The 69925-nt window shown below is 42.1% G+C and overlaps 1 protein-coding gene, 1 non-coding gene and 1 pseudogene across 2 annotated transcripts; 2 read left to right on the top strand and 1 right to left on the bottom strand.

The window, feature by feature from the left end:
* Positions 1-39982: 39982 nt before the first annotated feature.
* CCDC169 (coiled-coil domain containing 169) lies at positions 39983-45319 on the top strand. Its single transcript, XM_004606418.2, has 2 exons — positions 39983-40525; positions 45314-45319. The coding sequence occupies exons 1-2, from the start codon at positions 39983-39985 to the stop codon at positions 45317-45319; spliced, it is 549 nt and encodes a 182-aa protein (XP_004606475.2).
* A 20627-nt stretch (positions 45320-65946) lies between these two features.
* On the bottom strand, positions 65947-68562 carry LOC101558859 (60S ribosomal protein L32-like; annotated as a pseudogene).
* A 785-nt stretch (positions 68563-69347) lies between these two features.
* LOC129400434 (U6 spliceosomal RNA) lies at positions 69348-69454 on the top strand. Its single transcript, XR_008627677.1, has one exon. It is a non-coding gene; the product is annotated as a U6 spliceosomal RNA (small nuclear RNA).
* The last annotated feature ends 471 nt before the right edge of the window (positions 69455-69925 follow it).

Below are 69925 nucleotides of genomic sequence, written 5' to 3'. Positions count from 1 at the left end.
ATCTTCTGCTTCCCAAATTCCATTCACCTCTGCCTTTGCATCCTGGCCTGCATCTCTCAGGCTTTATGAACAAAACAAGCAAACAGAATTTGAGAAGGATCCGTGTCCCCCAAGAGTTTTAGAACAATTTAGGCAATACCGAAAACAAATAGCTGATGGTAAGGAAGTTAGGGAGGCTGTTGCCTTAAAAGACATAGATTCTTCTAGAGAGGAAGTAGAGAGAAGATTGACCCAAAGACTGTAAATCTCTATTAGCTTTCTAGAATTCATGGTAATACGGAGAGCTAAAAGCAGAATCCCCACACCCACCCAATAATCACACTGATTCTTTCCTTCTGCTACCCTCCCCACTCCCACCTCCCAGCCCGTAGTACTGTTAGTGCTACAATGAATAGCTACAACTGTTGCCAGAGTCACATCCTGCAGAAGTTCAAGAGCAGTAGCAGTAGAGCATGTGTGAAGCCCTGAGTTCTGGACCCAGCACTGAAAAAAAAGTGTCTCCAGACTTTCAAGACTAATGTGGAGGAGACAGTTTAGAACAAGTGCATTAATATACAGAACCTTTAAATGGCACTGCCTGCCCAGGTTCAATCTCAGCATGGCAGATGGTCCCCTGAGCCTTGCCTCAAGCAATCTTTGAATCTAGAGCCAGGAGCAAGCCCTGAGCATTGCTGGGTGTGGCCCAAAACAAACAAAAAGCTTACCAAACATTTGGGGGTAGAGAGATACTGCAGTGGGTAAGACTCTTGTTTTGCATGTGCTAAATCTGGGTTCAATTACAGGCATCCCTTATGGTCACCAGAGCCTGGCCAAGAGAGATCCTGGAGCACCAATGGATGTGGTCCAAAGTCCAAAAAATAAAGTAAAAAATAACAGTTTGTTAAAATATTAATTTTTTTATTTTGCCAGCTGGTATGATGCTTGGCTTCCAAATATAAAATAAAATATGAGAAAAGGCTGAAGGTGGTCTCTCTTTGGTATCACAGTTAGTCCGGGGAAGACACAACTACCTTTCTGAAGTTGACTAAAGATTTCCTAGGATGAGAGAGAGTGTTGGAATTAACATAGACAACATAGCTAAAGTTCTTCCCAAGACTTTTTTTTGTTATCAATTATATATGGTAAAAAACTAATTCTCCTTTACAGAACTTTAGTCCCACAAGACAGGAAGCAAAAATCTACCTAATAGGGGCCAGAGCAATAGTATAGTGGGCAGGGCAATTGCCTTACACGCAGCTGACCCTGGTTTTATTCCTGGCATCCCATATGCTCTACCAAGCACCATCAGGAGCAATCCCTGAGTGCAGAGACAGGGATAAGCCCTAAGCACAACCAGGTATGACCCCAAATCCAAAATATCTACTTAATAATAGTTACATATTCTATGTTCGTGGCATCCTTCAACACAAAAGGTAAAGGATTTTTTAAATCATTACATAAATTCCCTTAGGAGAATTATGTGGTGATTAAATTTATGGCCAAAAGCATATCATTATGAAGTTTTTATCATTTCTTTCCACTTGTTACAATTATAATCATTGGTTTATTTCTTATAAATCATATAATGATTACCACTGCCTCCTGACTTCTCCCTTTGAATCCTGGCTATTATACACACTTGGTTAGAAGAGAATGAAACTTCCCTCACTCCCTCCATCCATTAACCCTCTGAATTCTTTTTTTTATAATGAAGGTGGGCATGAGCCATACCTGGCTGTGTTCAAGGTTTCCTCCTAATTCTGTGCTCAGCGATCATTCCTGGTCATGTTACTTGGGGGACCATTTGTGGCACCAGGAATAAAAGTGTGCCTGACCCTATGCAAGGCAAATACCTTAGTGTTTGTACTTTCTGGCCCCAAAGAATCATAACTTTTCTTTATTTCTTTGTTTTGGAGCCACCCCCAAAAGTGCTTAATCCTGGCTCTATGCTCAGGTATCACTCTTGATGGAGTTTAGGACACTGGGGGACCATATGTAGTGCATGGGATTGGTTTTGTTTGGTTTTGTTTTGATGCCATGCTCTACTGTGCTCAGGGATTACTCCTGACATGACTCAGGCAGCCATACGAGGTGCTGGGGATTGAGCCCAAGTCGACCATATGCAGTGTAACCTACCTGCTATACTATCTCTCCAGCCCCATGCATTGCCTGGTATTGAACCCACATCATCTGCATGTGAGACCAACACTTTACCTTCTGTGCTATCTCCCTGGCCCAGGCGCCTGTATTCTTAAACCTTTGTATGCCCAATGCCCTTAGCAATAGTATGGTCACCCCAGCTGCCATTCTCCTGACTCTGGAGCAGTCAAAGCTCTATGTCCACAGCACCCAAACATATTTTGTCCATAGCTCAGGTACAGGTGAAGTCCAAGGAGTCTTGGAATTGATGTGTCATGGCAATACATTCCTGAGCTAGCCTCTCCCCGCTCTGGGTCACATTCCCTCTGAGATTAATTGGCCCTGTAAGTCAGTGTTGTTTTATCACAAATTTTTATTGTTTGTTCTCTCTGCTAAAAGAAAATTAAGAAAAAAATAATGCAGACTAACATTCTATAGTACTTCTTTCTGTGAGATGACACTATTTGCTGCAATCCTGAAAGTCTTAATATATACATCCACAAGTATGTCATACCTATACACTGAGAATTTTTTTTCTTTTTTCTTTTTTGCTTTTTGGGTCATATCCGGCAATGCACAGGGGTTATTCCTGGCTCTGCACTCAGGAATTACCCCTGGCGGTGCTCAGGGGACCATATGGGATGCGGGGATTCGAACCTGGGTCTGCCGCATACAAGGCAAACACCTACCCGCTGTGCTATCGCTCCGGACCCTACACTGAGCAATTTTCTTTCCTCTCTTTCAGCTTTTCTTGTGTCTTCTCTTTTCAACCAACTTCCCAGACTCAATGGTTCCAAATCAGGGTTGGCTCCTTTAAAGGAAAATTACAGTCATGTGCTGTGCATTAGAAACATCACTGGAATCAGATACCAGTTTCCACTGGATGGTGACCTTCAATCTGGCACATGTATTTAAAGATACCTGTCTCCATATTTATGGCTGCGGTTGTGAGTGCGTATAGGTGTCAAATCTGTTGGAAGAGGCTCAGGTCCAAAGTACTGATACTGAATTCCAGCATTGTGTTGCTGTTCTGCAACAACCCAGCAAACTACTTGATGCTGCATGTAAGAACAGGCTCCAAACACTCAGTCCCGTCTTGCAATTGAGCTCACGATGGCCTAGCTTAATTCGAGTCACTGGAGTCTCAACCCTCCCGTGTTCTCTTGCCCACCTTCCCACAAACATGTCCTTCCCACCTTACCTGCCCTGCTCTCTGGCTATACATAAGTGTATGTTATTTGTGGGATGAATTGATGAGCAAAAGAATGAACCACGGACATCTGCCACAAATAACCAACCAGTATTTGTAAGCAATGTTGTTTCCCTAAGACCTAGGTGGTTATCACTGACATAAAAGAGGCAGGGTGGTATGTGTAGTAGATAGCACAAAAGCTTTATGGCCAGACAGACTTTAAGTTTAAATCCTGGCTCCGGGAACTGGAGAGATAACGCAAGGGGTTAAGGTGCATGCCTTTCATGCAGCTAATCCTGGTTTAATCTCCAATGACATGTGGTCCCCTGAACACTGCTGGGTGTGGCTCTGGAGCCCCCTGAGCCCCTCCAGGGTGGCTTGAGTAATTCCTGACACCAAAGATCCAAGTAGCATTGCATCCTCCAGCCCTCACATTGAACTGCCAGCCTCGTAAGTACCTCTTGGGAACTCCCCTCCACAATAAAATAATAAAATTAAATTAAATTCTGACCAGAGAGACAACTCAAAGGACTCAGTGCATACTTTGACGTGCAGGAGATCTGGGTTCAATCCCCAAAAACACATATGTTCCCTTGAGCACCAACTGGAATTAATCCCTGAGCCCTATTCCAGGAGTAGTCGCAAGCATCACTGGGTGTGCCCTAGCCCCCCAAAACAATAATGTGGCATAAATGTCAAACATCTAGAAAACCCAATAAAACTGACAGGGTGGGGCCTGGAGCGATAGCACAGCAGATAGGGCATTTGCCTTGCACGCAGCCGACCCAGGTTTGATTCCCAGCATCCCATATAGTTCCCTGAGTACCTACAGGAGTAATTCCTGAGTGCATGAGCCAGGAGTAACCCCTGTGCAATGCCGGGTGTGACACACACACACACACAAAAAAAAACTGACCTGGGTGGAAGGGAAAAACCTGGCACAATATTTTTGCCTGTAATGCCTGACAGTGCCTGCTGGTTCTCAATTTTATTTGTCTCTCCTTTGGATATTTCTGATTCTATTTCACCTACTATAAGTTCATGCTATACTTGAGCTCATACTGCTGGCCGTGAATCTACCCTCTCCTTAAATAAGAATAATTAATAAAAATCATTTATTGAAAACTTCCTCTAGGCTAGGGATTGAACTAAATGCCTTGTGTAGATTAGGCCCCTAATTATGGTCTAACTTGATAGTCAAGAGAAAGCATCTGATATTGACCTAACACAGACCTAGTCTCTGACTCAGCTCAGCCCACTCATTCCTGAAGTTCATGTCAAGAACTTACATAGTCCCCCATATAAATAGGCTTACAGTCAATCTTTGAATATGTCTTGAGCATTCCCAATTTCCCCATTTGTACTAGGCACTATGGGAAATACCACAGAAGTATATAACATGCCTCAACCTCTATGGAACTGAGAAATCCTTTTTTGCCACACCCAGATGTGCTCCTGAGCTTACTCCTGGCTCGGTGCTTAGGGATCACTCCTTCCAGGGCTCAGGGGAGCATATGTGGTGCCATAGATCAAACTAGGGTCAGCTACATGCAAGGCAATCTCCATACCTGCTGTACTCTCTGTCCCCAAAACTTAAAATACTATAATGTAGAAAATACCAGCTCATGGGAAGTCATTAAAGATAAATATAAAACTAACAGAGCCCATTTCTCAACAACGCACAGCAGTCGCCAGCTTTTAAGGAGAGCTGTCCTGAAAAGATTGTGCCCTCTCAAACACCCTTGGTAAAAGAATAAATTGATAAGAAAATCTTTCAGCAAGGCTATTTGCTATAATCTTGGAACACTTTTACATTATACAGCTACTGGCCTAATAATCCTACTTTTATCCAGAAAACACTAACACAGCTGTTTCAAGAAAGATGTTTCACTATCATATTGTTTATAATTTCAAATGAAAGTTACTTAATTAATGTATATCAATAGAGTGGAGTGTTCACTAAAAATGGAGCATACATACAGATGATCATCTTCCTGTGTGTTTCAGTAAAAATGTTTAATGAAAATTGGTAGTAGTCCAAAGTGATAGTACAGCAGATAGGGCACTTTCCTTGCATTCAGCTAACCCAAGGTTCTATCCCTAGCACCTCATATGGTCGCCCAGCCTATTAGGAGTGATCTCTAAACACTGCTGTTTATGGTCCCCAAATAAGTTTTAAAAGTCTCTGGTAGGGAAGGGGGTGAGAAAGATACTGATAGGCGCTTAATTTGCATGTGGCCAACCAGGGTTCAATTTCCTGCATCCCATATGAACCCCAAGCACATCCAGAAGTGATTCTCAAATACGGAGCTAGGAGTAAGCCCTGAGCATCGCTGGGTGTAGCCTTCCCCCCCAAAAAAAAAACAAGATAAATGGTACAGAGAGACAGCACAGGGTTAAGATACATACTTGTATGACTGCTAGAGTGATGCTTTTTGGGCCCCAGCACCTCTAGGCTCAACCACTGATCTGTATCAACAAGTTGGTCAAGCATCTCCAGGAGTGGTTTCCGGGCCCCTGGAATACCACCTGAGAGCACCCCCCAAAGAGATCTTATACATTTATACAATGTAATATGACTCAGCTATTTAAAATTGAAATTTGGGGCCAGATATATAGAACAGTGGATAAAGCACATGGCCCACCTAGGGTTTATTCTTGGCATCCCATATGGTCCCCTGAGCCCCGCCAGGAGTGACTCCTAAGTATAGAGCCAGGAACAACCCCTGAACATACCTAGCTGTGGCCCAAAAACAAAAGCCAAAAACTTGAAAACTTTCTGTTCATAGAAAAAGTGGAAAGAGCTCAAGGGAATTATGGGATGGAAAATAAATCAGAAGAGAAAAAACTATCAGATGATCTCACCTATTTATCCAATATAAGGATGTAAAATTGGTGAATAAGCAAAACAAACAGGAAAGCAGTAGATATTGATAACAACTAACGTAACCTGAAAAAGTCTGAGGAGATATATATATATATATATATCTCATTATATATTACTATCATCCCATTGATCATTGATTTGCTCAAGGCTCAAGTGGGCTCAGAAACATCTCCACTCGTCCTAGTCCTGAGATTTTAGCAGCCTCTCTTTACTCGTCCTTCCCAACGGTGCTGCATTAGAGGCTCTTTCAGTGTCAGGAGAATGAGACCCATCATTGTTACTGTATTTGGTATATGAATACGCCACGGGGAGCTTGCCAGGCTCTCCCGTGTGGGCAGAAAACTCTCGCTAGCTTGCCAGGTGTGTGTGTGTATGTGTGTGGAGAGAGAGAGAGTATGGGAGCCAAAGAGACAGCACAGCAGTTAAGGCACTTGCCTTGCACACAGCTGACCTGGGTTTGATCCCTGGCATCCCATATGGTGCCCCAGGTCTTATCAGGAATAATCCTTTAGTGCAGAGCCAGGAGTAAGCCCTGAGGACACCTGGGGTCACTTCTGGTGGGGCTCAAGGACATATATGGGGTGCCAGGAATGAAAGCCAGGTCAGGGCACATGCAAGGCATGTGATTTAACTCCTGTACTATGTCTCCAGCCCCCCCAAAAATTAATAATCTGCAAAGTTCCACCCTGTCCTCAAAAAAAAGTGTCTAACATTTAGAAAATACCTTTTTTAAAATTTGCTGGTTTTTTTTTTTTTTTGAGTCACTGTGAGATACAGTTACAGGGCTGCTCATGATCAGGTTTCAGTCATCAATGTTCCAACAGAAACTTAAACTTTTATTTTTTAAAAAACAAAGCAAATTGTATGTGATCTTATATGTGCACATTTAAATATTTTGGTATGTTTTGGGGACACACCCGTTGATGCTTAGGGGTTACTCCTGGCTCTACACCCAGGAATTACTTCTGGTGGCGCTCAGGGGACCATTTGAGATGCCAGGGATGAAACCGGGGTCAGCTGCATGCAAGGCAAACAGCCTACTTGCTATATTATCACTTTGACGTGCCACTCACACCCGTTTTTGGTTTTCTTTATAGGTGCTATTTGCCAAATAGTGCTTGCCTCTGCAGAATAAAATTGTAGTGATGAAATCTTGTCTTTCTGCCCCCCTCACCCCACCCCAGGTTTACAAGGTTGAACAGTAGTGTTTATATTTTTGCTTTAGTCAGACAATGTGACTGCACCACACCCACCAACAAAGTATCAATATCCTTCCAGCACTGGCCCTAGATCTTTTTTCATCCAACCTATCCCTCCCTGCCCCATCTCCACCTCCCAACATACTCTCTTGGTAACCGTAGTCTGTGGTCAGAGTCTTGAGTTTGTTTCCACTGGACATTGTGTATTTTCATGCTTGTTTCTGGGGGAGTACATCCTGTGGTGTTCAGGGTTTACTCCTCACTCTGCATTCAGAAATTACTCTTGACGGTGTTCAGGTAATCATATGGGATGCTGGGAATTGAACCAGGGTCAGCCAAATGCAAGGCAAGTGCCCCACCTGCTGCTTTTTGTTTCTTTATACATCATGCAAGAGTGAAAACATCTGCATTGAGAGACAGGCCTTGGAGCCATACGGGCAGGCTACAGAGCATCAGAACCCCAACAGCTGTGAACTTTGAGAGACAGAACAAGAGAGAAAGCAGCGAGGTAAACTAAAAGTAAACCAATGATGGTGTCCACAGAAACTGACAGGGAACAAGTGTGACTCCTGGACATAGAACATTACCATATCTGAAACTACCCTTTTAAAGCTGTTAGATAACTTCGTAAGCACCTGGAGTTTTGTGTGCTAATCTTACATACAAAATTCTAACACTCACTTAGGAACTAAAGCAGTTTCACAGAACATATACCACAGAACAGTGAGATCATCTGGTATTCATTCTCCTTCTGAGTATGTTAGGAGGTGGAGATGGGGCAGGGAGGGATAGGTTGGATGAAAAAAGATCTATTTTACTTAACATGATGCCCTCCAGTTCCACTCAAGTTGCAGCGAACTGGAAGATTTCATCTTATTTGCGGGAAGGGTTGGGGTTGAATCACATCTAGAGGTGCTCAGGGGCTAACCTGGTTCTGTGCCCAGGGGTTATTCCTGGCAATGCTCTGGGGACCAAATGCAGTGCCAGAGTTGGAATCAAGGTGCTTATTTTCTTTGGGGAGAGGACCTCCCCGACAGTGCCTCCCCAGAACCACTCTCAGTGATGCTTGGCTCGGCAACACTGTGCTGCTTGGACCCGGTGGTACTAGAGTTCAAGTGGTAGCAAAAAATCTAATTCAGGGCCTCATTCATGCAAGGCATGTGCTTCAGCCCTTTGAGCTATCTCCCCAGGCTCTCTTTCTTTTTCATAGTTAAGTGATTTTATTCTAAAAGGTATAATTACAGTGCTTGTTTGTGGAAATGAAGACTGAAAGCCAGTAGACAAAACAGTTGATTACTAATCAAGCATTGAAAGCAGTAAGGGGCACTATGACACCAAATAAACCAGTTCTGAGGTTTTTCCCCAGACAAAGTTTAACAGCTCCAGCTTCTTTAGTGTTAATCAAAAAACAAAAGAGAGAAGTACTAGTCATAGTTTCCCATGGCAAATCTCGCCATTTCAAGCTGAAACTCATGCAGCCCAGCAGTCTGAGGGGCTGTGGATCCACTTTGCCGGTCTGCCTGCTCCTTCTGGGAAATCTGCTCCTTACCAGGTCAGACCTCTTCAGCCAATATGCCCCACACTAACCCAAGGGGGTCTTTGAGCTGATGGCAGCAGCCATCAACCCAGTGCCAGATGGCTGGGTGACTGTTTAAGCACAAATGCAATCATAAACGCCATAGCTAAGAGAGACAGAGCGAATCATCAGGCTCCTGTTGTGACCATAAAGGATGGATAGTCTCACACTCCTGACAAGGAGCAGGACTACATGCTGTCCGTTACTAGAGAATCAGTAATGTGTACATGGAAATGTGCACATTGTATTCCAGGATTCTCTCTTTTGTGTGTTTTTAGCCCCCACTCTGCGCTCAGGGATCTGTCCTGGTTGGGGCTCCAGGCACCATATATGGTGCTGGGGATGAAATTAGGGTATGCTGCATACAAGGCAAGAGCTTTAACCCCTGTGCTATGTCTCTGAAAGCCCCCCACTTTGCATTTTCGTATTTTTATTCATATTTTCGGGTGGAGATTTTGGGAGCACTCCCAATGGTGCTCAGAGGCTGTTCCTGGCTCAGACTTGACCCTATTAGCATTGGGGGACCCTATGTGTTGCCAACGATTTGAGCCAGAGTTAGAAGGTTGCAAGGCAATCAATCACCTGAACTCCTGCAGTATTTCTCCGGCCCTCTTTTGAAAACTGCACAGACTTGGGGTTAAAAAACAATGTCATCATGCACCTCAATGCAAATAAAGTTCAAAGGAAGTAATCTCGGCTAGCAACTCCTAAAATCCCTTCTCAGTACTGAACAGCAGGTTGATTCTCTTTTTATAATGAATTATTTGGGGGGAGGGGAGGATGGGGACACCTTGTGGTACTCAGGGTCTTACGCCTGGTGGTGTCCAGGATGACCATATGGGATGCTGGGGATAGAATTGCTTCTGCAAACACCTGATCTACTGTAGTATCTCTCCAGCCCTACAATGAATTTTTGAAGTGCTGAGTAATATTACATAGAAGTACCAGAAGCTGCCTCTTGGAAACAAAACCTATTGGCAATAAAAAAAAACCTCAGTCTCAGGCACATTTACAGCAAGGTGGAGCACAGTGACCCACTGTGAAGATAGTTTCTAGGGCCCACTCCATGGTGAGCACATTTGCCACTCTGAGAGAAAAGCAAAGATGGAGACAGGTGGAGAGGGAGTGAGAGGATTCTGGCTTACTCCTGACTCCAGAGAATGATTAGATAACCAGTCCAGTCCCTCAGAGATCTGGTCCCCAATGATGGCACAGGTGGCCTGAATGTACCACTTCCTGAGCACAGAGTATGCGGATCCAGCTTGTCTGTGCTCTCAGTCACATTCAAGGTATTAGGAAGTCCTGGGGCCTTGTTTATTAGTGCACTCCAACAGGACTGCATCCCTGATCCAGCATCCTCATGAGCTCCCCCTGGGCCTTGTTCACATGCTCTATGTCCTGGCTGTCAGCCACAAACAACAACTTTTATGTTCTAAACATAGTAGCTGGGCTGGAAGGAGCTCAGCAGGCTGACATAAATGCTTTAAACACAGAAAGTGCCACCTAGTCCACAGTACCACGTGGCCTCCCAAACACAAAAGGGAGTAGCCCCTGAGTACCACTGGGTACTGTTTCACTCCCTTTACTCCTACCAAAAAAGTAGTAGTGCCACAAAGGCTGAATTCCTCTCATCCTATCCACCCACGTTCCACACAATGGAGTTGATGTTCTTATATCCCCCCTCCACCCACCACCCACTCACTCAGTTTCAACCTGCAGAGCAAATGGTGGTCACAATTTTACCCAGCTTCAGTGTAGGGCAGGGTGGTGATCTTCCCTGAAAATTCCACTGCCCACTATGATAATTCACTATTTTTATCTCGATAAGGTCTTTGAAGGGATAAGGTTTTTGAAGAGGTTCTAAACGATATTCCCCATACTTGTAAATCACCAAGAGCAACACTTGACTAGAGAGACTCCCAGGTTATCTCTCTATCTCTCCTAAAATAGCGTTGTCATTATAGTAAAAAGATCTAAAAACTACAAATCCAGCAGAATGTCCTGACCCCATGCCAGGCTGTCTTTACTGGGGCACCTCAGAGGGGACGGGTTGAGGGAAACTCCCCACCCCAAGAAAAACCCCGGCAGTAAGAAAACTCCAGAACCCAACCGCTGCCATGCTCAAGGCCACTCTTCACACACTCGGAAAAGCCTCATCCAAGAGGGAACTGGCAGAAAAACCCAGGCACGCAGGAACCCTTGACTGAGATCTCCAAGCCCTCTAGGATCAGGACTGGGCCTCCTCCCCACAGCTTCCCAGTTTTCCAGTAGCTTGGCAGTCACACCCACAAACTGCCCCCGGCACCATGTAATCTCATCAAAGGCCCAGATCCGGAGACTATAAACTAAAGCTCTCCGAAGAGTGACACAGAATTTCCTGGACTGCGTGGCCACATTCGCAGTCCACTTACATACCAAAAGTAGCACACATTTGTTTGGTTTTAACATACTTTCTTATATTCTTTTATATGTGGGCTTAAATAGCTTCAGAATTAAATACAACAACCTTCACACACTTCCCACTTATTATGGTGAAAAGGTGCTAGGTGGTGGAATTGGTGTTTGAATATTATCTGTAGTGAACTGTTGTGAACTACTTTATGAAAATAAAATACATAAAAATTGAAAAAACCTACAAATCCACAAAAAAAGAACATGGACATGGTAACAATAAATTTCACAAATGCCTGGAAGATAAAAATTGAAGGGGAGGATGTTAGGTGAACACACAAATAAGGCCAGCTCAGAAAAACACCAGAGAGAACACTGAAGAAACTCCAGGAAAAGGGAAATCAGCAAAAGAAATATCGTGTTTAAGAGCTCAGAAAATCAAAGCTATAATAAAGTGACAGAACAGCAAGAAATAAGCCCAAGTGGAGAGCAATAAAGAAACAATAGAGAAAAGAAACATTGTACAAGAAGTTCATGGATCAAATGTGGAGAACTGTTTCTAATTAACACAGGAAGTGGACATCAACAATAGAATTCCTACTGAGCAATAAATAAAATAAGAAAGTAGTTGGAAGATAGAGCTTTGGTAGAGCAGGCATACACAAGCACTCACAGGGGAGGGGGAAAGCAATTTGAAATTTAAAAAAATACAAAACCCATTTCAAAATGCCATTTTTCCAATAATGAAGGCAAGTAGAACATGGAATGATATAGAGAAATTGATGGAGGTTGTGACACTGAAAAATATTTATAGAATCATCACAGTGTAAGCACTATCTTTATTAGTTTTCAACTTCTGGAATTGCACTAGAAATACATCACAGGAAACCTAATTATGATTACAAAGTATAAAGTTAATGCTAACAAACAATGTAAAGGCATAGCTTATAGGAGTTGGGAAGTAGAATTACAGAGGTGGACGGATGTGTGGAAGCACTAATCTAATTTTAGAAAATGTAGAATCAAGAGATACTATATATAGATAATGGAACACGAACTAGAGATTTATGTATCTTATATAAAGGCATAAAAATAACCAAAAGATATCCAAACCAAAAGATACATATTAGAATGGCTGTCTGGGGAAAAAGGGATTTTAAAATGTGATACATCAGGAGTAAGATGGGTTGTGCTACAGTGCAAGTGAGCTGAATCCCCATCTACCAGAGCTGGAAGTCACTAGGTGAGATAAAACAGGTAAACCAAGGAAGGGCAGTATACACATCATTTAGAAAATGGATTACTACAACACTCTCCTTGCCAGTGTTCCTACTTGCACCCTTTGTCCCCTTCCAGCCTATTATTATCACAGAAGCCAGAGAAAGCATTTCTAAAAGTTGATTCAGGGCCAGAGAGATAGTACAGTAAGTAGGGTGCTTACACTGCATGTGGCTGATACAAGTTGGATTCCCAGCATCCCATATAGAGATGCTGAGCATCCCCCTCTACATGAATAGACTAAATGTATGCCTGCCTTACCCTGAGCACAGAGCCAGGAATAACCCCTGAGAACCATGGGGTATGCCCCCCAGTATTTTTTAATTAACTTGGGGCCAGAGTGGTAGTATAGTGGATAGGGAGATTTCCTTCCATGCAGCCAACACAGATTTGATCCCTGGCATCCCATATGGTTCTCCGAGCTCTACCAGGAGTGATCCCTGAGCACAGAGCCAGGAATGATCTTTGAGGACAGTAGGGTGTGACCCCCACAAAAAAGTTAATTCAGACCTTGCTGCCCATGGTTTATTCAGTGTTTTCCTATCTGTGAAATATATAAAAGATTTATACTAGTCTCTGTACAACCACCACCTCCATTTTTGGGACACAGATTCTAAAATGTCTTGTAAATTCCTAAGTGATTCTTATGATTCCTAGATATTTCTCAAATATCTTTTATGCTAATACTTTTGTCTTTGACACCAGTTCCCAAAAAAGGGTTTCTGAAATCTGAGAATCTGAGTAACTTACCTGTGATAGGAGTATTTTGTTTTCATGAGATGAACTCTGGGTTAGCTTCTGATGGGGGTGGGTCACTGGAAAGAACAAGTCATGATTAGAAGCTTGGAGTTCTCAGTATTATATGTCCAATCTCTTGAGTAGGAAAGACATCTGGAAATGTATTTAGTGATCAGTTTTGCTTATCTGACAAAGTTCCCATAAGATAAACTGAAAATAAGGGAATTACATATCTACCAATTCGGTGAATATATAGGGAGAGTGACCCACCCCAGCTCTGCTAGGACAGAGGTGCCTACATTTAGACCTCTATCAGACTGTGTCCTACGTATCTCTTCCTTGGTCTATTAATCTATGTCCTTTACCGTACCCTTTATTTATATTTTTGAAGTAAAACAGATTTTATTTGGAGGTTTTTGAAGGTGAGGAGGTAGGGAAAGCAAAAGAAAGAGAGTAACGCTCTCAAGCAAGAACACAGGATTCTCCAAGGGCGGAAAGAGCCCCTACACACATCCTAGTATTAGATAAGAAAGTACACATCTCAAAAGGGAGATGCAGGCAACACATGTACTCGGGTGCCACGTGTGCTTAGCCATGTGGGCACAAGCAGCACATGGACTCGGGCAACATGTGTGCTATCCATGCCTTTTAATAAATTGGTAAATAATAAGTAAGTTTTTGCTATGCTCATGAACTACTCTACAAAATTATTCAAGAAAGTGGTCATGGGAACCCCATAATTATAGTTGATTGTTCAGAAGTACAGGTGACACTCAGCGCTTGTGATTGGCACCTGAAATGGGATGGGAAGAGTCATGTGGAATTGGGCCTGGAATCTGTAGGAGCTGATATTATCTGACTAGTTAGATGGTATAACCTGGTCATATAGTGTCCTATCTGACTGATTAAGTCACATCCAGCCGGTGTTGCAGAGAATTTCCTATTGGGGGAGAAAATACCCTGATGTCAGAAGTGGCATGAGTATGGCAGTAAAATGAGAGTAGAGAATAAACACAGAAGAGAAAACATGATTTTACCAACACACCATCACTCAAAACAAAAATCGAAACCATTGTAAGGATTATTAGGCTTTGCACAATCATCTGCCTCACTATGCCCCAAACCCAGCCTCTCTTGCTATTGCCCATTGTTCATTCTGCACAACAGTGGCCTCCTGCTGCTGCTTAAGTAAAGTGGTCCTTTATACCAGCTGTTCTTTCTGCATAGAATAATCTTTCCCCTAATATTTGTTTGGCTTGTTCTATCACCTCTGTCCAGTCTTTAGAAAATAGCTCCTTCTCAAAGAGGTTTCCTTGGCTACATTCTTTGAAATTGCAGCACTCTCCCACCACTAAGAACTCTCTAAATCCTTTCTCTGCTTTATTTTTCTCCAGAGCTCATACTGTCTTTTGAAAATGCTATGTCCTTTATTTACCTTGATTACTGTTGCGATTCCCCCACTAGAATATAAACTCAATGCTATCAGGGCTTTTCATGTACTGTTTACTGCTCTCTCCACTGTTGACAACAGTGATTGCCAAATAGAAGATACTGATGAAAGACTCAACTCCAACCTCCCAAAATTCTTTGTTAAAGTCCCAACTGCCAGTACCTCCAAACGTAACTGCATTTGTTTGTTTGATTTTGTTTAGTTTGGTTTTGGGGCCACACCTGGTGGTGCTCAGGGATTACTCCTGGTTCTGCACTCAGGGATCACTCCTGTCAGTGCTCAGAGGACCAGATGGGATGACAGGGATGGAACCCGGGCTAGCGTCATGCAAGGCAAATGCCCTACCCGCTGTATCATTGTTCCAGCTCCCAAATATAACCATATTTGGAGAGAAGAACTGTAAAAAGGCAATGAAACTAAAATGAGGCCACAGCAATAGGAATCCAATCTAGCCTGACTACTGTGCTAATAAAACAAGGAAAAGACAATATAGGTGCACATGCACAGAAAGATAACCATGAAAAGAAGCAGAAGGAGGGTGGTTATCTGCAAGGCAAGGAGAGAGATCTGAAACAGTTCCTCCCAATATTGCCCTCGGAGGAAACCAAGCCTGGCAAAACATTGATCTTGATCCTCTAGCCTCCAGAACTATGGAGAAAATACATATGAATTGTTTAAGCGTCCCAGTCTTTGGGATTTGGCAGTCCTAGCAAACTAACAGAGTGCTCAATACACCTGTGGATTGCATGAATGGATAAACAGGTGAACGGGTCTGGCAGGAACCACTAGAATAACTCAAATTAGAAACAAAAGTCGTAGCCCTCTGAGAAACAAAAGTCGTAGCTTCTGGTCTACCTGGGAGAGGTAGACCAGAAGCATTGCTTTTTACAGTAATTCTTTTGACACCATTTAAGCTTTAGTTACAGACTATATTACTTTGATATACTTTTTAAAATATTAATTTTAATTCATGAATTTTAATTTATCCCTTCTCCTGGAAGGGAGCATAAATTGAGGCTCCCATAACCATGCCACTGGAATCTGCCAGAGGCTGTTTCTACTCGGGGAGCCCCAGAGGGGGGCAGGTGGGAGCCCTCCCCGCCCCAAGGAACCCAGGTCTGGCAGCCATCCTCCACAACCCAACTACCACTACACTCCAGGCTTCTTTCCACATGCTCTGGCTGAGCCTCATACATGAGTGAACTTATTCCTGGACCGTGCGGCCGCAACACATCATAAGACACTCCCTGCCCATTTTCCATCAAATCATAGAGGGAAACATATATATACATATGTATGTATATATATACATATATATATATGCCTCTCGGAGTATCCAGCAAGCTACCAAGAGTATCCCCCCACATGGCAGAGCAGAGCCTGGCAAGCTCCCCGTGGCGTATTCAATATGCCAAAAACAGTAACAATAACAGGTCTCATTCCCCTGATCATGAAAGAGCCTTCAATCATTGGGAAAGATGAGTAAGGAGAAGCTGCTAAAATCTCAGGGCTGGGACGAATGGAGACACTACTGGTGCCTGCTCGAGTAAATCGATGAACAATGGGATAACAGCAATACAGTGAATTTTAACTCATTAGTGGGAGGGACCATTTCCAGAGGTACTCAGGTTAATCTTAGAGGTGCTGGGGGACTGTGTGGTACTGAGGATCAAACCCAGACCTCTCACATACAAAGCATATGCACAGCCTGTGATCTTCCTGGCTCTACATGTTTTTATTTTGTTGGTGATGGTTTGGTGCCACACCTGGCAGTGTTCAGGGCTTAATCTTGGGTCTGCATTCTGGATTCACTCCTGGTAGTGCTTGGGGATTGAACCTGGGGTGCCAGGAAGCAAACCTGGGTTGGCTACGTGCAAGGCAAGCACCCTACCTGGGATACTATCTCTCCAAAACTGTGTTAATTTATTTTAAAAAGGCTTTATAGCAAATAAAAATACCGAAGTTCATAAGACTTTATATTACCTCTTCTCAGTCAGGGCTTATTGTTCTCCCCAAGGCACACTTCCCAATATCTAGAGATATATTAGATTGCTACAAACCATGTGGGTAGGATCATGCTGCTGACCAAGGTAGTCCAAAGCAAAATATCACCAAAGAATTTTTCAAGTCAGAATGTCAAAAGTGATGCAACTGAGGAATTCCATTTTACACACATTTTTCAAACAGAGAGCCTCTTGCCTGCATGCCTATCTGTCTTCCCCAGAGCCCCTCGGAGGGGGTGAGCTCCAGCTTGCCTCCCTGCCCCAAGCAGAGCTCCCTTGGCTGAAGACCTCCAGAACCTAGCCACAGCCATGCTTAAGGCCCCTCTCCACACGTTCAGACGAGCTTCACGCATGAAGGTATCGGCAGAGGAACCCAGGTGTGTGGGACCTGGGGCTGAGACCTACAAGCCTGCTTGGATCGGAACTGGGCCTCTTCCGCCCAGATTTCCCATTTTCCAGTAGCTAGCCGGTCACACCCAGGGATTGTCCCCGACACCGTGTAATCCCACAATAGCCAACATCCAGAGACTTAAAACTGAGTTCCTGGAAGAGCGCAGCTGCAAAGCCTTATAGCCTATTTCTTATAGCTTACTCTTCCCTCTTGAGAACCTGGCAAGCTACCGAGAGTTTCCTGCCCACATGGGAGAGCCTTGCAAACTCCCCATGGTGTATTCATATCCCCAAATCAGTAACAATGCTGGGTCTCAATCCCCTGACCCTGAAAGTGCCTCCAATCCGACATAGTTGGGAAGGACGAGTAAAGAGAGGCTTCTAAAATCTCAGGGCTAGGATGAATGGAGACGTTACTGAGACCACTCGAGAAATTCAATGATCAACAGGATGATGACGACGATGATGATGATGATGATGCGATGATAATGATGATGATGATGATGGTACATAAGTGGATGATAGATCTATCGCAATGTATCAAGAAAAGTTATGGGTCTGGAGAAGTACACGAATGAAGATGCTTACCTTGCATGCAGCCAAACCAGGTGTGAGGATCCACTGTGTATGGTTCCTGGAGCACTGCTGGGAGTAACCCCTGAGCACAAAGCCAGAAGCAAGTAAGCCCAGAGCACCGCTCAGTATGGTCCCAAAACAAAACAAAAGGAAAGCTGTAGCTATATGGTACATAGAATTAACCTCCAAAGAGAACATAATATAGGTAAACGCTCCATTCTTTGGTGTCTCTGTCAGAGAAATATTCTGGATTGAATGAAACTACCAGCGCTTGAATGGGGGAGGCACCATAAATACAGAAAACTTGATTTCTATGCTAAATTCATCATCTAAACCTCCACTATACACAAATGCAAATGGCCACTCATCCTACTCATGTCCCAGTATCTGTCTTGCCTCTTCTTCCTCATCAAATTTTGTTCCCGCTGCTCTCCATAGGACAACACCCAGAATTCTTTTCTTTTTTTTTGGTTTTTGGGTCACACCTGGTGATGCACAGGGGTCACTCCTGGCTCTGCACTCAGGAATTACCCCTGGTGGTGCTCAGGGGCCCATATAGGATGCTGGGAATTGAACCCGGGTTGGCCGCATGCAAGGCAAACACCCTACCCACTGTGCTATCTCTCCAGCCTCCCAGAATTCTTTTCTCCCAGACCCCAATTTTAAGATTTCTCCCCAAGCACAACGCAGGCGGCATAGCTTTTATGCACTTCCAAGCAGTTTCTTCCATCATTTTCTCAGCACCTCTCAGATGAAATCTCCAGCTTCTTGAAAACGAGAGAAAATTTTCTCATTGCTTTCATCTTACATCAAGAAGAACCCTTTTCTCTCTCGACATTGCACCAAAAGCATCTACTTTTTCACATATAGAACTAAGTGAGGATTTAATATATGAATCTTTTAGGTGTTTCAGTTGCTGGAAATTCATAATAAATGTGTGTGTTAGCATTATGTCCACTTAGAAGTGACTTAGACAAAAGCCTACTGATCTGCCTTGGGAATATGTTTTCCAAGGAGGAATATAAAAAGGATCAAGGGCTGTCACTGTTCCATGCTGCTGCACAGAACATTAATTCTCCCTTCAAATAATAACTTTTTCATGCTGTCAGGTACTTAGAGTCTACATGCGAAAGTGGAAGATCCTGTTCCAGAATCAATACACTGTGGGATATCTGTAGGAAGAAACAGAAGACTGGGTTGCCTTCAGGGAAGAAAGCTTGGTGCTTGGAAGAAAGGGCAGGAGAGAAACCTAATTTTCATAACCCTCTTATAACTTCTGAGTTTTGCTCTATATGCCTGTGTTAGGCATGCAAGGTATTAATTCATTTTATATAGGAATAGTGTATAAAAGTATAATATTCAAAAAAAGTATAGTATTCAAATTTTAAATCAATCCTCTACCCAACAGCAAAAGGCTATAAAATTATCACATTTTATATTCAAAACAGAGATATTAAATATGTATACTAGTTAGAATTTCTGAGAGTCTACTAGATTCCGAATCCCACAACGAATAAACTAAATAGAAATTCAATCTGCAATGATATATTTTTTGTGGATGTGATTTTTTATATAGCATATAAATAACCAGAAGAAAATTGTCTCAAACTATGATATCCATACATATCACTAAAGCAACAATTTTAAGGGTAATTGGAGATCTGAAACAATGAAGTGACAAAATTTTAATCACATTTCAATATATGATACATAATCAGTTGATTAGTTGTGTTTGTTTCAATTTAGGCAATGTAGTTTATAATTATGTTACTGTTTAAGCCTTTGCTATGCAAAGTAATACTGCATGTGCCTGATCTCATCTGGCCAGGATTTTCAAACACTGGGTTACAGACAATGAAAGGAGACCTTCTGTTCAGGAGCAGTTCCCAGCTTTATTTTAATTTGGATGTAATAATAATATAGTAATAAAAATGCTTTCTTTGGATGGTCACGAAGAGTATCATGCTAAGTGAAATGAGTCAGAAAGAGAGTGACAGACATAGAATGACTGTGCTCATCTGTGGAATATAAAATAACATAATATGAGACTAACACCCAAGGACAGTAGATATAAGGGCCAAGAAGATTGCTTCACGGTTCGAAGCCTCCCTTATGAGCTGGGGAAGAAGGCAGCTGGGATAAAGAAGGGACCACTAAGTGAATGATGGTTGGAGGGATCGCTTGGGATGGTAGATGTGTGCTGAAAGTAGACAAAGGCCCAAACATGATGGCCTCCCATTATTTGTATTGCAAACCATAATGCCCATAAGCAGAGAAAGAGTAAGAAGGAAATTGTCTGTGATAGACGCAGAGAGAGGGGCAGGACAGGGCAGGGTAGGGATACTGGGGACATTGGTGGTGGAAAATGTACACTGGTAAAGGGATGGGTGTTTGATCATTGTATGACTGAAACTCGAATATGAAAGCTTTGTAAGTGTAGCTCACGGTGATTCAATGAAAAAGGGGAAAATAATGCTTTCTTGAGTGTCTAAGCTCTTCAAAGTTTCTACATTTCCAAAGGCTGGAAATGTAGCCAGTCCAGGTTCTATCTCTGGCGCTCCATGGGGCCCCTGTCAGGAGTGATCCCTGAGGTTTGAGCCAAGAGGAAGCCCTGAGCACCACCAGATATGCCTGCCCCCACCAGAATTTCTACATTTCCCCAGTAAGTGAAATACTGAGTGTCCAAAGTTCAAAAAGAGGGGGGGGCTGGAGAGATCGTACAGCAGTTGAGTGCTTGTCTTACACACCTTTGATCTGGATTCCATTCCTGGCGTCCCATATGGTCCTCCGAGCACTGCCAGGAATAAGTCCTGACTGCAGAACCACCAGGTGTTGCCCCAAAACAAAAAATGTTTGAAGGAAAAAGAGTAACTATGAAAATGTCCCTTGTCCAAACTGAGCCTAGTCTAGTCTGAAGACACACTCCTTTCATTATCTGGCCTTTTGAACTTGAAACTGTCTCCCAGACCTTGACCATCCCCCAGATGAGTAGTTATTTTTCTGATATATCCTCCCAAGACACCATGCAAAAAATTGACTCATTCCCATTGATGAACCTCACCTGACTGGCACCTCCCATCACATCTTGCTTCTAATCTCCTAATTCATTTTCACAGAAGGCAAGCTGAAAACTAATTTTCAAAAAGGTGATGTGAATATGTTAAAAACTTTAAAAAATAAAAGGAGATTGTTGTTAAGCCCTCTTCTAAATGGAAACAGAATCGGGCTAAGCTGAATCAGTTAAACCAGGCTATCTATTTATCTGGAGCTATTCAGTCTCCTTCTGTCCCTCTATTCTCTGTGTATCTGTTCTGGGTTGACTAGATAGTCCATCAGTTATTATACTTATCTGAGAAATTTAATCTCAGTTACTCTGAAATAAAAAAGCCATCTCTTGATGCTTACAAAGTCTGTCCCTATCTGATAAAAGTTTAATTATTTGTGCATGTTCCCTGATATATTAGTCGGCTCAGGCTGCCATGACAAATACCACAAATGTAATGTTTTAAACAATAAACATTTCTCACAGTTCTTGCAGCTAGAGCTCTCAGATAAAGGTGCAGGTTGATTTGACTCCTGAGGCTTGCTCTCTTCTTGGCTTGCAGATAGCAGCCTTCTTACTACATCCTCACGTGGTGTTTCGTCTGTTGTATGGAGTGAGGGAAGGAGAGGAAGAGAGGGATAGACACAGAGAGACAGCTTTGGAGGTGCTGGGGGTTGGGTCACACTCAGGGTTTACTCCTGCTTCTGTGAACAGGGATCATTCCTGGCAGTGTTTGGGGAACCATATGTGGTGCTGAGGCTTCCAACTAGGGTCTGGCACATGCAAATCAAGTGTCTAACCCCAGGTACTATCTCTTCAGCCCCTCTTGTTTTTCTTAGAAGTCACCAGTCCTATAAGATTAGTTTCCCCATGTGGCCCCAATACAGAGATTAAGGCACTTGCCTTGGAATCCCCAGCTGTGCTCCACTGAGCACCAGTGGATATGGTGCAACCTCCCCCTAAGAGGCCCTTACTTCACGACTGCACTTAAACTTTAAATTTTTTATTGGACAAGTTGAGCCACACCTGTCAATGCTCAGGGGATATTCCTGCCTCTGCACTCAGGAATTATTTCTGGCAGTGCTGAGGGCACTATACGGGATGCCGGCAGTCAAAACCCAGTTGGCCATGAGCAAGGCAAGTACCCCACCCCCTGTATTATCTCTCTAGGCCCAGACCTCACTTAACCTTTATTAGGTCCTTATAATCCCTGTTTCCAAACAGTGACATTGTTGAAGATTACGATTTCATTTATGAATTGGGCTGACGTACTGGTCTAACAATAGAACAGATTAGCTAATATTTTACTAAATTAACAGATTATCGGATATTTGAGGAACATGTGGAACCAGTCACAAGGTATAGGTGAACACACCGTTTCAGAATTCCAGAGATATGGCTCAAGAGGCAGAAAACATGCCTTGCACATACAGAGTTGTAGGTTTGATCCCTAGAATCACATGGGGCCCTGAACACTGCCATGAGTGCCACCCCACCCGCCTCACAGACACAGAAGTTTCTGCTAGAATTGGTGAGAATGGTGCATCTGAGTAGAAGCAGAAGTAATAGTAGGGAGGAAAGGGAAAATAGGATGGGGGATAGAGAGAAGAAACAAGGTCAAGGAGCTCAAAGGGCTGAGCAAATGACTTTCGTGCTGGGTCTTGGGTTCAATCCCTGGCACTTGCATGGCCTCCTGAGCACCACCAAGAGTGACCCCTGAGCTCTGAAGTTGGAGTAGACCCTGCACACTTCTAGGTGTGACCCAAAACCCAGAATTTTTTTTTTTTACTTTTTTATCGAATCACTGTGAGACAAATCTTACAAAGCTGTTCATGATTGGAATTCAGCCCTACAGTATTCCAATACTCATCCCTCCACCAGTGTACATTTCCCAGCACCAGTGTCCCCAGGTTCCCTCCCATCACCCCACCCACCCCCATCCCCTGTTTGTCTGCCTCTATGGCAAGCACTTTTCTTCTTTCTTTCCTTTCTTTCTTTCTTTCTTTCTTTCTTTCTTTCTTTCTTTCTTTCTTTCTTTCTTTCTTTCTTTCTTTCTTTCTTTCTTTCTTTCTCTCTTTCTTTCTTTCTTTCTTTCCTTCTTTCTTTCTTTCCTTCTTTCTTTCTTCCTTTCCTTCTTTCTTCCTTTCCTTCTTTCTTTCCTTCTTTCTTTCTTCCTTCCTTTCTCTCTTTCTTTCTTTCTTTCTTTCTTTCTTTCTTTCTTTCTTTCTTTCTTTCTTTCTTTCTTTCTTTCTTTCTTTCCTTCCTTCCTTCCTTCCTTCCTTCCTTCTTTCTTTCTTTCTTTCTTTCTTTCTTTCTTTCTTTCTTTCTTTCTTTCTTTCTTTCTTTCTTTCTTTCTTTCTTTCTTTCTTTCTTTCTTTCTTTCTTTCTTTCTTTCTCTCCCAGAGTCACTGTCACTGTAACTGTCATCCTATTGCTCATTGATTTGTTTGAGCGGGCACCAATAATGTCTTTCATTGTGAGACTTATTGTTACTGTTTTGGGCATATTTTTAAAAATTAAAAATAGGGACAGGAGCAATCGTTCAGTGGGTATGGTGCTTGCCTTGTACTCAGCTAACACAGGCTCAATCCTGTGTGGTCCTCTGAACCCACCAGCAATTATTGCTTAACCCAAAGCCAGAAGTAACCCCTGAGCACCACCAGGTATAGCCCAAACACCAAACAAATTTAAAAATAAGATAGGAGCAGTGGTATTCTATACTGGCAGTCTTTAATTCAAGGGAGTATTGAGTTGCTTATAAAGTCTTGCATCAAAGCAAACAAATTCCACAAGACTGAATAGATGGCTTTGAATACACTCTTCCTAATCAGCATCCACTGGAGCAAAGCTGCAACTGGCAGCATGTGACATGAACACTGGCCTAACCTATCCCATCATGATCGCAGGCTCACAGGAGAATGGCAACTTTAACTCACTCTGCATGGTATGGTGGGGCAAAGAAGCATTTAAATGCTTTTGATGGTTATGATTATAGATAAAAATGGACTATAAATGGCTACTGACAAGTTTCAGCATAACAACTTTTATAACCCCATTATTAGAGAGATGAATATCTTCATATTCCTAAGCAAGTGGTAATCACTTGTCTAAAGCCTCTTCATCCCTCACTTATTTTGTTAAATTCTTATTCTCATTTATTCCCCATCCTTCCCCCCCTCTGGGTGTGCATTAGTTACTATGGAAACATTGTGATACCATAGTTTGATCAGACCCACATTCCAAAGTTCTATTAGAGGACGAAGCCAATTTCATCCAAGGTATTGCAGGAGAGAGTTACTGCTGAGAGTTACAAATGAATGCAAGATAAAGTGAAATGTCTGACAGCCAGACATGGTAGAAGGATAGGGCTGAACTCATTTGCCCTGTCTGTACCAGAGCTATGACTGTAATGATCAATGGGGTCGTCTTAGTCCATTCATGCTGTTACAATAAAATGCCATAAACTGAGGAGCTTATACGCAGAAAACATTTAATTCCTGCAGTCGGGAAGCCCAAAATCATGGCGCCAACATATTAAGTGTCTTCTGAGAGCCTGTTTTCTAGAATGCTTTAGTCATTCCAGTGTTCTCAGCAAAAGGGGAGGATAGCTCTCTGAAGTCTCTTCTATAAGAGCATGGATCCTATTCAAGAGACTCCATCCTCATGGTCTAAATACAGCCCAAAGGTCCACCCACTTTTCATATCGTCACTGTGGATGTAGAGATTTATTTGTAACATCAACCTGGGTTCTTTTATTTTTTCACTGTAATGATAACCTATTTATAATTTGTCTCATTTCCACTTTTCTTTGGTTTGGGGACCACATCCAACAATGCTCAGGGGTTACTCCTGTCTCTGTACTGAGAAATCACTCCTAGCATTGCTCAGTGGACCACATGGGATGCCTGGGATTGAACTCAGGTGAGCTGTGTGCAAGGCAAGTGCCTTACACACTATACTATCTAAGTGGCCCCCCGTTTCCACTTTAACCTGAGTTTTTAGATGAGTTGCTTAAAATTTCCAAATGATCAGATTTGTTTTGGCTGGTATTTTATTGATGACTTGTTGCTTTTCATTTTATTGTGATAAGATCCTTTGTCCACTTGTGTTTGTATGTACCGATGATGCATCTCAATTTCAATGTACAGTATACAACTTAAACTAAATGTATCTTCTTACCTCTTCAACTAGAGACATTACCATATTTTTACTGTAGGTAGAAAGGCCAGATATTTCAATGCCAGGCCTGGCGACGCAATTCAGGTCAGGCCCCAGAGGTGCTCAGACTCACTGACAGAGCCTGTGGCAGAAGAGGAGGTCATGGGAGCTACACCTGGTGGTGCTCAAGGGCCATGCAGTGCCCGGAAACTCATGTGCTCCAGCCCTTTGACCTATCTCCCAGGCCCTTTTCACCAGATACTTTACCTTAGTATAGTACCATATCCCCACAGTCACTTAAGATAGAAACCCATGAAACCTTTTTGCTTCTTCCCTCTCTCTGAGTACATGTAATCAGATCCAGTTAAAATATACCACTATCAAATTCTTCAAACATGCCCCTTCCTTCTCTTTTCTCTTTGGCATGATCTATTAAATAAAGCTCTGAATCATGATGAGTCAGTTCACTTCCACCACTTCTATGCTTCCCAAGATAGTTTTATCTCTATTTTATTTCCTCTAGTGGTTTTTTCCTTTAAATAATATTCATAAACCTATATTTCTCACCTGATCAGCCATAGTTTCCTTAACTTCCCACTTTTTTTGTTTTGGGGGCCACACCTGATGGTATTCAGGGCTCAATTCTGGATCTGCACTTGGGGAACACTCCTGGAGAGCTAGGGGATACCTATGGGGTTCTGGGGATCAAAACTGGGTTGGCCACGTACAAGGTATTGCTCAGCCCCAACTCTTTTAAGATGAAGATATATTTCCCTCTACCTTTTCTCACCTCTAATCACCCACTCTTATCCCTTTTCAGTTCCCCATATTACATACAGTGTGATCTGATCTTAATTTCTGTTTCTGTCACAGATGGATTAACTTGTTTTCAGACTAACTGTATCATTAAAAACAAATATAAGAGCCATTCAACACATTAAAAAGTATATTTCTGTCACATTGGAAGATTAGCAATTAAGAGACCAAGAATCAAGAGGAAGAGAACAGTGAGGTGGGGGGAGAAGGAGAGAGAGGAGAAGGAATCAAACACCTGCCTCATTTATGTGGTGCTGTCTGTTCATTCATTTGATTTTTAAAGCATTTGTTGTTTTTATTTGGTAAGGGAGGACATCCAGCGGTTCTCAGTGCTGATTCCTGGTTCTGTGCTCAGGGATCACTCCTGGCAGGCCTTGGGTGACTATATGGAGTGTTGAGGATCAAATCCAGGTCGCCAGCATGCAAGACTAGTGTCTTGCCCACTATACAATACCTCTGTCTTCTAGAATTTGCCAAATTGAAAGCTGAAGATTGAGAAGTTAAGAACTGAACAGAGGGGCAGGAGCGATAGCACAGCAGGTAGGGCGTTTGCCTTGCACGCGGCCGACCCGGGTTCGATCCCTGGCATCCCATATGGTCCCCCGAGCACTGCCAGGAGTAATTCCTGAGTGCAGAACCAGGAGTAACCCCTGAGCATCGCTGGGTGTGACCCAAAAAGCAAAAAAAAAAAATAAGAACTGAACAGAAAAGAGTGGCTGGGAGTCTGAGATGCCAATCAACACTTTCAGAAGGTTCATGAACTGAAAGTTGCAGGTGTCAGGGGATGGATTTAAGTGTTTATGAAAGAGGAGAAACCATGGCAAAGGAAATGGAAGTCCAAATTAGTCACCCAGGAGGTAATCTTCTACAACCTAATTTCTGTGGGTCTCATAACTGAACGTGAAGGTTGCCAAACTGAATGTAAGGTGGTGAAAATTTTGGTAGCAGTAAAAGTTTTCTGAACACACAGCAATCATAAATTAATTAAAAATCAAATGTGTAGTGAATTTGAGATGTTTCTGCCACCAATGTTGCCAGCGCTACATGTTTCTGGGGATGTTTTCTCTACTTCATTTTTTTATTTTGTTTTGGAGCAACACCCAAGAGTGCTAAGGGGTTACTCCTGGCTCTACACTCAGGAATTACTCCTGGCAGTGCTCAGAGCACCATATGGAATGCCAGGGATCGAACCAAGGTAAGCCACGTGCAAGGCAAACACCTTACCAGATGTACTCTCTACCCCACCCTCTCCTCTATTTATTATTAGGGCATTAATGTCACCATAGGTTACACCTTAATGGCAAAACCTAAACCTAATATCTCCTAAAGGCCTTCATGGCAAAATCTAATCCTAATAGTTTCTAAATCTAAAGGCTCCAACTCTACATTAGGAATTAAGGGTTGGGGCCGGAGCGATAGTACAGTGGGTATTTTGCCTTGCACGTGGCCGACCAAGGTTCAATCTCCGGCATCCTATATTGTCACCCAAACACCACCAGGAGTAATTTCTGATTGCAGAGCCAGGAGTAACCCCTGAGGATCGCTGGGTGTAACCCAAAAAAGCAATATAATGGAGTTAGAGGTTAAGCATGGTGAGGGGACAGAAAATTTGATTGATATGACCACACAATATTTCATGTCTTTCTTATATGTAGAATGCATTCCTTCCATCCCAATGGTCGTAGAAGGCTTTTGTGGGGGAATCATACCAAAGTGGGAGTACTGATGATCTCTGAATCACAATCAGTATCATTATTTTATCTTTAATAATAAGACAGGTTCCTAGCTCCATTCTCTGTCCCTTCCTGCAGGATATAAAAAATCTGAAAAACTAGCCATGTCTCCAGACTGTGAACTTAGCTTTTGCCCCATGCCGGCTGAGGAGGAGAAATATCCTTCTTCCTTGGTTTTTCTTCCCTCTGTGGGAAGAAGCGGCGTGGCATCGGCCATATTATGGGACTTTTAAACAGGTATGAACTTGGTGGCACGGGAAGGAGGGGAAAAAAACAATGTGTTCTGAACTTGAAACAGCGGGACGCTTGGGCAGTCTTGGGCCGGGGCTGATACTGGCTCACACTCCGAGTCGAGCTCGAGCGGGTCGAGATTTGACCCGGGTGGCCATGCTTTTGCACGGCCGCTTTGCTGCTGAACGACCAAGATCCAGAACCAGCTACATTACTTCTGGTCCCAGCAAGTGCTTGCAGCCATGTCTCCAGACTGTGAACTAAGCCTTTGCTCCATGCTGCCCCAGGAAGGGAAATGATGCAATTTCCAACATAAATCTCCCTGGACTTAATTACTAAAATACAGAAATCCTAAACCGCGCAGCCGCTACTGCGGCCTCTCGACTTTATATATCTTCATTCTCATCAGTGGAAAACTAATTATCAAACGTTTCCTTGTCAGTAGGGTCATATCTTTGGGGGATAAACTCCAACAAGAATAGTGAGTTCTGTGTTGAAACTCCAACAGCAATAGTGAGTTTTGTGTTGAAATATGGAATGTAATCAAGGTAAAGAGAAAATGAAGTGAAATTTATCAGTTATGCAGGCGGGGGTGAGGGGTTGTGGGGGCTGGGAGTGGGAGGTATACTGGGGTTTTTTTTGGTGGTGGAATATGGGCACTGGTGAAAGGGCGGGTGTTTGAGCATTGTATAACTGAGAAATAAGCCTGAGAACTTTGTAACTTTCCACATGGTGATTCAATAAAATAAATTTTTTAAAAATCTGAAAAACTTCATTAAGTTAATTTTGGGGGCTGGAGTGATAGCACAGCAGGTAGGGCATTTGCCTTGCACGCAGCCAACTCGGGTTTGATTGCCAGCATCCCATATGGTCCCCTGAGCACCACCAGGAGTAATTCCTGAGTGCAGAGCCAGAAGTAACCCCTGTGCATAGCCAGGTGTGACCCAAAAAGCAAAACAAAAAATCCCCTTCTATTTAGACCAACATTGTTTCTACCCATAATTCTCATAATTCCGTAATCTCTTCATCAACTATATCCTTTATAGTCTCTTTTTGAACCTCTCTCTCCCGCTGTCTGCCTCTCTCCCTTCCTCCTCCCCCAATATGAATAGGCTGAGGATTTTCTAAATCTTTAAACTCTGGGTCCTTTTTTAAAAAATCCTTATTTCATCCATTTTTCTCTTCCATATTTTAGTATTAGCAGTTAAGATCAAGTTACTTCTTCAACATTTTACTTAGAAATCTCCTAAATTAAATATCTAGTTTCATCACTGACAAATTCTACCTTCCACAAAACGCTAGAGTATAAGCACAATTCATTTGCTACTTTATAACAAGGATCACATTTTCTCCATTGCTAATAACAAGTTCCTCGTTTCCATCAAAGGGTCCAGAGAGCTAATACAGCAAGCAGGATGCTTGCCTTGCATGCAGCCTGCCTGAGTTTGATCCCTGGCATCCCATATGGCATGTCAAAAAAAACCCTGCAATGAGATATCGCTGAGCACAGGTACAGGAGTAAGCCGAGTTGCACCCCCCAATGATAATATAGGCTTCTTTGTTCCAATTTCTACTACCAATCTATTGATAATTAATTAAATATTTTCTCAGGAGATAAAAGCAAATTCTCACTAGAACTTCCCTTAATGGTTCATTCATGGCGATTCAGGCTATTTCTAGCTGCATCTAAAGAGTCCTCCAGCCTTGGGGGCTAGAGCAGTTCTACAGCAGATAAGGCAACTGCCTTGCATGCAACTGTCCCTGGTTTGATCCCCAGCATCCCATATGGTCCCCTGAACACCAACAGGAGTGGTCCCCAAGCAAAGAGCCAGGAATAATTCCTGAGCACCTCTGAATATGGCCCCAAAAGACAAAACAAAAGGTTTCTCCATACTCTACCCACTACCCAGTTTCAAAGACATATTCACAGTTTTAGATATATTACAGCAGCAGCCCACTTCAGAGTACCAAAATCTATTTTAGCCTCCTTGGGCTGTTAAGGGAGGAAGTGTACCATCTACTGGATAGCTTAGTACCATAAATTTTTCTCATAGTTCTGGATGTTAGGACTGAGATAAGTATGCTGATATGCTTGGGTTCTGGTGTAGGATCTATAGTTTAGAACAGCCACCTTTCACTACATTAACATAGTAGAGAGAGCTCTGGTCTCTTCTTTCGCCCATACAGGTATTAATGCTGCCATGACATCACCTAAATGCTCAGGACATCACCTAAACCTAATTTGCTCCCAAAGCCCCATCTCCAAATAGCATCACATTGGAAGTTGGGGTTTCAACATACAAATTAAGGTAAACACATTTGTTCTATAACAATCCTAATGATGACAAATACAACCTAGCTCTCAAATCATGGTTGCTAAATACCACTCTGCACAGAAAGGAACCAGAGACCTTTGGAGAAAGATGAATTCAAAGACTAGGGCATAAAAGGTATGAGGCGCTTCAAACATTTTAGCCCTAAAATTAAAAGTGCCTAGAGAACAATGGGTGAAATATAAAATGGACACAAAAGTTTGTTTAAAGGCTCCCAGGGCCAGAGTGGTAATACAACATGTATTACCTTGCATGAGGCCAACGCAGGTTGGATCCCCAGCATCCCATATAGTCCCTTGAACATCACCAGGAGTGATCCCTGAACTCAGAGTCAGGAGTAACTCCTAAACATTGCCATGCATGACCCTAAACAATTAAACAAAAATTAAAAGCCTTCCACTAGGCCAGAGATAGAGTTCAAGGATATGAACATATGTTTTCCATGCAGTGAGCCAGGGTTCAGTCCCCAGCATCACTATTTCCACAAGCACAGAGCTGGGCATAACCCCTGAGTACCATGGGTGTGGCCCCAAAACAAAACAAAAGGCTCACAGGACCAAAGAGATAGAATAGAGGTTAAGATGCTTACCTTGCATGCAGCTGACCCATTGCATTCCTGGTACCCCATATGTTCCCCTGAGCATCACCAAATGTGACCCCTGAGAACAAAGCCAGAACATGTCATTGCTAGGTGTGGTCTCAAAATACAAAGCAAAAAGGATCCCAAATACTGGCTGTATTTCAGTAACATAATAAAGTAATAACAGTTGTAGACTTAAATTAATTACATAGGGGCTGGAGCACAGTGGGTAGGGCATTTGCCTTGCATGGCGCTAACCAGGGTTCGATACCTGGCATCCCATATGGTCCCCCAAGAACCACCAGGAGTAATTCCTGAGTTCAGAGCCAGAAGTAACTTCCTGAGCATTGCCGGGTGTGAACCAAAAAGAAAAATAATTAATTAATTAATTAATTAATTAATTAATTAATTAAACAAGTCATGGATTCACACGGATTCTAACAAATGAGAAGTTTGATGTGGAACTGGGAAGCTAGGCATAGAGCTATAAATAGAGAAATAAAACAGACGAAAAACAAAGGATAAAACAAAGACATTTTCAAATCAATCCTCCATGAGAGAGAGAATTCATCAGAAGCAACTCCATAGCTAGGAAAAGCTAGAAGGAAATTCTTCAAGTGGAACATAAATAATAGCAGATGTTCTTCAAAGAACTCAACAAAATACTTACCAATTGCAAAGGGAAAAAGAATAGACTTACACAGGAGAATTCTTATACTTTAAATATAAATATAATCATATGGAAATATCAGATAAAGCACAAGTTGTTGGACATTTTACAAAATTACTATACTATACTCCTCAATTGTCAAGGTCATAGAAGTTAAGGAAAGACAGTGAAACCACAGATGGAAAAACACTAGGCATGAAAAGTAAATGCTGTGTTTCTTCCTAAATTTGGGGTTTTGCCTACAAAAAGACATTATTGGGAACATTGATAAAATGAACAGTACTGAGTATTGTGTAACATATAAAATATTGGGCCAGAGGTAAGGCACTTACATGTATGCAGCCAATCCCAGTTTCAATCCTGAACCACAATGGTCCCCTGAGCACTGCCAGGGGCAATCCAGAACACAGAGTCAGGAATCCCTGAGCACCACCAGATGTGGTTTAAATCACCTCCCCTCAATCTTTTAAAGTATAACATTAATATTCTGATTTGATGGTTATATTAAAATGTTGTTAGAAAATGTCCTTGCTTTTTCTTAAGACTATGCAGAAATCTTTGCAACTGAGGAGGCATCATGTCAGTTACTCAAAAAGATTCAGAAGAAGGGGCTGGAGCGATAGCACAGCGGGTAAGGCGTTTGCCTTGCACGCGGCCGACCCGGGTTCTAATCCCAGCATCCCATATGGTCCCCTGAGCACCGCCAGGGGTGATTCCTGAGTGAAGGGCCCGGAGTAACCCCTGTGCATCGCTGGGTGTGACCCAAAAGCCAAAAAAAAAGATTCAGAAGAAAAATTTACACTATACTTAAGTTTTTTATAGGTTTGATATTGTTTCTAGATATCACATAGTGTCTTAAAGTGTGTAAAAACACACGATAAGGGGCCACGGGAATAGTACAGAGGGTAAGCGGCCAACCTTAGTTGAATCCCCAGCATTTCATATTGGCCGCCAAACCCCACTAGGTGTTATCCCTGAGTGCAGAGTCAGGAGTAAGCCCCAAGTACCATGGATTGTGGCCCCCAAAAACAAACACACATGATAAAGGGGCCAAAAAGAGTACAGCAGATAAAACACTTGCCTTGCACATGCTCAACCTGGGCCAATCCCTGGCATCACAAAAGATGCCCTGAATCCCACCAGGAGGGATCCCTAAGCACAGTCAGAATATTCCTTGAGTACAGTCAGGTATGGCTCCTTTTCCCCAAACAAAACAAAACAAAGCAAAAGAAACAAGCTCCGAGGCTTAAAGCACTTTCCTGGTAAGTGGAAGACTGGGACCCAGTTCAAACCCTGGGGGTGTAACCCCCACGTACTGAGATGATCCTGGTGGCTCTGTTGTTTAGGATCCCTGGGAGAAGGGTCTGGAAGATGGCTGAGTGTTTTAAAAAGCACCAGGTCAAGCTTGAGGCTGAGTTCAGTCATCAATCCTTCGTGTGGAAAAATAAATAAAATACTTGAATGTTTTTAATGATGAAATAAAATTCAAGACATTAACAGCAGAGAATAAGCTTATTTTACAAGGGAACAAATTGAGTTGTTGAAAGGTCCTTTTGACCTTTCAACAAATTGAGTTGTTGAAAGGTCCTTAAATTTAGCAGTAATAAAAGTACTAATTTCAGGTCAATTTTATTCGAGAATGCATGTTATAATTTATGACTTACTAGCTGAAAGGATAATGAAAGTATGTATTAATAATGAACTAAAAGATGGAAAATAGAATAATAAAAACACATGCTTAGGGACTGACTTCCAAAGACTAGCATATGAGAAGAGAGCCTGTGGTTTTCTTTCTCAAAACCCACAACTCTAATCTAATCAAGAGAAAGCCATCAGACAAACCCAAATTTAAGGAGGCTTTATAAGATATCTGACAAATTCTATTTGAAACTTTTAAGGTCACAAAAAACAAAGACTAAGAACCTGTTACAAATCAGAAAAAACTAAGGTGACTTGACAACTAAATGCATATGGTATTTGCGGATTGGATCCTAAAACCAATCCCCAGGATTCATTAATATTCCAAGAAAGGAATATTAATGAAAAAAATAAATCCTGAAGTTTAGTATAAGGGAATTCTCTTATTATCTCTGTGAACCTAAAATCATTACAACTACTTAAAACAAAAACAAACTTCATAACTCCAAAAGTAGGCAGAAAAGGGAGGAGGAAAGAATGAATACAACAAATAGAAAACAAAAAGAAAGATGTTAGGTATAAATCTAAATGCACCAATGAAATATAATTTCCACCATAATTAATTTAAAAAGAATTAGATTAGTATTCTATTAATGAAGAATTCCAACTATAGGGGAAAAATCAACTGTATGTTGTTTTCAAGAGACACATTTTATTTATACCAGGCAGTGGTCAGGGGCTTTTCCCAGTTTGGTGTTTGGGGATCATACTATGCCAGAGATCAACCCCCCAGCTTCCTGCATGCAGAGCATACACTCCAGCCTGTGGGACTATCTCCCAAGCCCAAAGAGACACATTTAAATTTTTTCTTTATTTCTTCATTTTTTGCGGGGAGGCATACCTGGAGATGCTCAAGGCTTACTCTGGCTGTGAACTTAGAAATAATTCCTGGCAGTGCTTTGGGGACCATATGGGATGACGGGAAACGAATCCTGGTCAGGCTTCGTTGCAAGACAAGCACCCTACCTTATCTATTGCTCCAGTCCCAAGAGACACGTTTTAAATGTAAAGATACAAAGTGGTTAAAAATAAATAAATGACAGGACTGGAGAAAGAGCTTAATAGGCTGAGCTCAAGCTTGTACATGGAAAACACAGGGATCAAACCCCTAGCACAGCGTTTTGTCAGTCTAGTTTGTCCCTGAGATTTTATCAGCCTCTCCTTGCTCATTCTTCTTCTTCTTTTTTTTTTTTTTTGCTTTTTGGGTCACACCCAGCGATGCTCAGGGGTTATTCCTGGCTTTGCACTCAGGAATTACTCCTGGCGGTGCTTGGGGGACCATATGGGATACCGGGGATCGATCCCAGGTCGGCCGCGTGCAAGGCAAACGCCCTACCCGCTGTGCTATCGCTCCGGCCCCGCTCATTCTTCTTAACGCTGCCTTATTGAGGGCTCTTTTCGTGTCAAGTGAATGAGGCCCATTGTTATTACTGTTTTTGGCATATCGAATACGCCATGGGTAGCTTACCAGGCTCTGCCGTGCAGGTGGGTTACTCTCGGTAGCTTGCCAAGCTCTCCAAGAGAGATGGAGGCTTTTAGGGCGGCCTCTAGTCGCCCTTACAGGTGTTCACATGGTTCACACCATATTTGAACCCCATCAAATATGGTGCAGTAATTATGGAAAATGGGTATTAAGTGTCTTATGATGTGTCTTATTCATGGCCGCGCAGTCCAGAAAGCGTTGGCTGGATAGTGGAGGAAGTGAGGTGGCTAATGAGATATTTATCTGGCGCCGGTAGGGTGGGTCATCTGGGTGTGATTCGTGGGGCGCCGGTGGTGACCTCCACTACCCAGCCACCAATACGCTCCAGGCCATTTTCCAGACACTCGGGCTGAACCTTACGCATGAGTGAAGCCCCATAGAACCAGGTAAAGCAGAACTTTGTGACCTTGGGCACCAGGCTCAAGTAGACCCGGAAATAGAGATCCTCTGTCTGCCTCCCCCCAAAAGAACATGTATTAAATAAATTATATGTAGATTGTGGGGGATTCAGGAGGTAGAGAGATGGATCCTTCCCAGGCTCCCTTGAGTTCTTCCTAACACAGGTTGTCTAGCCCTGTGCTGTTGGTTCTGCTCAGCAAACCACAGGCCTGAGCATCACAGATGAGAGCTGATTTAGTATGATCTCAAATTAAGTTGTGGTGATGCACAATCCTATAAATATCCAAAAAAGCATTAAATTATATGGGCTTGAACAATAGTACATTGGATAGGGCCTTCCTTGCACACAGCTGACCGGGATTCAATCTCTAGCACCCCATAAAGTTCCCTGAGAAACACCAGGAGTGATCCCTGAGCACTGTCAGCTGTGGTCCAAAACCAATTTTAAAAGCATTGAATTACACACTCTTAATGAGAAGAATATATGGTACATAAGTCATCTCCAAAGGATGATCAAAAATGACTAGACATGAACCTCTAGAATGGCCCAGTTAGGACCTTAGCAAATAAAATATTCTACACCTAAAATTATAAGGGATCTGGAGAAATAGCACAGGAGGTTGGACACTTGCCTTGAATGTGGCAGATCTGGGTTCAGTCCCCGGTTCCTCATATCATCCCCCAAGCACTGCCAGGAATGATCCCTGAGTTCAGAGGCAGGAGTAAACCCTAAGCACAGTTCGGTGTGGCCCTAAGACAAACAAAATGAAAAATGGAAAGAATAATATTAGACAAAATTGTTTGTCCCCACCCACATAACAATTTCAGGGGTCAGAGAGATAGTACAGGAGGTAAGGTATTTGCCTTGCATGAAGCCAACCCCAGTTCAGTCCCCAGCACTGCATATGGTCCCTCTAACACTGCCAGGAATCCGGAGCACAGAGCCCTATCAGGAGTGGCCCACCCCCTTCACCACAAAAAAAAAAATCAACCTTTTCGAAACACTGGAAAATAACAAAAGGCATCCAGTACGTGAAAATGTGTGCATATGGTGGGGAATGTGCACTGGTGGAGGGATGGGTGTTTGATTATTCTGAGATTGTAACCCAAACATGAAAGCTTATAACTATCTCACGGTGATTCAAAAAATAATAATAAATAAAAATTTAAAAAAGAATTGTGTGGGCTGGAGCGATAGCACAATGGGTAGGGCGTTTGCCTTGCACGCGGCCGACCCAGGTTCGAATCCCAGCATCCCATATGGTCCCCTGAGCACCGCCAGGAGTAATTCCTGAGTGTAGAACCAGGAGTAACTCCTGTGCATCGCCGGGTGTGACCCAAAAAGCAAAATAAATAAATAAATAAATAAATAAATAAATAAAAATAAAAAAGAATTGTGTGTATAAAGGAAAAGTCACTGAACCATAGCAGAAACAGCATGGTATATGATATTTTAATTTGAGGTCATTCCCAAGCTTCCAGTGCCACGAGACAGTTTTTTTTTTCTTTTCCTTTTTTTTTTCTTGGTTTGCTTTGTTTTGGGGCCACACCTAACAATGTTAGGTAAGCCAGGCTTACTCCTGGCTCTGTGCTCAAGGATCACTTCTGGTGGGCTCAGGGGACCATATGAGATGCTGGGTATTGAATCCGAGTTGGCCGGGTACAAGGCAAAGCCCTCCCCATTGTATTCTCGCTCCGGCACTTGAGCAGTATTCTTGAAGTTTGGAAGCCTGGAAACCTGAAAAGCTGTAAGGAAATGACCCAATCTGAAGTTCAGCAGAAAAGTTTAATACCTAATAGTGATCCGAGGTGCAAATATAGAAAACCAGCATAACAGTGGCCGAAGGCTGTGATGCCATTTAGAGCCAACAATAATACAGTCTAAACATTTTTAATGAAACCTAGGTGAGGGCTCAATGTGACTAGAGCACAGGGTTCCATCTGGAAGCCCAAGATTCCATTGCTGGCACCACATGGTCCATAGAATATGCTGGGAACAACCTCTGGCACTGAACAGGATTACCTCCACAGCACCACTTGTGTGACCCAAAAACAAACCCAAAAGATGAAAAGTGGAATGAAAAAGTAAGTGACTTTTATACACTCCCATATATTTCGGGAATCAAAAAGGCTATGGGGCTGGAGAGTTAGTACAGTGGGTCACTGTCACTGTCATCCCGTCGTTCATTGATTTGTTCTAGCGGGCACCAGTAACGTCTCCATTGTGAGTAACAGTTGTTACTGTTTTGGGCATATCAAATACGCCACGGGTAGCTTGCCAGGCTCTGCCATACGGGTGGGATGCTCTCGGTAGCTCACCAGGCTATCCAAGAGGGATGGAAGAATCAAACCCGGATCAACCGCGTGCAAGGCAAACGCCCTACCCACTGTGCTATCGCTCCAGGCCAGTACAGTGGTTAAGACAAAAAAATACATTGCCTTGCATGCAGCTGACCTGGGCTTAATCCCCAGCACCATATACGATCCCCCCTTAAGTCCCACCAGGAGTGATTCCCTGAAGACAGAGCCGGGGTAAGCCCTGAGCACAGCTGAGGCATACCCTCTCTCATAAAAAAATACATAGCTCATAAAAAAGAGAGCTATGTATTTACACAGGGTTGCACACATACTCAGGGGAGATGAGAGAAATGCCCAATTATTTTTTTTATTTCATGACTAATCTATAGACACCGTCCAAGCAGGAAGTGGAAATCAGAGAGGACTTACAAACTTCCAAACTTAGAGTATACCCACATATGCACAGATTCCCTTAAGTAAACAATGGAAATTTTATGGGCTAAGTGTTTAGGCAAAAGTCTCAGACCAATAATAGCTGAACATTAAGCTACCCAAGGGAGAACCCTAGGTTTAAAATGAGCTTCGTTCATGGCATTTCTTCCAGGTTCTTTGATCACTCTTGACAAAAACTGAGTGCTGAAAGTAGGTAAAGGTATATACGTGATATCCTTTCAGTATTTGTATCGCAAATCATAATGCCTAAAAGAAGAGAGAGAGAGAGAGAGAGAGAGAGAGAGAGAGAGAGAGAGAGAAAGTGCCTTCAGTAGAAGCAGGCTGGGGCCAGGACTGGCAGGAGGGAAACTGGGGATATTGGTGGTGGGAAATGTACACTGATGAAGGGATGGGTGTTGAAACATTGTATGACTGAATCCAATCCTGAACAACTTTGTAACTGTGTATCTCATGGTAATTCAATTTAAAAATAGGAGCACAATCTGTGTGGAGGGCCTCTGAAGCAGTGCTCATGGGCACTTGAGTGTGGTGTGGAGGACACCCCGGATCATACTTGGCCTAGTGTCACTGGGGTTAATGGTAGTGCTTAAAGGATCACACATGTTGTGTACTAAAGTTGAAGCCTCCAACTGTCAGGCACGAACTCCAGTCCTTTGAGCCCAAGAGCACATTTTTTCCCTTTTGGGTCACACCAGTGATGCACAGGAGATGCTCTTGGCTCATGCACTCAGGAATTACTCCTGGTGGTGCTCGGGGAACCATATGGGATGCTGGGAATCGAACCTGATAAGGCTGAGTGCAAGGCAAACGCCCTACCCGCTGTGCTACCACTCCAGCCTCACCAAGAACACATTTTTATTGGAACAAAGATGCCAGGTAGATTTCACATACTGAAGGGGAAATAGACACTACATATTTAGTCAAAGCACATCATCAAACAAAAAAAAACAATGAAAATGAACAGCAAAATAAACACTACATATCCTAGGAAGGGGGAAATCAGAACCCAGAATTGTTACCATATCTAAAATGTCCAGTTTCCAGCAAACAGTTCTGAGAGGAGGAGGGGCGCGAGGGGTGGGGGAAGAGAGGCCGACCTGGGTTTGATCTCTGGCATCCCATGTGGTCCCCCAGCACCTCCAGGAGTAATTCCTGAGTACAGAGCCAGGAGTAACCCCTGAGCATCGCTGAGTGTGGCCCCCCCAAAAAAGACACACACACACACACACACACACATATATATATATATACATACATATATATATATATGTGTGTGTGTGTATGTGTGTGGGGGGGAGTGGGCTGCGATGATAGCCTTTCACGCGGCCAACCTGAGTTCAATTCCTTCGCCCCTCTCGGAGAGCCCAGCAAGCTACCGAGTATCAAGCCCACATGGCAGAGACTGGCAAGCTACCCGTGTGTATTGGATATGCCAAAAACAGTAACGATAAGTCTCTCAATGAGAGACATTACTGGTGCCCACTCGAACAAATCGATGAGCAACGAGATGACAGTGACAGTTAAGATATGAGTGTGTTCAAAGAACTCTAGAAAATCACATGTAAATAATTAGACTTGTATGTCAGCAATGATTCATCACATAGAATATGAATAAAAACCCAAATTATTATATATTATTTAAAGCAAATTCTGTTCTTAAAAGATTCAACACATTAAAATGAGAAAATTACTCAAGGGACTCAACAAAAGATTTGAGCTGGCAGAAAAAATAATCAACAAACTCAAAAATAGATCAATATACATTATCCAGTTTAAAAACAGACTGTATAAATAATTTTTCAAATTGAAATAAACCTCAGAGTTTTGCATGACACAATCAAACACACCACATGTAAATAATGAGAATTCCAGAAGAGGGGAAACAAAGGGGACATGGTAAGTATTTGGCTGAAAAATTCTTAAATTAAGTTACTGCTACACATCCATAATTTGGATTAAACTACACTTACAAGAAGTTTAATGCATTTTATGTAGAACAAACACAAAGATAGTCATAGCTAAAAGAGAAAAATTTGAAAATACCAAGAGGTTCAAATGATAGCGTATACAAAGAGCCATAATAAGAGCTCAGTTCTCCTTAAGAACAATGAAGACCAGAAAGGAATGCCATGCCAGATTCTAAGTTCTGAGAGAAAGAAAACGCTCAATAAAGACTCCATGACAACAGCTCATAGCACATCCTTCTGGCCAGCATCAGCTGTCCCTTCAGTTTCCACTTATAGGCTGTGTTGATGAGATGTGTGTAGAAGAACTCTTTGACCAGATATTATGGAAGATGGAAGAAGAGACAACTATGAAGGTGTAAGTACTGCTTACCTTAAGCAAAAGTTAAGGGATGAAATTAAAAGGAAAGATGCAGTACTACTCTCAATATATGAGTTAAGACAGAAGATCACGGAACTAGAAACTAAAATCAAGAATGGAAAAGAAGGCTGTGAGTGGAGAGTGCGTTATGAGGCACAATTGGAAATGAATTCTCACTTAGAGAAGCAAGTGCTTTACCTTAAAGAGAAAGTGGACAAAGTCCGTGGAAACTATACAGATAGACTAGCTTCTATTCGTGTCTATGAGCAAATGCCAGTAGAATCCTTAATTGAAGTATTAAGACACCTAAGTAAAGAAAAAAGGATTCTTGAAAATCAAGTAAAAGACTATGCACTTAGACTGGAACAAGAATCAAAGCTTAGCCGCAAGGCCCATGATGAATGCTGTAAATATGCAGCTGAATTACACTGGATATCGTCACATCCAGCTTTCAGAAGACAGCAGGTAGATTATATGAAGAGAATGAAAGATAATCCAATGAACGCAGTAATGCGTCATGCAACTAATCATGAAAAAAAGAAAGGATCAGATAGAAAGTCTTCGGGATCAAACTATTTTCCGAGACTCAATCTGTGATTCCAGAACTGGTTGGTTTCGATTTCTTCCCTTCATCTTAATAACAGTGAAGTTAATATTTAACTCATTTTCCAGGGAATGAAATAGAAAATGAAATGAAAGAGCAAATAAATCTCTCCAGTTCTTTCAGAAGTCTGTTCTTGTGTCTATGTGGAAGCTCTTTTTCTTAGCAACTTAGTTTAGTTTCAAAATAGAGTGACCACAAAGTATTTAGTAGCAGTGTTAGTGATTCATAAAACATCATAAATATCATATTGATGAATGTAGGCATCATTATACTTAGCTTTGCTGATATGCCCATGATCTGCTGATAGTAACATTGCAATAGTATTTGGTTTCTTGTTGACTATTATCTTAAAATGTGAATTCATAGAAACTTTTTGCTATTTTAAGTTATATCCTGTTTGCTTTTTAAACTCAAGTTGTAAACAAAACAAATGGATTTTTAAACTTCTGCTTGAAGTGCACGATATTATAGAAAGTCTCCAATTAAGAATCAACTTGATTGTATCCATTTTGTCATGAATTACGGAGATGTTGGGCAAATCCCTTTATCTGAAAGGTTTCCAACACCTACTCAACTACAAGGTCCTGCCTCTTAGCACATGGGGATTTAAGGCATTTTATGATGTTTCTTGATTTATAATGATGCTTTTGAATCAAACTTTGCAATTGTCCATAATAGACTAGAAGTAGAGGGTGGAAGAATCTGGAGAAATAGCTCAAAATCATCATTTACTTAGTGGTACCTTTATCCCAGCTGCCTTTTCCCCCAGCATGTGAGGCCGGCTTCCAAGCTCTGGAGTGATCTTCCTGGCCCTTATCTCTACTATCCTGGGGTGTTAGTCTCCCATTATGTTACTTTATATTCCACAAATGAGTGCAGTCATAAAATGGAATGTGCCTGCCACAGAGGCAGGGGAGGGGGGTCGGAGAATTTGGTGGGGGTGGCGGGAGGGATACTGGGAACATTGGTGGTGGAGAATGGGTTCTGGTGGAGGGGTGGGTACTCGATCATTGTATGACTGAAACGTAATCACAAAAGTTTGTAAGTTTGTAACTGCGTCTGTAAATGTGTTTGTAAGTTTGTAACTGGGTTGTAAATGTGATTCATTTTTTAAAAAAGTACACTTTTAAAAAAATAGCTCAAAAGGCTAAGCATTTATCTTGCATGCAGGAGGACTGGGTTAAATCCCTCACGTTGCTTCATTCCCTAAGCACAGAACCAGAAGCAGTCCCTAAGCATCACTAGGTGTGAACCACCCCAAAAATCACAAAACAAAAAAGGACTAGAAGGACTTTTTAAATGTATTTATAAAATGTGTCAAATTCTTCTATTCACATTTAGGGTACTTTTGTAACTTTCATGTAAGTCTATAACATGCATATCCTTTTTTGCTCCTTTTGGGGGTGGAAGTTGGTAAACCCAGAGCTTACTCCTGACTTTGCACCCAGAGATTACTCCTGGTGGAGACTCAGGGGACCATATGGAATGCCAAGGATTGGGTCTGGGTCAGACTGGTGCAAAACAAACACCTTACCTGCTGTACTATCACTATGGTCCCTTATTTGCTCATCTTAACACGTGAAATGGTTAGAAATTAAATTTTCAGAAAACTCATGTAGTTAATTACCCAATTGTGTTCTCACTGTATATCTGGCACTAAGATCTAAAGGTTACTAGGTATCATCATTAATAAATATCAAATGCATTTCTATAATTATATAGAAATAAGAGAGAATATATAAATTTTATATGGTCAAGCAATAATTATTTTTTACTCATGTAGTTACCTAATGGAGTTCTCACCATATATCTGGCACTAAACCTAAAGGTTACTCAGTATCATCATTAAAAATATCAAAGGCATTTGTATAGCTATATAAAAACTAAGAAGAAGATATAAATTTCATGTGGTCAAGTAATAATTATTTTTTATTTTTTAAACACATTATATTTCAGCATCAGTCCCACCACCAGTGTCAACTTCCCTCCACTTGTGTCCTCAAGCTCCCTCCCATTCTCCCCACCCCCAGCCTGACTTCTTAACAAATACTTTTTATGTTTTTGTTTTTTGAGGCCACACCCAACAATATTCAGGGGCTACTCCTGGCTTTGCACTCAGAGATTACTTCTGGCAGTGCTTGGGGGACCATATGACTTGCAAAGGCTTGAACCCAGGTCAGCCTCATGCAAGGCAAACACCCTACTCAATGTACTACCACTCTGGCCCCAGATACTTATTTTTATATGACTTTGATATGTGATGCAGTAAAATAAATGTAACTCCCTATAGATTACACATTGGAACAACTGGAAACATTCTCCTCTGATCTTTTTTCTCCCCTTCCCTTTCCTTTGTTGTTATTACAATGACCCAGAGTCTGAGATGCTTGCCTGCATAGTTTGGTTACAGAAGTTACACACTTTTAGTTGTGATGCTCCCACTTACTTGTTTGCAGTGCCTCGTTGTATGTAGCAATGCAGGGGAGGTTGCACATTTTATTGTGGCACCAGAGGTCACGAATGGCCATGATTCTGGCATCACACTCAGCATAAGAGGGCATCTGGGGACCGTTCCAGTTATCAAACTCAAGCCTCATGCCTGCAAGGTAGGTAAGTACTCTCCAACTAAGCCAACCTGGGTCAGACTTCTTCAGGAGACTGAATGAACGGTTTTGATGCTCTTCATGTTCCTAGAGCGAGGAGACGTCATTGAGCTACACTAGCATAAGACAGGGATGAATGGAGACGTTACTAACACCCGCTTGAGCAAATTGATGAGCAACTGGATGACAAGTGATACAAGTGATAGAAATGAAGTATATCATTACTGGAACCAGAGAGACAGTACAGAGGTTAAGTCTCATGTATTGCATGCAGCCCACCACAGAGCAATAATGAACACTTATAGTTTGTTCTCTTGAGTATCATGAGAAGTGAATCCTAAACACAGAGTCCCTAAGCACTGCTGGGTGTGGCCTACCCCTTCTGCTGCAAATTAAGCTTGACTAGCATTTTAAAAGCCTCCCTTAAAATATGATCATTTCTTGGAATGAAGAGAGTACAACAGATAGACCACTTGCCTTACATGCAGCAGACCCGGGTTCAATCCCCTGCATCTCATATGGTCCCCTGAGCACTGCCAGGAGTAATTCCTGACTACAGAGGCAAAAGTAACCCCTGAAATATTCCAGGATGTGTCCCCAAAATCCCCCAAAAATGTAGGAAATTTTTACTTTCTTCTAAGCTTTGAAGATGTTTTGTTAGGTGAGAATTTTTAATGCAATTGTAAATTGAAAGCATCAGTGCAATAATGGCACATGGCTCCTTTTGTTTAATGCTGAAAGATATGCTAATATCAGTATCCTTACATTTAGAATTCATAAGGCAAAAATTCAGTACACCAATGTTTGTGGGAAAGTTTTAAATGCCTAGATGTATTACAAAATACCAAGAAATGCCACTTGCATAAACAAATACTGCTACAACAAAAAAAGGCAATAATCATTGCTGGTGAGAATGTGGTGAAATTGATGTTCATTAGTTTATTTGGTTGATTTTTGTTTTACTTTGGGGTGTGGGGTGAGCCGCAACTATTGAACTCAAGGCTTCACCCAGGCAAGGCAAGTGGCTAACTCTGAGACACTGCCCTCGCCCTAATATGAAGAAACTGGAACCCTCATACTCTGATAATGAGGTTGTAAAATGGTTTAGTCCTTTTGGACAATTGGACAGATCTGCAAATGGTGAAACATTGGAAGCTGGGGATAGCACAGTGATAGAGCACATGCTTTGTAGACATGGAGCTACAAATTGGATTCCCAGCAATGCCACACATGCTAATTTCATTCTTGACACTTTTTCAATTCTTGGTGCCACAACAAAGTGTCAAATCTCCAGTGAACCACAACCAAGTGTGTGAAACCCCTTGATGACCACAACACCAACTAAGGGAAGGGAAGGAAGATTTTTAGAGGGTTAAACATGGGGACAGAGGAATAGTAAGTTAGGTAAGGCTCTTGCCTTGGACCCTGACAACACAGGTTCGATCCCTGGCAATTGATATGGTCCTCTGAGCAATGCTGGGAGTGATTCCTGATTGCAGAGCCAGAAGTAACCTGTGAGCATCACTTGGTGTGGCCCCAAAATAAGCAAACAAAAAGGTTAAACATAGGAGTAGCGTATGACCAAGCAAACTCACACTTATGTGTACCCAAGATAAATGAAAACCCATGCCTACATAAAACACACATGTGAATGTTTATCGCATCATTATTCCAAAAATCCAAAAAGTGGGAGGCACTCAAATGTTCATCAACTCATGAGCTGGGAAACAAAAGGTAATATTATCCAACAATGGAATACTATCCAGTGGTGAAAAGGAATGAAGTACTAATATATAATATGGCATGGATAAACCTTGAAAATAATATTCTAATTGGGGGGAAAAGTCATTCAGAAAATGAGAGTTAAATCTATTTTTAGGCAAATTTATTGAGACAAAAAGTAGGTAAGTAGATGCTTGGGCTAGTGGAGTCAGAAGGAGGATGGATGATATAGAGAATGGTTGTCAAAGGTATAGAGTTTCTATATAAAATGAAGAAAATGCACTAAAAGTGACTGTGAGTGTGGCTGCAAAGCTCTGGAAATGCATTAAAAACCTCTGAATTGTGCACTTTAAATGGGCTTTTTAGGACTGAGGGATAATGCAGTAAGCTGAGAGCATGCTTTGAATGCAGGATGCCTGGAATAGATCCCTAGCACTGCACTGTTCCCCAAGAACTACTGAGAGAAAATCCCAAGTATCGCCAGGTATGCTCCAAAATTCAAACATACATACATCGTATTTCTATATAATTTATATCTCAATAATTTTGTTATTAAAAATAATTCTAGGGACTGGAGCAATAACACAGCGAGTAGGGCATTTGCCTTGCACGTGGCTGACCCACGTTTGATTCCCAGCATCCCATATGGTCCCCTGAGCACTGCCAGGGGTAATTCCTGAGTGCAGAGACAGGAGTAACCCCTGTGCATTGCCGGGTAAGACCCAAAAAGCGAAATAAATAAATAAATAAATAATTCTATACCCAATAAAATAACCTTTAGAAATGAAGGACCCACCACTAAAGATATTTCCAGAGAGGAGGAAGCCAAAACAAGGGCTAATTATTATCTTACCTTCCTCATAAGAAACTTAAAAAGAGAAAGGTCTTCAGGCTCAAAAAATTGTATCTTGACTCCATACAAAGAAAGAGACTACCAACTGGGGCCAGAGAGATAGTACAGCAGGTAGGGTGTTTGCCGTCCATGCAGCTGACCAGGGTTCAATTCCCAGCATCCCATAGGGTGCCCTGATCACCACCATGAGTAACTCCTGAGTGAAGAGCCAGGAGTTAACTCCTGAGTATCACTGGGTGTAAAAATAAATAGACTACAAATATAGGCACTCACATAGGAAAACATAGAATACTACATGAATATTTTTCTTTCTTTCTCACAGCCAATTTAAAAGATGTCTACATAAAACAATAATTATTAAATTATTGTTGGACTTAGAATATGTAAACATGAAATGTATATGATAATAATAGCAGAAAGCCAGGGAGTAGAATGAGAGCTTTATTTGAGCTGTTTCTGCATACCACTAGAAATAAGTTAGCATTAATGGGAAGTATATTGTTTTAAGTTAAGATGTATATTGTAATCTCCAGAGCAACCACTAAGAAAACAATTCAATAAGCAGAGTAAATAAAGGGAATTAAAATGGCACTCTAGAAAATATCTTTTTAATGTAAAGGGCATCAAAGGAGAAATAGAGGGAAAATATAGGAGACAAAGAAAATAGGAAAATGGTCATTATAAATACTTATATTTATATTATAATCAATAATTATGTTCAATGTGAATGAAATAAGCACTCCAACAAAAATAAGGCATTATCAGATTAGACTAGAAAACAGAATTTAACTGCATGCTGTATATAACAGGCACTCTTCAGATGCAAGACACAAAAACATTGAAAAGATGGAAAATTATATACTATGCAAATAGTAACTGTAGGAGAGCTGGAGCAACCATACCATTGCTTTAGTTTTCTGTTGCTATGAAACAAATAACCACAAATTTTGCAGCTTAAAACAATACCATGTATTAGATCACAGTTCTGTAAGCCATATGACCAGGTAGACTCTTGTGTTTAAAGTATCTAAAGGTCAAAATGGGGTCAGACAGATAGTACAGAGGTTAAAGACATTTGCCTGGCATGGTGCCATTTTTTTAATCTCTAGCCTGAGTATCACTAGGAGTGACTATCCAGTACAGAACCAAGAGTAAGCCCTGAGTACTGCCAGGTATGGCCCCAAATCCCTTCCCCCCTACCACTACCAACTAAAAAAGTAAAAATGAATGTCTTTACCAGGCCGGCCCCCTTATCTGGAATTTTAAGGGGGAAAGTTCTACTTCTGAGTGAACAAACAAAATCACAAACAGACAAAACATGTAATTCCACATTCAAGTGGTTGGCCAAAATTCAATTCCTTGCAATTTTGGAACTAACATCCCCATTTACTTGATACTAGAACCCCGCTATCTTCAAGAAAATAAAAGATCTCGGGGCTTGGGGTTAGAGAGATAGTACACTGTGTAAAGTGCTTTCCTTGGACGTGGCCAACACGGGTTCAATCACCGGTATTCCCTGAGCCCTGCTAGTAGTGATTCCTGAATGCAGAGCCAGAAGTAACCTCTGAGCATCACTGGGTATACTCTGCCACAAAAAAACAAACAAACAAATAAAGCGATATAACCAGAGTGATAGTATAGCAGGTAGGGTGCTTGCCTTGCAAAAGGCTGACCTGGTTTTGATCCTCTGCCCCAAATATGCTTCCCTGAAAACTCCTAGCAGTAATCCCTGAAAGTAGATCCAGGAGAAAATGTTGAGAACCACCAGGTAAGGCCCAAAAGCAAAGGAAATAAAAAGAAAACAAAATATCATAATCCCTTTGTGGCTTTGAATCTCTGATTATTTCTTCCAGCACAAACACGGAGGAAACACTCTTTAAAAGACTCCCTTGATTCGATTCCCAGCATCCTATATGGTCCCCTGAGCACTGCCAGGAGTAACTCCTGAGTGCAAAGCCAGGAGGTAACCCTTGTGCATTGCCAGGTGTGACCCAAAAAGCAAAAAAAAAAGACTCCCTTGATTTTGTCAGGCCCACACTGATAACCTGTGTATGACAAAGGTCAACTGGTTTAGGACTTCAATTAAATCTGGAAGAGTAATTGCTTCATAGCTGCATCCAGATTAGTAGTATTTAAATAAGACATTAACTAGAATCTTGTGGCAGCACCTTTATACTCCTGCCCACCAAACTGGTATCAAATAAAATAGACATTAACCCCACCCCAACAGAAAAGGACTAGAGAAATAAAAATTGATAAAGTGATAAAGGACCAGTTCACTTGGAGTATGTAATGACTATATATACACACACCTAACAGAGGAACCCCAGAATAAGTGACCTGTGGGGAGAACAATTTCCAATATTCCATTACTTAAATTAAACAACTAGCAGGACATCGGTGCCATCTTGCCGCATTCAACAGAGAAGAATCTGGGCGTTCTGGTAGGCAGTGCAGGCCGGAGACTGCTCCAGACCCCAGACTGGGCCAGCAACACCGGGGAGCCAGACGGAGGAGGTACAGCCGGTACGCCTTCTCCAGATGGAGCCCCAGCGACACTGAGCAGCTACTAACACAGCTCCGGGATGCGGGACCGGGACATCTCCAAACCACGTGGCCACTAATGCGGCCGTGTGACCTTTTCTGAAAAATAAAAACATACAATCTATTGATGCCATCCAACATGTCTGACTGTTGGAGGAAAACCTCCAAATAATTATAGTGAGATTCCTGTTGAAAATTGAATGTAATCAAAGTAAGGAAGGAGTAAAGTGAAAAATGTCTGCCACACAGGCAGAGGGGGAATGTGAGAAGTGGTATGCAGGGGGTTGGTGGTGGATCAAATAAGAACACTTTGTAACTGTATCTCACAGTGATTCAATAAAAAAATAAAATTAAAAAAATAAAAATTAAATAAAATTTTTTTAAAAATCTAGCAGGACAACATGCAAGAATCAAGAAAATGTAAACAACAATATTATGAGATTTGACCTAAATGACTGCTACTGAACATTCCATTCAACAACAGCAGATTATACAATCTTCTCAAGCATTGACAATACATTGCATATAGTTTTTATTTGCAGCCTATAATTACCCATAAAACAAAACACAATAGTTTTCAAAGAATTGAATTTTATTTTTTTAACTTTATTTAAACAACATGATTGGGCCAGAGCAATAGTATAGTGGGTAGGGTATTTGTTTTGCATGTGGCCAACCCAGGTTCTATCCCTGGCATCCCATATGGTCCCCTTAGCACCACCAGGAGAAATTCCTGAGTTCAGAGCCAGGAGTCAACCCTGTGTATCTCTGGGTGTGACCCAAAAAACAAAAAAATATAAGTAAATAAACACCATGATTTACAGAGTTATTCATATGGACTTTTGGTGTTCCAACACCAATCCCACAACATGAGTGGCCCTCCCTTCACCATTTTCCCCATTTTCCCAACCATCCCCCCAGGCCTGCCGTATTAGCAGGCACACAATACTTTGTTTCCTATTACTTGTCATAACCAACTTCTAAAGGAATTATCAAAAGTACTCCAGTAAAAGAAAATTTGTGAAAATTGTTGTATCTCACAATTTGGTTGTTAAGTCTTTGTCTGTAGTATTTCTCTGGCCCCATAAATTCTCATATCCTTCTATATGTATATATCATCAACAGAAGGAAGCTAAAATGAAAAGATTTTGAAAGGATTGAAATCATCCATATATACATGAATGATTTCAAGCTCTTTAAAGATTCAGTTCTTGGACTGGAGAGGTAGTACAGGGGTTTAGATGCTTGCCTTTTATACGATCAGCCTCAGTTAGAATCCCAAGCACCACACCAAGTCCACTGAGCATAAACAGGAGTTACACCTGAGCATGGAGCCTGGAATAGTCCCTGTTCACTGCCAGGTGTGACCTTTCCCAAAAGAGAAGCAAAATAAGTTTCAGTTCTTGTTACTGAAACTGAAATTTATATGAACTGACAAAGGACCCCTAATACACAATGAACTAATTATAAGTTATAAGAAAAGATGAAGGGACCAGAGAGATAGAACAGCAGGTAGGATGTTTATTGTGCACACAGCCAACCTGGGTTATATCCCCAGAATCCTATATAGTCCCCTGAATACCACCAGGAGTGACTCCTGAGTGCATAGCTAGGAGTAACCCCTGAGGATCACTGGGAATGACCCTAAAACAAAAAACAGAGTGAGCTGAACTTAATTAAAACTGAGGGGCTGGAGCAATAGCACAGCAGGTAGGGCATTTGCTTTGCACGCGGCCAACCCGGGTTCGATTCCCAGCATTCTATATGGTCCCCTGAGCACCACCAGGAGAAATTCCTGAGTGCATGAGCCAGGAGTAACCCCTGTGCATCGCCCGGTGTCACCCAAAAAGAAAAAAAAAAACGGAAAGATAGCATGTTAAAATGTATGAGATACAGGAGCTAGAGTAAGAATGCATGCAAGGGTTAGAGCACGTGGTTGACCTGGTTTTGATCCTAGTACTGCATAAATTCCCCAAATTCCTGTTCAGGAGTTGTCCCTTGGGACTGCCAGGTGCGGCCCCAAAGCCAAAAAGAGGGATTGGAGGAACGAACTGTACAGAGGGCAGGGCATTTGCCTAGCACACAGCAGGCTCAGGTTCAATATCTGGCACCCCTTATAGTCCACTGAGCCCACCAGAAGTGATTCCTGAGCATAGACACAAGAAGTAAGCCCTGAGCATTGCCATGTGTTGCCCCAAAACAAAAATAAAAATGTTATGGGATGCAGCTAAATCAGGACTTAAGTATAAAAATTATAGCTTTAGTGATGATGCAAGAAAATAAGATCTCAAACAATCTAAGTTTTCACTACAGAATCAACATAAGGACTAAAGAAATAGTACAGCAGGTATGGCATTTGTCTTGCACACGAATGACCCAGATGCCATCCCTGTCATTATATATGGTCCCCCAAGTCCTACCAGGTAATAATCTCTGAGCACAAAGGCAGGAGTAAGCCATGAATACTGCCGGATGTGACAAAAAATCCAAAATAAATAAATAAGTATATTAAAATAGATAAGATTATTTGTGATTAAAAAAAGGAATCACTGGAAAAGGGGGCATGGGAGATATTTTAAAGGCTTGGAGCTCCTGCCTTGAATGCGTGCCAGAAGCAGGTTTGATCTCCTGCTGAGTACCACCAGGAGTGATTTCTGAGTGCAGAGCCAGGAACCCCTGAGCATTGTCAGATGTGGCCCCAAAACAAATAAACGAACAAACAAAAAGGCACACAGTCATGTCTGCAGGCTGAGTCTTTAATGAAATGAACAGCAATAGTAATGCATTCAGCAGCTGACGCCCTACCTCAACAATCACCACCAACGTGATCGTGTCAAGGTCAACACTCAAAAGCTTTATATGTGTTACAATATTCCTGTTGCTTAGTTATTTCTATCTGATTGATTACACCATATGTAAATGGGATTTTGTGGGGGCTGACCACTACTGACTACGTAAATAAGGGTTTATAGAAGGGACCAATAGAGATGCCCTAGGTAAACGAGGGTTTGTGTGATTGGCCGATAGAATTGCATATGTAAATGAGGACCCACCCAGTGGTCTCAATATGGCCCCTCCCTCCGCACTGCTTGCATAACAGAGTTATAAAGTGTGCCTTAAGTATGTTTGTGTCACGGTGGCAGGTTTGACAATTATGTCGCTGGAAGGTATAAATAAGTCTCTGTAAGGTTTTATATCACTGGTCTGTAATTAAATGGTTGTGGCAATCATAGTTGTGGATACAAGATGGGCAACTGGTGAAAAGCTGGAGGAGAGTAATAGAAGAAGGCATTAGAGAGTAGTGGTCTTCTCCCCATGGGGTTAAAGATTAAACTGATATGGGGCAGGCATCTCCTGGGAAAAGCATTATCTCCATTAGTTTTCAGAATGTCATAGATAGTAGTAATTTATACTAGATTTCCCTCCAGGCATTAGAAGTGTCAGAATGCACTTTAATTTATTGTATTAAATATTAAGGCACCGTGATTTACATAGTTATTCATAGTTGAGATTAAGTAGTACAATATTCCAATAATGGTCCTGTCACCAGTGTTGACTTCCCTGGGCCAATGTCCCCAGGTTCCCTCTCACCTCCCAGTCTGCCTCCTTGGCACATTTTCGTGTTTGTGTATTGCAGTTTAGACCTCATTTTTGCAGTATTGTTGGCTCTGTAGCTTATATATGTGAATCTATACATAAACCACATATGTAAAAATATATGCTTATATCACACCTCTACACCACTGATGAACTAGAGGCACCAGACTTCTATTAACCTCCCAGGCCCATTTTTGGGCCACACCCAGCAGTGCTCAGGGCTCACTCCTGGTTCTTTGCTCAGGGATCACTCCTGGCAGGTTCAAGGGACCATATAGGGTGCTGAGAATTGAAAAGCCATGTGCAAGGCAAGTGCTCTACCTGCTGTACTATCTCTCTGGCCCTAGCAATGTACATTTTAGTAGAGAGTGAAGAGTATAACAAGATAGGAGCTGAGCATAGAAGAAGCTCAGGAAACAGAGCAATCCTAAAGATCAAAGGAACAGAACAAAAGTGTCCTGTATTCAAGATGTGTCAGGATACAGCTCATAGACATTGGTGAGAGATCTCAGCATCCAGAATGAAGTTTTTTGGCACAAAACATGAAGTCTTCTCCAATGGGAAGCTCCTGAAATAGAGTGAAATCATCAGGAATATGTGATTTTGGGTATCTTTTTGTATTTTTTGTTTTGGAGCAGCTCAGGTACTGGCTTGGTGCTCAGAGGTCACTCCTGGCAGTGCTTTAAGAACTATGCTGTGCCAGGGACCAAACCCAGACTCCTGTATGCAAAGCAACCCACTGAGAATATCTCCAAACCTTGTTCTTGAAAGGTATCCTGTTTTTGTTTTAGGGGTCACACCTGGCAGTGCTCAGAGCTTACTCCCAGTTCTGTGCTCAAGTATCACTCCTGGAAGTGCTCAGGGGTCTATATGGAATTCCGGGAATCAAACCAGCATTGACCACATGCAAGGTAAGTGCCCTGTTTGCTATGCTAACTCTCTGGCCCCCTAGGGGTATCCTTTTAAAATTGATAGTAACCCCAGATTATATATATCTTAGCATATTATATTTGGATGATGCAATGGTTTAATTAGAGAAATTGGGTCTCTGAATTATAAACCAATGGAACTAACTAGACCAGTAATAACAAGACCACAATCACAGAATGCTGAGCAATCACACCTTACGGGTTTGGTTATGGTGGAAATTTAAATTCAAATGGGTTCATGTGATAACATAAGCAAGTATCTGGCCTATAGAGCAACCTGTGATTAAGGGGTTCCAAGACATTATAAACACTCTATCTCACCTCCATCCTTTATAAGATGGTTTGGTTTGGAGCAAGAAAGAAGCTTCTTCAGGGAGTTTAAGGTGGAATTTGAACAGAGGTCTTGCTTGTTAAAGTTACATTTGTGACTGATTATTTAAGCACATGAAAGTAAAGCCAGTGAGAGGATCACTGTACAATGTATCAGAAAGTCAAACACATCAGTTTTTGAAATATGGAGAAAGCTTGGGTTTAGTGAATATAGGGGTTAAGACACTTGTCTTGCATGCAGCTGACCCCAGTTCAAATCTGACACTATAGAGGGTCCTCTGAGCACCGCTGAGGGTCACTCCTGAGCACGGAACCAGGAAAATGCCTTGAGACCCAGTGGGTGTGGTCAACTTGCCCCCTTTTCAATTTCTTCTCTTTTTTTTGGGGGGGAAAGGGCACAGGGCTTACTCCTAGCTCTGTTCTCAGCTCACTCCTGGTAGTGCCGGGAATTGAACCAGAGTGAGCTGTGAACAAGGAAAACACCTTACCCCATCACTATCTCTCTAGTCCACCCAAAAGTTTTTAAAGGGAAGGTCTTATATTGCAGTCTAGAGAATACTGAGGTATAAAGTTCAAAACTATCTCCTGGTCCTGTTGTTTAAGGAAATATTAGCAAAAGTAGAAGGAAGGCTTTTAAAATTCTTTTTTTTTCCTATTCAGTTAACATTGCTTTACAAAAACCACACCTGTATCTTAGGGCTACAATGTTTCCACACCATGTCTACCAACAAAGTGTCAAAATTCCCACCCCTCCTCTCAGTCTTTACCACTGCTCCCCTTGGTAAACTCAAATCTGAGACTAAGGATTTGTTCCAATTGGACATTCTCTCTTCCCTGCCTTTGGTTCTTTATATCCTACACATGAGTAAGATCACCTGGCATTTGTCTTCTCCTTCTGACTTAACTTCGTTTATTATGACACACTATACTTCCATCCATGCTATAGCTAAAGCAAGATCTCATTTTTTTTCTTACATCTGAGAAATTGTCTACCACATCTTCTTTATCATTGAGTATGTGGGCTATTTCCAGTTCTTGGCTAGTGTAAAAAGTGTTCAATGAATGTATGTGTGCATATGCCTGAGGAAGAAGGGGCTGAGCCACACCCAGATACTGTTTTCCGAAAAGACTGAAACAGTGTACATTCCCAACGTACAACAATATATGAAGGTTCCTTTCTTTCCACATTGTCACAAATGCTTCTTTCTGGTCTTTTTGATACAGGCCATTTTCAGACACATGAACTAACATCTTATTCTTGTTTTTCTTTTCATTTCCTCTATAATTATATTTCCAGTCATGATGAGATTCTTTTATGTGCCAGTTGACCATCTGTAAGTCTTGTTTGGTGAAGTGTCTACACAGCTCTTCTTCAATTTCTTTTACTGTTTTGTGTATATTTTGGGGACACAGATGACTGTGCTCAGGGATTACTCCTGGCTGAGTTCAGGGATCACTCCTTGCCAGGCTAAGGGACCTTATGGAATGTCAGAAATCGAATGCCACATGCAAGGCAAGCTCCCTACCAGCTATACTATTTTTTTAGTCTGCTTCTCCGATTTTGGGGATAAGATTGTTTTCTTATTTTTGAGTTTTGAGAATTCCTTATATGTCTTGGGTATTAGCCCTCTGTCAGATGTATAGTATACTAACATTTTCGTCCATTGAGTCGGATCATTTTTACTCAACAATAGCTTTTTTGTAGTACAAAAGCTTTTTAGGTTAATGCAGTACCACTTGAACAAATCCTTTTAGGTTTTGCTTTCATTTTCCTTGAAAATACAGTTGTATCACAGAAGTTACACTGAAATCAATATCATATAATTTTTGACCTATGCTTTCTTCTCTGTATTAGCAGTGGAAGTGAAGGAGGCAGCTATGTTTATATATACCTTATGGGTGGTGTGTATGAGAAGTGATCTGATTGGTCTTTACCTGGGCAATCTGATTAGTTATTTCTAGGCGATCTGAGTGCTTGCTTTGTGTAACCAATCAAATTGATCGGTTTTTCACACCCTCATTAATACCGGGCATACTTGGGGCAGGGATATTTGAAGTATATAGTCACTGGTCATGAGTTCGTGATGCTACTGGAAGGTTGCTGCTATGTCCCCGTTCTAAACAAAGACTGTGTTGGCCTCTTGGGAGCTATAAAGAGCTGTAACACATGGATGACATTGGGGACTGCGTGCTTATCTTACCCCAGAACTCAGACCTATTTCAGCCTAATTCTGCTGTAACATGTATTTTGTAGATTGTTGTCTAACATCTACTTTTAATCCCTCTTGAGTATGTTGTAGGATAGCGGTTGTATATTTGTTTGTTTGGGGGGCCACACCTGGTGATGCTCAGGTGTTACTCCTGGCTCTGCATTCATGAATTACTTCTGGTGGTGCTTGGAGGACCATATGTGATTCTGGGGATCGATCCCGGGTGGGCTGAGATCAAGGCAAATGCCCTACCTGCTAAACTATGTAAAATAGTGTCTTAATTTCATTCCTTTGTATGTTGCTATCCAGTCTTTGGCACCATTTTTAAAAACAGTTCAAAATGGAAGAAAATCGAATGACTCAGTACTAGAACAATAACGTTCAACAGTACTGAAAAACATAAATTGACTAATGCCAGGATAAAATTTAATCAACTTGACAAATATTCAAAAACAAGATTAAAGTACTTAATTGTAATGATAGTTCTCTAAAATGGGCACTACCACTTACTCTTGAAGAAAGTGTCAAGCCAATAAAATCTAGCAGAACTAGACAACATACACACAAAACTTCAAAATCCAACACCATTTGCTGAAGAGTCTTTTCTTTCTCCATTTGGGGGAAGGGAGACTGGACACATGCAAGGCAAGTGCTTTAAGGTTGTACTGTCTCTCTGGCCCCACTTCTCCATTTTAAACTCTGGACTCTATTTTCCTAAGTTAACTGCCCATATATCTGAAGGTGTTTATTTTCCACATTCAGAAGGTAGGTTTGGAGACAAATAGGCTTTGAGGAAAAACAGGAGATAGGTTTCAGAATAAACAGAATGATAAAATGATGATGATATAATTATTTTGTGCCCCTCCTGAAACATAACTTGCAACAGGTCTTAGATTCTTCTGTGTTTTTGTTTTTCGGGGCCACACCTGGTGATGGTATTGGATGCTGAGGACTGAACCTAGGTCCATCTCATGCAAGGCAAAAGCCCTACCCCCTGTACTATGGCTCCAGATCCAGGCCTTAGATTCATTCGGTTACTTTTACTGAAAGTAAAAGGCAAGCAGGCTGTCTGTATTAAATCTGTATTACTTGCTTTTTCAGGCCCATGTTTTTTCTAGAAAACCTCTCTCTCCCCTGGCTCCTTTCTCCTCCCCCTCACATATTTTTAATTTCTTCCATTTAAAACTAATTTGTTTCACAAAAAAAGCAGGAATGACTTCATTAACCCCTGAAAAGCAGTTATAATACATTTACTGATTCTGCAAAGCAGCTCTTATACAACAGAGTGTAAACAAGTTTATTTTTTGTTTGTTTGTTTTGCTTGTTTGTTTGTTGCCTAGTTCCATTTGTCAATGTCAAGTGCCCTGTTTTTTTGGTTTTTTTTTTTGCTTTTTGGGTCACACCCGGCGATGCACAGGGGTTACTTCTGGCTCTGCACTCAGGAGTCACCCCTGGCGGTGCTCAGGGGACCATATGGGATGCTGGGAATTGAACCCGGGTCAGCCGCGTACAAGGCAAACGCCCTACCCGCTGTGCTATTGCTCCAGCCCCCAAGTGCCCTGTTTTTTTGTTTTGTTTTTGTTTTTTGGCTTTTTGGGTCACACCCAGCAATGCTCAGGGCTGACTCCTGGCTCTGTATTCAGGAATCACTCCAGGCGGCACTAGGGAAACCATACGGGACGCTGGGAATTGAACCTGGGTCAAGCCACGTGCAAGGCAAACACCCTACCCTCTGTACTATCACTCCAGCCCCTGCCCTGTCTTTTTAGGACCATTTCAGGTAACTATGTTTTCAGTCCTTGCTTTCTTCCCTCTTTCCCTTACTCCCATGCTTTAATCTTGAAGTAGGCTGATCAGTCACAGCTCTGGAGGCTTTTCTTGACATGGATGTAGTTTGAATTTTGAGTGATGCATCTTGTTGGAGAAGTTGTTAGGACCTGGGATAAAACAGGAGATGCCAGATTTTACAAGGAGGAAAATCAGTCCTAATAATCACCTGTAGAGTGGATGTAGAGATATCTCAAAGAACTGCATCACCTGCTTTGCCTGTGGAAAGCCCAGGGTTTAACTTCCAGCACTTCATGGTCCCTGTGCCCCGCACCAGCAAGTATCCCCCAAACACCACCAAATGTGGTCCCCAAACCAACAAGTTCATCTAAAGCTATAATAAAGGTTATAACTGGACTATTATGTAGTTTTTCACCATGAGGTATTTTAGAAAGGGGAAAGTCACAAGACACAAAAAATGACTACAAATGAGAAATCTTTCATTACTTATCTTCATGGCCTGCCTTCTAGAAGAGTGATGTCAAGGAGCATAGCAAAATTTGTCTAAGGCCATTTCTATCAAGCTAGGATGTCCAGGGACATTTTGTTAGCAGGGTCTAGGAGAGTACTGCAGTGTGTATGGGACCGATTTGACCAGAGTGTGCTGAATCCATAATTTTATTCCCATGGCTTTACTAATGCTCCAAGAGCATCTGGCAGGAGCTAGTCCAGTTAGAATGAAGTTGATTCTAGGATGGTAGCATTCCCAAGAAAACTTGGGCTGTGCTAAAGTAAGTATAGTGGGGAAGGTGCTTGCCTTGCACACAGCCAACCTGGGTTCGATCCCCAGCATCCCATATGGTCCCCAAGCCCCACCAGCAGTGATCTCTGACCACAGAGTCAGGAGTAGGACCTGAATACCTCTGGTACTGGCCCCCCAAACAAAATAAGTAAATAAATAAAGTAGAAACTCCCTTCAGTTTTATATTTGGATTATTCAGATACCCTGCTATTTACCTAGCATTCTGGTTTGGGCTTTTTTGGTTTTGGGATTTTTTGTTTGCTTTGTTTTGTTCTTTCATTTCAATCTTTATTTTCTCTTCTACACATTTCTTTAAAATATTTTTTCTAGGGGCTGGAGCGATAGCACAGCGGGTAGGGCGTTTACCTTGCACGCGGCCGACCCGAGTTCGAATCCCAGCATCCCATATGGTCCCCTGAGCACGGCCAGGGGTAATTCCTGAGTACAGAGCCAGGAGTAACCCCTGTGCATCGCCAGGTGTGACGCAAAAAGAAAAAAATATTTTTTCTATTGCATCACTGTGAGATACTCAAGTTACAAACTTCATGACCGGATCCCAGTCATACAATGTTCTAAATATATCTCTTCACCAGTGTATATTTCCCACCACCAATGTCCCCAGTTTCCCTCCCAGCACCACATCCCCTGTCCCCCTCCCCCACACCTTATCTAGCATTCTGAAACTGAACAGATATCCTCCATTTCATTCAAAGAACAGAAGGATACAATGTGGTTCATATACAATAGCATGTTGCCCAGGGAAACATTTCAATTTCCTGTAGAGGTCACAGGTCCACCAGTGTAAACCAACAACAATCCCTGGACAAGTAGGGGGGTATGAATTGGATACTAACTGGAAAAATGTCCTAACACTTTTAACAATGATGTCAAAAGACATGCTGCTCTTTCTCTCTTTTTTTTTTTTTTGCTTTTTGGGTCACACCCTGCGATGCTCAGGGGTTACTCCTGGCTTTGCACTCAGGAACTACTCCTGGCGGTACTCGGGAGGCCATATGGGATGCTGGGAATTGAACCCGGGTTGGCAGCGTGCAAGGCAAACGCCCTACCCGCTGTGTTATTGCTCCAGCCCCCAAAAGACATCTCTCAACAAGTTCCCTTATGCAGAACTCAAATGAGAACATGAGAATTTCTTTGCAAACTTGTAAAATAGCTCTTGCTATTATTATTTTTTCAATGAGACTTCCTCAAACTTGAGATAAAAGAAGACTAATTTGTAGCTGACAAATATGTCTTTTCTTTTTTAAAAATTTTTTATTAGAGAATCACTGTGATGTACAGTTACAAACTTATGAACTTTTGTTTGCATTTCACTCATACAGTGATCGTTTACCCATCCCTCCACCTGTGCCCATTCACCTCCACCAATGATCCCCGTATCCCTCTCACCACCCCCACCCCACCCTGCCTCTGCTGCAGGGCATTCCCTTTTGTTCTCTCTCCTTTTGGGTGTTGTAGTTTGCAATAAAGATATTGAGTGGCCTTCATGTTCGGTCCATAGTCTACTTTTAGTTCGCATCTTCCAACCCGAATGGGTCCTCCCAACATCCTCTACTTGATGTTCCCTTCTCTATCTCAGCTGCCTTTTCCCCCAGCATGTGAGGCCGGTTTCCAAGCTGTGGGGCAGACCTCCTGGCCCTTATCTCTACTACTCTTGGGTGTTAGTCTCCCACTGTGTTATTTTATATTCCACAGATGAGTGTGATCTTTCTATGTCTCTCTCTTTCTGACTCAAATATGTCTTTTCTTAAAAAGAATTCAGCCATTATTTTTGAGTACACATAGCAACAAAACAAGCAAGGAAAGTGTGGTTAGGAGTAAGTTCAGAAATTCTCGAGTATTTTATGACTATGTGAAGGCTTAGTTATTCATAGATGTGATATTTACTGTTTGCTTCCCAAATTCCCTGAAAAGTAATTTATTTTCTCAGATGACCCTTTCCTCCTACAAAAGAAAAAAAAAGAGATCTTGTCAGTTATGAATGTATTGCTTCAGCCTAGCTCTTGCAAAACTTCTCTTAAATACTGAGTCTGAATTAATGAAGTTGCACACTTCTGTGGCAGACAGAATGTTTGACAGCAGAGAAATCTATTGTTGACCTAAGACAAGTGACAAATTCAGGACCACAGTTGAACTATTTATAAAATGGGCCTAACAAAAGTCTACACCTTCACTTAAGCATAAATCAAACAATAAACATAAACTGTCTGCAGAGGATAAATTCACACTAGATACATTTACAACAGACTTTCAACATTTTCTTTCCTATACCTTCAGTTGGTAGCTTTCCTTTCGAAACATCAAGTATGTACATTGTATAAAAGAAAATAAGTGCTATATCTTGGAAAATGAAACACCGTGTGAAATACCACATGTCCTTTCAACAACAATAAACCAGTGAGTTTATGGTCAAAACCCCAGGAAAAATTAGCTGGTTTCAAAACAGGCCTCTATTATAATAATCCTAAATATAAATCCTAGCATCTGATTCTAACTTACACTTGATACTTTTCCCAAGAGGAAATTTCAACTGCTTTTGTATACATTCATAATGTAAATACTTTCAGAAAAATATCCATATTATTATCATCTCAGCAAATATGTAAAATCAAACAAAATGATCCAATACTGAGCGTTAAGATTCTGAGAACAATATGGACTGAGGAGATAATAATACAGGAGGTAAGGCACTTACCTTGCAAAATTGCAGATGCAGGTTCAATCCCTGGTACCCTATGGTTCCCCTGGCACTGCCAGGGGTCATTTCCTGAGCATAGAGGAAGGATTAGGCCCTGAGCATTTCGGGATATGGCCCAACCACTCAAAAAGAAAAAGAATGTATGAACTACATAAGAGCCCCAAGGTACAAGTATAACCTTAATATAGAAAGAGAAAGTAGAAAAACAATCCCAAGTGTGTCAAGGCATCTGAACAGAGAGCCACCTAGAAATCTACTATATAGTAGCACAGATTCAAACTGAGATACTCTACAGTTTCATATTATTTTTGTTGTTCTTTTGTTTGTTTTGGGGGCCAAACAAATACCCAGTGATTCTCAGACTTACTCCTGGCTCTGTGTACAGGGATCACTGCTGGTGGGGCTCAGGAACCATGCATGGTGCTGGGGATCGTGGAACCAGGGTAGGTTGTGTGAATGGAAAGCACTTTACCCATTGTACCATCTCTCTGGCTAGTACAATTTTATGTTAAACATGTGCACCTACCAAAAAAACCAACAATGTTTTGTGGAAAAGGAGGATTTTTGAACCACACCCAATGATGCTCAGAGGCTATTTCTGGCTCTGTGCTCAGGAGTGACCCCTGACTCTACTTGGGGGATAACATGCATTGCCAGAGAGTCAAACCAAGGCTGGCTACATGCAACACAAGCTCCTTACCTTCTATACAATCTCTCCAACCCAAAACTGTAGCATTTAAAAAAATTCTTTTTTTAAAATTTATTCTTTTATTGAATCACCATGTGGAAAGTTACAAAGCTTTCAGGTTTAAGTCTCAGTTATACAATGCTCGAACACCCATCCCTTCACCAGTGCACATATTCCACCACCAAGAATCACAGTATACCCCCCTCCCCCCACCTACCCAGCCCCCCACCCCGCATGTGTAACTGGTAAATTTCACATTACTAAAAAAAAATTCTTTGACCACCTCAGGACTGAGCTCCACTGAGAATTGAATCCGCCGAAAACATTAGGTAGATGGATATTTTTGGCTGAAATCCTGAGGCCTTTTCAGAGTCAGGGTGGACGATTGCCCTCACCTCCAGGTACCCAGCAACCATGCCCATGCCCCACTGCCACCACCATGTTAACTCATCTACCAGCCTTGTTCCAGAGACTTGAAATCAAATCTCAAAAGAGATCAACTAACCACAAAAAAATTCTGACACCCAGTCCAGGCTGAGACCATTGGGGCCATCTAGGAGGGGGGAAGGCCAGCTCCCACAGAAACAAAGTCCCAGCAGCTACCCCCACACCCCAAAGCTGCTGCCTTGCCTCTGGCCAGACTTCACAGTTAAATATTCTGTATTTTCTGGAGCTAAAAACATCTCCATACTCTACAACACTCACATCCCAGTAGTAGCACACCATATTGGATGGGATGTAAGCAGAAGCCAACCAATTTCGACTAAGAAAAGCATCAACATAGAAGGCTAAACTTGCAACAACAGCTTAGTAAACCCTCAGACAAGGACTTATTGCCCTCATGGTGAGATACAACAATCTCATAAATTTTCTTCTATGAAAGTATTTTTTGATCATTCGGTTGGCCATTTAAAGGTAACAAGCAATAGAAAATAAATTATTGTGGGCCTGCTGTAGGGGCAGGCTTGAGTGGTGGTTAGGAAAATGGAGACAATGGTGGAGGGAAGGTGACAGTGGTGGTGGGATTGGTGTTGAAATATTGAATACCTGTAACTAATCATCATGAACAACTTTGTAAAACCATGGTGTTTAAGTAAAGTGGGAGTGGGGAATAAAAATAAAACTTTACATTTAGAGTTATTTCCCCCATTTTCCCCCTCTGCCACGAGGTGTGTTTTTGTTCTCATGAACCATACAAATAATTGTCTAGATCATCCCAGGGCAGACTGGAGAATTTGACAGTAGTAAGGAGGAGGGGGACAGGGAATGAGGGAGGGGTCCCTCAGAGACCCCCCCCAGGCCGGGAGACACCCATAGAGAGTGCCTTGGTTCACAGTGCAGCTTGTCACTAGTGTCCATCTTGCTAGGTGGCTCTTCCTCTGCATTACGACTGGGATCTAAAGGGTGGGGGCGTGTAACCCAGGTTCTTAGGAAATTTCACTCTGCTTCTGTTCAATGGCCTCTTTGGTCGGCAATGTGTTGTCCTGTGTCTTCATTTTCTTCAGCGTGCCTTATCGAAGCTGGTGATTTCCTCACATCTGTTTTGTCTGCCATTTTATGGGAACAATCCGTGGAGTTTTGCTCGAGCTCCCACTTGCTCTGGATGACCGTTGCTGGATGACCATGATCCCGGAGGCCAGCTAAACTACTTTTGGTACCAGCAGCTTCTTGCAGAAATGTCTCTAGACTGTGAACTAAGCCACGACCCCATGCTGCCCCATATTATAAGGACCACTATAGAGAGGTACAAGCTTGTAATGATGTAATTTCTGGCAGAAATTTCCCTGGACTTAGTTACTAAAATACTAAAATACAGAAATCCAAAACCGCGTGGCTGCGACCTCATATCTCTTCGTTCTCAGCATTGGAAAACAAATTATCAAATGCTTCCTTTTCAGCAGGTCTGATTTTGTGGGGGAAACTCCAAACAATAATAATAAGTTTTTTGTGGAAATATTGAATGTAATCAAAGTAAAGAGAAAGTAAAGTGAAAATTATGAGCTACACAGGCAGGGAGGGCGCAGGGGTGGGAGGGGAGGTATACTGGGGTTCTTGGTGGTGGAATATGTGCACTAGTGAAGGAATGGGTATTTGATCATTGTATAACTGAGACTTAAGCCTGAATGCTTTGTAACTTTCCACATGGTGATTCAATAAAAAATAAATAAATAAAAATAATGAAGGAGAGAAACAACAACAACAAAGAGTTACTGATACCTTAATTTCCTCAATTATACATTGTAAAACTGTTACATCAGCACTCTTTTGAAGACTTAAAAGCAAATTTTCATGATTTCTAGATGTACCTCATCACAGTCTAAATTTCCAGATGCAGCCTATCTATAGATTTATTTTATTTTATTTTGGTTTTTGGACCACACCTGGCAGTGCTCATACCTTATTCCTGGCTCAGTGCTCAGAGATCATTCCTGGAGGTAGTCAGGGGACACTGGAGAATAAAGTGCCAAGGATTGAACCCAGGTCAGGTGCATGCAAGGCAAGCACCTTACCTTCTGTACTATCACTCAGACCCTATCCATCCAGACATTTAAAATGTAAACCAAAGTTTAGGGGGCCGGAGCGATAGCACAGCGGGTAGGGCGTTTGCCTTGCACGCGACTGACCCGGGTTTGATCCCCGGCATCCCATATGGTCCCCTGAGCACCGCCAGGAGTAATTCCTAAGTGCAAAGCCAGGAGTAACCCCTGAGCATCGCTGGGTGTGACCCAAAAAGCAAAAAAAAAATGTAAACCAAAGTTTAGTAATGAATACTTTTGTCCCCTCCCCCTCCTCAGTAATTAATATTAGAACACAATGATCTAGGCTTTAAATGAATCTCCCTTACTAAACAGTCTAAACAAAGTGAGTTGTTTCTCCTTTTAGACAATGAATTAATTACTGATTAATCAACACATGTATTACACCCAACATCAGAACTCTAATTTTGGGAGAGGAAGCCACACCCAATAGTGCTCTGAGCTTATGCTTACTCCTGGCTCTGTGCTCATGCATCACTCTTGGTGGTATTCAGGGAACCATATGCAGCACTGGGAATTGAACGAGGGTTGACTGCAAGCAAGGAAGTGCCTTAACCCCTGTCCTCTTTCTCCAGTTCCAATATTTCAATTTCAAGAGTATGCGTGTTTCAGATTAAGCCCTTACATTTTAAACTACTTTTATTAGGGGGAGGTCATCTCAAGCAATGCTTAGGAGGAGCCTCCTGATGATGTTTGGTCAATAGGGCTGGTTCTTTAATGGGAGAGCGTGAGGATGTGGGCTTGCTCAGGCCCTTCGGTACCAGGGCTTACCTGAATCACCCCAGCAGTGCTCCAGGGCCTCCGTGTCCCACCTAGTGATGCTCAGTGGACTATATAGTGATAAAGGAAATAGGAATCTGTTCACCTTGCCTCCATCATGTACAGCAGAGCAGCCAGAGAAATGAAAGTCTGCCAGAAACAGACCTCGACTATGGGATGCATGCAGGCAGCCTCAAGATAAGCCCCTGCTTTGTGACCGTAGATTGAGTTAGAATGTCCTTGAAATGGTGGTGACCCTGGTTTGCGAATAGCATGGTTAGGAATTTCTGCTCTGTATGCTCCTGCCTGCTCCCTTAAAATGCCCCATCCATCAGATATTCTATAAAATTGAGCTCTGGCCTTTGTTCAGGGGTCCAGTCTCTAAAGCATAAACTTGGGCTAGGTTCTCTGATGAGAATAAATCCTACTTCTGCTCGTTTTCTTTTTTTGGGGGGCGCGGGGGTTGGGGCCACACCTGACGGTGCTCAGAGGTTACTCCTGACGCTGCACTCAGGAAATACTCCTGGAGGGGTGTTCAGGGAACTCGATGGGATGTTAGAGATTGAACCCCAGGTCAGCTGCATGCAAAACAAATGCCTTACCCACTGTACTATTGCTCCAGCCCAATAAATTCTTTTTCTAATATAGGATTTTGTGAGAGCGAGTACATATTTCATCTCAGTCTTATCAAATCGACTTCCATAGCAATAGTGCCAGGGATTAAACTCACGTTAGCCACATGCAGGCATATGCCTTAACCTCTATACTATCTCTCTAGCCTTCAAATTCCTTTCATTTTTATTTACCACAAGATTATCCTAAATTGTTGTGGAAGTTCACACTAAGAGCCACTGAACATTTTGAGACGTGGGAGAGCACTGTTTATTTCTCCAGTGGATCCAGCTGAACTCCAAAGACTGGGCCTGGAACAAAGGCAAGAGTTTGGTTTGGTAGAAGTATCTGATGTGGGGTGGGGCATTTGCAGGCAGCTGGAGGGAGAGCAGAGAAGCAGAAATTCCCAAACATGTTATTTGCAAAGCAAGATCGGGTCCATCTTAAGGACATTCTGTGCAGGCTGATGGGTGAGAGGCAAATGGGGCTTAGGGGGCGTTGGTGGAGGGAAATGGACATTGGTGAAGGGATCAGTGTTGAACACTGTACGCCTGAAATAACCTTGCAATTTCACAGTGACTAAAAGTTTTTTAAGGTTTTTTTTTTTGCACTTTTACATGGTTTATTAACACAATGTAAGGCGCCCAACACTTGCCTATTGGTTCTCTTCGCTGTGAAGCCTGGCATTGGGATTGGTGTCTCTGATGGCCAGCTGGGCTGTTCTTTCCACGATTGCTTTGTGAAATCGATTTTTTTTTTGCTTTTTGGGTCACACCCAGCAATGCTCAGGGGTTACTCCTGGCTCTGCACTCAGGTATTACTCCTGGTGGTTCTTGGGGGACCCTATGGGATGCCGGGGATGAAACCCGGGTTGGCCGCGTGCAATGCAAACGCCCTCCCCACTGTGCTATCGCTCCGGCTCCCATGCTTTGTGATTCTTGGAGGAGACATTGTGAGCAATCTCAGCACAGTCAGATTTGTTGCACATCAGCAGCACCTCCAGCTTCTCCACACTGTGGACCAGAAACTTCCGGAAGCCGCTGGCCAGCATGTGCTTTGTCTTCTTGTTGCTCTTGTAACCGATGTTTGACATCAAGAGCTGGCTCTTGAACCTAGGGCGCCTACGGCACACCCTTTTGTCAATGCCTCTGGGCTTCTTCCGGTTCCACTTAATCTTGAAATAGTGGTCAGACTGGTGCCAGATGAATTTCTAAGTCCGCTTTTTGACTATCTCGGGCTTCGCGAGGGGTCTGAGGGCGGCTATGGTGCCTTCTAGCAGGAGATGGCGGCCATCTCTGTAGGAAGTACCAAGGAAGACTTTTTTAAATTTTTTTTTATTGAATCACCATGTAGAAAATTACAAAGCTTTCAGGCTTAAGTCTCAGTGATACAATGCTCAAACAAGCATCCTTTCACCACTGCACATATTTCACCACCAAAAAACCCCCAGTTTACCTCCCATCCCCCACCCCCGCCTGTGTAACTGATAAATTTCACTTTACTTTCTCTTTACTTTGGTTACATTCAATATTTCAACAAAAAAACCTCACTATTATTGTTTGGAGTTTCCCCCCTAGAATCAGACCTGCTGAAAAGAAAAAAAGCATTTGATAATTTGTTTTCCATCGCTGAGAATGAAGAGATATAAGGTTGCGTGGCCACTTTTGGATTTCTGTATTTTAATAACTAAGTCCAGGGAAATTTCTGCCAGAAATTGGATAATTGTAAGCTTGTACCTCTCATTTGTGGTCCTCAGTAAGATGGTGGTCGCCGCGCCCTTTTCCCCTGGCAAGGAGAAGGCGAGAGAGAAAAACCTTTCCCCTCCTGGGCAAGCATGGGGCCGCGGCTTAGCTCACAGTCTAGAGACATTTCTGCAAGAAGCTGCCAGTACCAAAAGTAGTTTAGTTGGCCTCTGGAATCATGCTTGTGCAGCTGCGGATCACATCTCAGAGGAGAGCCAGAAGACTTTTTTTTAGTTTTAAAAAGGACAGTCTGAGTTAATTCTGCACTCATGGGGCAAGGAGGGTTATCTCAAGGATGTTCTGGACCATCTCCTAGTCAGATGCAACAGTCTATCTTTAGCATCTCTGACTTCTCTGGCTGCTCCGCTGTTCATGATAGGAATATGGGGAACAGGAGCCTATTTCCTCATCATTGAAGGAACAGGGGTCTATTTTCCTCAAGATTACATTTGGTTACACTGGTGAAGGGATGGGTGCTGAAACATTGTATGACTGAAACTCAATTATGAAAGCTTTGTAACTTTCTCATGGTGATGTGATTCAATTAAAAAATTATATTCAGTCAAAACATTTTGGGTCAATGACATTCTTATAATGACATTCAGAAACAAAAGAAAATAAATTGTGTGTTGGGGGGTCTGGGGGCGACACACAAATATAAGTTGATTCACAGGCAATCAGAACAAGATCCTGGTTAGTCAACAGGGATATTCAATTGAGTTAAATAGCATAAATAAATATACAAAACAATACAAAGCAAGGAAAACCATTCACTGTTGTATAATCAACTTGTAAACCAGTTCTCAATTGTCAGAGTGAATCACACCACAAATATAACAAAAATTCAGAGAGCTCTTCTAACCAGAAACTAGACACCAAGTTGATTTTTAATACCCCTGTGGTTGTAACATTTTGGTATTGCCTTTATTTCCTGGGAATGGAAGCAGAACCTAAAGTTTTCTGGAATCCTAACCCATGACCTGGGACTCTAAGCCATACCTGTACTCAGGATCTACCAAGACTCTATAGGGTACAATTCAAATCCCCAATCCTTCGAAGATCAACGAAGAAATAAGGTCTAAGCACTTCAAGCAATGTGACCCATTGTCAGAGAAGAGGCCTCTTCAGATAAACACGCTGGCACAATATGTAGTAGGATCACTCATCCTCTAGGTGTCTTTTTTGTTTGTTTGGGGGGCAAGACATGGCAGTGGTCAGGGCTTACTCTTGGCTCTGCTCTCAGGGATAACTCCTGGCAGGCTGGCGGGTCCATATGGGTTCTGGGAATGTCGTGTGGACTGCATGCAAGGCAAACATCTGCCCACCATACTATCACTCCAGCCCCTCAATGTCATATGTCCTTTTAAAGCAAAACAATATAACAGCCATGATCCAGAGATGCACAAAAGAATCTCAGAACCAAGCAACTGCTGCAGGGATGCCTCCAGACTTTGTGCCAAGCTGATTTCACCAGGGTGCCTCAGACAGGAGGAGGCGTTGTCCCTCCACCTACCCCCTAGAAGTCCCATGGCCGCCAACTCCCAGAACCCAATGAGAAGCCCAGGTAAGCGGGAGCAGTGACTGCAAACTCCAGGCCTCAAGGGATGGGGGAGGGGCTGGTCCTTCTCATCTACCAGTCCCTATGGAACTCTGGAGGTCACACCCATGAACTGCCTCCTGCTGCTATTTAATGATCCAGAGACACACATAACAATCCCAGAACTGAACAGCTCACTGCAGAGATTTCTCCAGACCCTAATTATCTAAAATTTTAGAAATCCAGGAGCACACGGCTGCTCTTGCGGCAGTGCGACATCTTATGTTATTCAAAACTAGCACTGTCTAGCATTGTTATCCCATTGATCATCGATTTCCTTAAGCAGGCATGAGTAATGTCTCCATTGTCAGATTTGTTGTTACTGTTTTTGGCATATTGAATACGCCATGGGTAGCTTGCCAGGCTCTGCCGTGCGGGCAGATACTCTCGGTAGCTTGCCAGGCTCTCCGAGAGGGATGGAGGAATCGAACCTGGGACAGCAGCGTGCAAGGCAAACACCCTACCTGCTGTGTTATCGCTCCGCCCATTCATAACAAGCAATACAAAATAAATTATCTAGCATCTGCCTTTTGGCAGATTTGAGTGGTGGTAGGAAAATTCAAAATAATGGTGGTGGGAAGGTGGAATGGTGGGTGGACTGGTGTCAAAATATTGAATGTAATCCATTATTGTGAACAACGTTATGAAAATTTTTTAAAAAGCAGTTAGATTTCTAGAAGGAAAAATATATAGCAAATCAATAAAAATGGAGCAATAGTGCTCACTTCGGCAGCACATACACTAAAATTGGAATGATACAGAAAAGACTAGCATGGCCCCTGCGCAAGGATGACATGCAAATTCATGAAGCGTTCCATATATTTAATGTGCACTGGTAGAGGGATGGGTGTTTGATCATTGTGTGATTGTAACCCCAACAGGAAAGCTTGTAACTATCTCACGGTGATTCAATAAAATTTTTTAAAAATCACTGATCTCCAAAGCAGTGGAAATAAATAAATCAAGTAAAGATAATTAAAGATGTTCAATTGCAAAAAAAAATGGAGCAATAGAGATAACACAGATGTAAGGCAGTTTCCCCGGCATGCAGCCTGTTTGATTCCCTGGCGCTGGATATGGTTCCCAAGCCTCACCAGAAGTGATCTCTAAGCAGAGAGCAAGTAAGTCCTGAGCAACTCAGGGTATGACCCAAATCCCAGCCCCATACCCCTAAATAAAAACAACAAAAATGTACAAATGGCTCAGTCTTTTAAGCATGGAGGAAAAGCTAAGCACTGTCATCCCAGGTTTTTTGAGGAAGAAAAGACTTTTTCTGTGGTGGGGGGGATCCTAGG

The sequence above is a fragment of the Sorex araneus genome, chromosome X (genome assembly GCF_027595985.1).
Source record: "Sorex araneus isolate mSorAra2 chromosome X, mSorAra2.pri, whole genome shotgun sequence".
Lineage (NCBI taxonomy): Eukaryota > Metazoa > Chordata > Mammalia > Eulipotyphla > Soricidae > Sorex > Sorex araneus.
The sequence above is the reverse complement of the archived record's forward strand: the minus strand, read 5'-3'. Positions and strand labels throughout refer to the sequence as shown.

What these genes read in the sequence shown, in the direction of transcription:
- CCDC169 (XM_004606418.2), top strand. Translation starts at nt 39,983, where the DNA reads ATGGAAGATGGAAGAAGAGACAACTATGAAGGTGTAAGTACTGCTTAC.